Below are 72089 nucleotides of genomic sequence, written 5' to 3'. Positions count from 1 at the left end.
GCCATGATCATAATGAATGGCGGAGCAGGCTCGAAGGGCCAAATGGCTTACTCCTGCTCCTATTTTCTATGTTTCTATGAAATCCCAAAGTTTTCTATAGACTTATAAATAGCAAAAGGATGGTAAAAGGAGGAGTGGGGCCGATTCGGGACCAAAAAGGGGGTATTAAATGAATACTTTGCATCTGTCTTTACCAAGGAAGATGCAACCCCCAGGCAATGATGAAAGAGAAGGTAATTCAGACATGAGAGGGGTTAAAATTGATAAAGAGGATGCATTAGATAAGCTGTCTGTACTTAAAGTGGATAAAGCACCAGGACCGGATGAGATGCATCCAAGGATACTGAGGGAAGTGAGGATAGAAATTACAGAGGAACTGCCCAGAATTTTACAGTCTTCCTTAAACTTGGGGGGTGGTGCCAGAGAACTGGAGAATTGCAAACATTACACCCTTGTTCAAAAAAGGGTGTAAAGATAAGTCCAGCAACTACAGACCAGTCAGTTTAACTTCAGTGGTGGGAAAACTTAGAGAAAAAATAATTTGGGACAAAGTCAATAGTCACATGGACAAATGCAAGTTAATTAAGGAAAGCCAGCATGGATTTCTTAAGAAAAAATCATGTTTCACTTGGAGTTTTTTTTTTTTTTTTGAGGAGAGGGTTGATGAGGGCAATGCTGTTGATGTGGTGTACATGGACTTTCAAAAGGCGTTTGATACAGTGCCACACAAGAGACTTGTGAGCAAACTTGTAGCTCAAGGAATAAAAGGGACAGTAGCAACATGGATATGAAATTGTCCGAGTGGCAGGAAACAAAGAGTAGTGGTTAATGGATGTTTTTCGGGCTAGAGGAAGGTTTGTAGTGGAGTTCCCCATAGATCAGTGTTAGGACCCTTGCTTTTCCTGATATATTTTAACGACCTGGACCTTGGTGTACAGGGCACAATTTCAAAGTTTGCAGATGATACGAAACTTGGAAGCATTGTGAACTGTAAGGAGGATAGTGTAGGACTTCAAAAGGACATAGACAAGTTGGTGGAATGGGCAGACAGGTGGCAAATGCAAAGAAATGTGAAGTGATTCATTTTGGTAGGAAAAACATGGACAGACAATATAAAATAAAGGGTGCAATTCTCGAGGGGGTTCAGCAGCAGAGAGACCTGGTGCAGATGTGCATAAGTCATTGAAGGTGGCAGGACAGGTTTAGAGAGCGCTACAGAATCCTGGGCTTTATTAATAGGGGCATAGAGTACAAGAGCAAGGATGTTATGTTGAACTTGTATAAGACACTAGCTCGCCCTCAGCTGGAGTATACTGCATCCACTTCTGGGCGCCACACTTTAGAAAGACATGAGGACATTGGAGAGAGTACAGAAAATCATGAGGGGTCTGGGCAGAGTAGATCGAGAGAAACTGTTACAGGGAGAAGGCAGGGGAATGGAAATGAGTGAATTGCTGTTTCGGAGAGCCGGTGCAGACATGATGGGCCGAATGGCCTCCATCTATGCTGTAACAATTCTGTGATTAATTGAACAGTCACTGTAATTATATGATAAATCAAACTGGCTTCAGCTTTATGCTAATTAATTGATCTAGTCTTACTTTATAGTTGATTAAATGTAGTGACCAGAACTGTACACAGTTTTCTTGCTGCAGGGGTTTGACTGGTGTTTTATACAGTTCCAGCATTTAATAAAAAATTCATTCATTGGTTGTGGGCATCGCTGGCAAGGCCAACATTTATTGCCCATCCCTCATTGACCTTGAGAAGGTTGTGGTGAGCAGCAAGTAGTTTAGTTCAGTGCTGAGCCCTGTGAAAACCCAACTGGAAAAAGGTTTCCACTCAGGGTTCATTTCTGGATGTAATTAACAGCAGAATCCAACCCCTGCAGTCACTTGTGAATGCGCTGGTATCTCAGCAGATTGTTTGACTGAGCAAATCCTTTCCCACACTCAGAGCAGGTGAGCAGCCTCTCCCCAGTATGAGTGCATTGGTGTTTCAGCAGCTCCTTTTTGCTTTTAAATCTCTTCTCTCAGTCAGAACATTTAAATGGTCTCTGATCGGAGTGTACAAGTTGGTGTTGAGTGAGGGAGGATGCCTTTATGAATCCCTTCCCACACATGAAGCAAGCAAATAGCCTCTCCCCACTGTGAGTGTGTTGGTGCGTCAAGGCTCCTTTTTGCTTTTAAATCTCTTCTCAGTCAGAAGATTTCAATGGTCTCCTATCAGAGTGAACTCCTTGGTGTGTCTGGAAGTTTGAGAAAAGATTAAACACCTTCCCACATTCAAGGCAGGTGAATGGCCTCTCTCCAGTATGAACTCGCTGCAGTGTTTGGAAGCGGAAGTACTGAGTGAATCCCTTCCCACACACAGAGCAGGTGAACGGCCTCTCCCCGATGTTAATGCGCTGGTGTTTCAAAAGGTTGGCTGAATTAGTGAATCCCTTCCCACACAGAATGTGAACAGCCTCTCCCCAGTGTGACTGTGTCGATGAATTTTCAGCAGGGACAGGTAATTGAATCCCTTCCCACTGTCCCCACATTTTCTCCATGCTGACAGCATCCTTATGTCTCTCCAAATTGGACAATCAGTTGAAGCCTTGGCCACATACAGAACCCGTATACGGTTTCTCCCTACTATGAACGGTGCTGTGCTTTTTCAGGCTGTTAAAGTTCTTTCCCCAGTCAGTGCACTGGAACACTCTCACTTGAGAGTGTGTGTGTCTCAGTGCTTTTCCAGTCACACTGATGTCTGAAATCTTTTTCCACATTTCTCCGTCCACATTCAAAGGCTGACTATATTCAGGTCCTGATGAATCTAGTGACTGTGTCAGGTCTAGACAAGATGTTTGGTTTGAATTTCCTGTCTGCAAATCCTCTCCTTCTAATCCCCTGTAAAAGGGGATAAGGTAGATTACATAGGTGGCGGACCTGTGAGGAACCTACTACCAGGGAGCAGATAAAGTGAGACCCAGGCTTGGGGCCTTTACTTACCTGGAGGGAATCGGAGAAGTGGTGGACCTGCGAGGAACCTACTAGCTGGAGTTCGAAAAAAAAAAAATCAAACCGTGACATCACTGCAAAGCGGTGAGTTGATTGGCTGGTGAGTATTTGCTGCTTAGGGACTGAGTCTAAACAACTGGGAATTTAAAAATGTTAAAAATATTAAGTATTAATAACAAGTAACAAGTGGGTAGCTAGTGAGTCATCTTTTATTTTTAAATAAAGTTTATTATTCAGGTTATGACTGCTATTGGTAAAGTTTTAGTATTGGTAGGGTATATTAATAGCAGTAAGGCAGATTAGTGTTGGTAAAGTTTAATATTAGCAGTAGTAAGGTTTATTACTATTGGGAGCGTTATTAGTATTTGTAGTAGCAGGGTTTACTCGTACCAATGCTTATTTTTAGTACTAAGGTTTATTATCTAATAGATAGAGGATAGAATGACAGGGCTGCTCCAAGCTCCAGAGTGCAGACCCTGTGCTATGTGAGAACTCAAGGACACTTCTCAGGATCTGGATACCATATGTCCAGGAAATGTCGTCGGTTGCAGCAGCTCAAGCTCCGGGATTTGGAACTTGAGCAGCAGCTGGTGACACTGCGGTGCATCCATGAGGATAGCACGTTCAAAGATGTGATGAGGTATAGCTTAGGAATATGCAGGGAGACAGGGAATGGGTGGCTGCCACAGTCAAGGATAGGCAGGTAGAGCAGGAGATCCCTGAGTGCGTCTCACTCTCCAACAGGTATTCTGTTCTGAATATTGAGGAAAGTGATGGTTCATCTGGGGAGTGCAGCCAAAGGCCATGGCACAGCAGGGTAGAGACCTGCTTTAGGTCGGGAAAAAGAACCCAACTTGAACCCAACCGAGCCCGATCCAACCAGAGTCCCTCCAATTTTGCCCCAAGCCCGAATCGAAGCCGCCACTACTCGACCCGACCATCCCTTACCTTCCTGACACCAGACCTGCAAGAAGCTGCAGCGCATACGCGATGACGTCATAATGACGCTGCTCGCTCACTGCGCAGACTCAGTTTCGTCCCAGACTCCCAGCTCAGGTAAGTTTTTCATTTTTAATACTTACCAGCAGAGCATTTACCCTGTGTGTCCGGCCTGACCCGACCTGACTCGAGCCTGAAAGCCGGCCCTGGAAGATGGGCCCGACCCGACCCCGACATGTCGTCGGGTTTGGGTCGGGTAGCAGGCCTCTACAGCAGGGTACAAGGAAAACTGGAAGAGTGATAGCAATAGGAGATTCGTTAGTCAGGGAAACAGACAGGTGTTTCTGTGGCCGCAGACACGAATCCAGGATGGTGTGTTGCCTTGCTAGTGACAGGGTCAAGGATGGCACAGAATCACAGCACTAAAAGTTCTAAATTATAGATAAATGTTCAAAAATAGTCACTGCTGAAACTATTTCACTATTTGCAAATTTAAAACCTCCTGCTGGGGCTTGCAGCTGAAAAGATCTCAGAAACCCTGGAGTTACAGGTTTCAAAAATCCTTCCACTGAGGAAATACCCGGTGAGTGGGATGACATCACCAAGCAATTACCGCAGTGTGAAGATGTCACCACGCACACACAGACCATCTGCGCAAAACTGTCCTGGCAACAGCAAACCAGCTCTGGGAAAAATTGCGCACACGTAAGTGGTATCCTGTCAATCATTTTCTCTCCTGGTCATTGCGACCTTGAAGTCCTGCCCACTCTCAGTCATCACCAAGATGGTTGCGCATGCACTCTGCTCCCTGCTCTACCAAGATGGCGGTCATTTACCTGGCCCTGTTCCCAAGAAAAAGCCTTGGAGTTGCAAATGCAGGACCTGGAGGTTCTGATTCAGGATTTGCGGCCTACACCAGGTGTTCCTGAAGCCTCCCCGCCGGCTCCATTCCTCCCCGCTCCCCGCCGACTCTCACCCACTGCAAAAGTGTCTCCAGCGCTCGCACAGCTCTGATCAAAGTAACACTGAGCATGCTCCAGATACAGTCCAGCCCCGTGCCTGCGTCCACGGTACGTCTCAACCTTTAATCCCATTAGCTTTCCTAGTACTTTTTCTCTAGCGATAGTGATTGTTTTAAGTTCCTCCCTCACTTTTGCCTCTTGATTTCTATTCTTGGAATGCTTTTTGCGTCTTTTACTGTGAAGACAAAAATACTTGTTTAAAGTCTCTGCCATTTCCTTGTTTCGCATTAATTCCCCAGTCTCATCCTCTAAGGGATCAACACTTACATTAGCCACTCTTTTTTTTCTACACTTGTAAAAAGCTTTTACTGTCGGTTTATCTTTGTTGCTAGTTTACTCCCGTGCTCTAATTTCACCCTTTTTTTCGTAGTCATCCTGTGCTGGTTTCTAAAATTTTCCCAATCTTCCGGCCTACCACTAATCTTTGCAGTGTTGTATGTCTTTTCTTTCAATTTGAAACCATCCTTAACTTCCTTAGGTAGCACAGATGGTCCCTCCTTCTCATAGAGTCTTTCTTTCTCAATGGAATATATCTTGTTGAGAGCTATGAACTATCTCTTTAAATGTCTGCCACAGCTTCTCTACTCTCTAACCTTTGAACTTATTTTCCCAGTCTACTTTAGCCAAGTCTGTCTTCATTCCCTTGTTATTGCCTTTATTTAAGTTTACAACACTAGTTTCAGACCCAAACTTCTCACCCTCAAACTGAATGTGAAATTCTATCATGTTATGATCATTCTTGCCTAGAGGATCCTTTACTATGAGGTCATTTATTAATCCTGTCTCATTACACATTACCAGGTCTAAAACAGCCTGCTCCTGGGTTGGCTCCAGAACGAATTGTTCCAAGAAACTGTCCCAATATGGGCTGCACAGTGGCGCAGTGGTTAGCACCGCAGCCTCACAGCTCCAGTGACCTGGGTTCGATTCTGGGTACTGCCTATGTGGAGTTTGCAAGTTCTCCCTGTGTCTGCGTGAGTTTTCCCCGGGTGCTCCGGTTTCCTCCCACAGCCAAAAGACTTGCAGGTGATAGGTAAATTGGCCGCTGTAAATTGCCCCTAGTGTAGGTAGGTGATGAGGAATATGGGATTACTGTAGGGTTAGTATAAATGGGTGGTTGTTGGTCGCCACAGACTCGGAGGGCCGAAGGGCCTGTTTCAGTGCTGTATCTCTAAATAAATAAATAAACTCATCCTCCAGGCTACCTTTGCCAATTTGATTAGTCCAATCTATATGAAGATTAAAATCACACACAATTATTGTAGTACCATTCCTACAAGCCTCATTCTTTCTTGATTTATATACTGTCCTACAGAGTAGCAATTGTTAGAAGGCCTATAAACTACTCCCACCAGTAGTGGGAGTTTCCTTTGCTATTTCTTATCTCCACCCAAACTGATTCTACATCTTGATCTTCCGAGCCAAGATCATTTCTCACTACTGTACTGCTCTCATCCTTTATTAATACAGCTACCCCACCTCCTTTTCCTTTCTTCCTATCCTTTCGAAATGTCAAATACTCTTGAATATTTAGTTCCCAGCTCTGGTCACCTTGCAACCACGTCTCTGAAATGGCGATCATAGCACAAATAGAAATAAATGGGTATGATATCAATTCATTCATCTTGATATGAATGCTGCGTGCATTCAGAGAAAGTGCCTTTAATTTTGTTTTTTTTTACCATTTTTCCCTACTCTGACCTTATTTGCTGGTGCACTCTTACTCTTGTACGCTCTATCCCTTCGTGTCACACTCTGGTTCTCATTAACCATATTGCTATCCTGCAATACTGTCTTGTCCTTTTTCATTAACTTTCTAAATTTCCCTTCACCTGAACCCCCCCTCCCACTATTTAGTTTAAAGCCCTCTCTACAGCCCTAGTTATACAATTCGCCAGGACACTGGCCCCAGCGCAGTTCAGGTGAAGACCATCCCAATGGTACAGCTCCCTCTTTTCCCCAGTAGTGAGGCCAGTGACTCATGAATCAAAACCCATTTCTCCCACACCAATCATTGAGCCATGCATTCAAAACTGATCTTATTTGTCCTCAGCCAATTTGCTCACGGCTCAGGTAGTAATCCAGAGATTATCACCTTTGTAGTTCTGCTTTTTAATTTAGTCCCAAGCTGCTTATACTCCCTCAGCAGAACCTTTTCCTTAGTCCTACCTATGTCATTGGTACCCACGTGCACCACGACAACTGGATCCTTCTCCACCCACTACAAATTCTCTCCAGCCCCGCAAAGACGTCCTTAACCCCAGCACTGGACAGGCAACACAGTCTTTAGGACTTATGCTATCAGCTGCAAAGAATAGTACTATTCACCCTAACTATACTGTCCCCATCTACAATTACATTCATTTTTACTCCCCCGACCTGAATGGCCCCCTGCAACAGGGAGCTGTGGTCAGTTTGCTAATTCTCCCTGCAGTTCCTGCTCTCGTCCACACAAGCTGCAAGAACCTCAAACCTGTTGGACAAGTGCAAGGCCTGAGGCTCCTCCAGTGCTACCTTCTAGATCCCCATACCTGTCTCACTCGCAGTCACATCCTCCTGGACCACAGAACAAATCTGAAGTACCTAGCCTAAGGGGTATGACTGCCTCCTGGAACAAAATGTCCGGGTGACTTTTACCCTTCCTAATGCATCGCAGTGTCTGAATCTCAGACTCTAGCTCATCAACTCTCAGCTGAAGTCCCTTGAGCTGCAGACACTTACTGCAGATATGGTTGCAGTGGATCACACTGGTGTCCACCAGCTCCCATATGCTACAGCTGCAACACATCACTTGCCCTGCCATTCTTTATTGTATTTCATTTAACTAATTAGGTTTCCAGTTTAGAAATATCACTAATAATTTGTAGTTAACATTAAGTAGTTTAACTAGTTAACCTATAAATTTAATAAAATACTTATATCTCCCCAGTACCAGTTTAAACTACTGACCCAGTTTAGAAAGGGGAAAAAAATTAAAACTCACCAACCACCTACATGCTCCCTAATTAATGCCTCTGGACTTCAGCTCTCAGGACTCACTGTCTCCGGCTCCCTCTCTTGGATCACTGCTTGTTCTGTAAAAGACCAGAACAGCACCTCCTCCCTCACTGCACCAAATTCCCACACTTGGCAAATTCCCGAGTACAGCTCTCTGTGTCTCAGCACTGAGTCAAGCAGATCTTCGTACGTTAGCAAAACCTTTTGTATTTATACTAACTAGAATTTCAGAGACCTGAGTCGGGCCCTGCTGACCAGGGACCCAGTTCTAACTAGCTACCTAAGTAACTAAGTGTGCAGCTGACATGAGCAGGAAGCCTGTTTACCATTGACGAAGCCTGAAAGAAACTACAATTTAATGTTAAAGTTAAGTTAAACGCCAAATACAAACTTGACTAGATTTTTGAAAAAGATCAACCTTTGAAATTCCCACTTACCAAATTCCCCGAGTTAAACACTCGGCTGCACAGCACTGAGTGCTACTAGTGGTTCAGTTACATTAATCCAGAAGCCGAGAGTTCAAATCCCACCATGGCGGTTTGAGAATTGAAAGTCAAAATCTGGAAATAAAAAAGCTGGTTGTCAGTAGAAGTGACCATGAAGCTGCTGGATTGTCCAAGAACGTTCATTTATACAGCACCTTTCCCGACCTCAGGGTGTTCCAAAGCACTTTAAAGACATTTATGCATCTTTAAAATGTGTACTCACTCTTGCAATGAAAGACAATGTAGGCAGCCCGAGCTGTGTACAGCAAGATCCCACAAACAGCAAACGGATAAAGGACCAAACAGTCCACTTTTTCGCAACTGGCATTGGTTCATTAATGCCCCTCAAGAGATGAAAACCTGCTGTCCTTACCCAGTTTGGGCCTGTTTATGTGACTGAAGTCTTACACTAACATGGGTGACTATTAACAGCCCCTGAAGTGGCCGAACGAGCCACTCAGTCGCATGAAACCAGTTTAAGGAGGCGGCCGCCCACCACCAGCACCTTCTCAAGGGGAGACTAGGGACAGGGTAATAAATACCAGCTTTACCAGCGATGCCCACATCCCAAAAATGAATTAGTAAAAACTTGCAGCCAGTCCTTTCCTCAAAGGAACTGGTGGAAAATCTGAAGCCCACCCACTAGAGACACCAAAACCCATCCAAGCTCAGTAATTATCAACCAGGTTTTCTCGCACCCATTGCCTCCCCCTCAAAGGCTGTGACATTAAAATCCCCGTGTTTCAGTGTTTTGAGTGGCCCCAGTCAGAGTGGTGGCCTCCCCAGGAGAGGGGCCAGCCCCTGGACTGCCGGCTACCGCCTCCCACTTGAGCCTCAGGCTCTCTCCGCGGCCTTGCTCCTGCTCAGCTCGAGCTCGATGGCCCACCTGTGCCGGCGCGCGCCGTTACCAAGCTCCGCCCTCGCAGCCATGGCAATGCAGGCGACCGTTAACCGTTTCACGTTCAAACGTCTCGATGTGAAAAAAAATCCTCCACGCGCCTCCAATAATCGTCACACGCGCACCAGCTGCGGTTGGGGCAAGACGTCAGGCGTCCTCGGTGATTTGCAAACCCCGCCCCCATCGTCGCCATCTTTCTTCGGGGCAAACTGCTTGAACGTCATTAAACCAGGCGAAATGAAGCACCACTGACCCACAGAAAGATGGACACCACTCTGTGAGGACAACTCACAAAATTGCAGTTTTTGGAGAAAAAAATCTCTTTTGCAAGCTGTGATGAACCACATACGTTTCCAGTTCTTCTCTGGCAAAATATTACTTTAATCTTAATGTTAGTTTACTTGTACACTACACTGTTTGGGATCTTCTTCTCACTGCTGCTCTCACATGCGTTCAAGTCTTCAGAAGAAGGAATTTTCCTCCACACAAGATCAGGTGGCAGGTTGTTCAACCTTGCCCGTCTAAGAGCGAAGACCAAAGTATGGAAAGTCCTCATCAGCGGACTCCTCTTTGCTGACGATGCTGCTTTAACATCTCACACGGGTTTCCTCCGGGTGCTCCGGTTTCCTCCCACATGCCAAAAGACTTGCAGGTTGCTAGGTTAATTGGCCATTATAAATTGCCCCTAGTATAGGTAGGGAAATATAGGGACAGGTGGGGATGTGGTAGGAATATGGGATTAGTGTAGGATCAGTATAGATGGGTGGTTGATGGTCGGCACAGACTCGGTAGGCCGAAGGGCCTGTTTCAGTGCTGTATCTCTAAACTAAACTAAAAAAGAGTGTCTGCAGAGACTCATCGACAGGTTTGCGGCTGCCTGCAATGAATTTAGCCTAACCATCAGCCTCAAGAAAACAAACATCATGGGACAGGAAGTCACAAATGCCCCATCCATAAATATGGAAGTGGTTCAAGAGTTCACCTACCTAGGCTCAACTATCACCAGTAACCTGTCTCTCGATGCAGAAATCAACAAGCATGGGAAAGACTTCCATCGCTATGTCCAGACTGGCCAAGAGAGTGTGGGAAAATGGTGCACTGACACAGAACACAAAAGTCCAAGTGTATCAAGCCTGTGTCCTCAGTACCTTGCTCTATGGCAGCGAGGCCTGGACAACTTACGTCAGCCAAGAGCGACGTCTCAAATCATTCCATCTTCGCTGCCTCCGGAGAATACTTGGCATCAGGTGTCAGGACCGCATCTCCAACACAGAAGGCCTCTAAGTGGCCAACATCCCCAGCTTATACACACTACTGAGCCAGCGGTGCTTGAGATGGCTTGGCCATGTGAGCCGCATGGAAGATGGCAGGATCCCAAAGGACACATTGTACAGCGAACTCGTCACTGGTATCAGGCCCACCGGCCGTCCATGTATCCGCTTTAAAGACGTCTGCTAACGCGACATGAAGTCCTGTGACATTGATCACAAGTCGTGGGAGTCAGTTGCCAGCGATCGCCAGAGCTGGTGGGCAACCATAAAGGCGGGGCTAAAGCGTCACGAGTCGAAGAAACTTAGCAGTTGGCAGAAAAAAAGTCAGAAGCACAAGGAGAGCCAACTGCGTAACAGTCCTGTTAACCAATTTTATCTGCAGCACCTGGAAGAGTCTGCCACTGTAGAATTGGCCTTTCTAGCCACTCCAGGCGCTGCTTCACAAACCACTGACCACCTCCAGGTGCTTACCCATTGTCTCTCGAGACAAGGAGGCCAAAGATGAAGATGAGATGAGACGTACCGCTTTGACTCCCCTTACAAAGATGGCATTTATCTCTGAGCCTGCCCTTGGTGTTTCAATGGCGCAGCTTATTACTCAAAGTTGATCATGGAAGCAAATGGGTAGTTTTCACATTCAAAGTGACTCCTAACAACGCTGCGGTCCGCTGACGTTATCAGAGTGTGCCACACAGCGTACATGCGCAGCTACATCTTCTCAGGACAGGGCAGCAAGTCAGCAGGATGACATCATCACACAGCGTCAACGTCATCCCGTATCCGCACCTGGTCCATCTTCGCACATGTGCGCACAATAAAGCGTCATTTGGTATCCAGCACCGCCCCCCCCCACCTACCGCCCCCCTCAGCTGGAAGAAGCTCCATCCCCATGGGCAACTGGATGCCTCCTCCCCTCAGCCACTCGCTGCTCCTCTCCAACTCCCCTGGCCGATTGTTCCTCGTTTCGCACCAGCCCACTCTCCGGCTGCTCGCAACCTGCCCACCATCCCCCCTCCAGCCACTAGCTCGAGGCCGCGCCGTTCCCTCCTCTCAGCCACTCGCTCCTACATCGCCCCGTCACCCCTTGCGGCCCACCTTGCTTCTTCGGGCGGCGCATGGAGACTGATGAAACGCGGGAGCGAGTGGACAAGAGGAGGGAAGTGACACTGCCTATAACTTGTGGCTGGAGAGGGGGAAGTGGGGAGCGAGCGGCCCACCAGAAAGTAGGGTGACGCATGCTGATAACAATCGACAGGGAAGTAGGGGGGGGGAACAGCGAGGTCTGCAGTGCACAGCTGATGGGGGAGGAAGCTTCTGCTGGGGAGGAAGGGAAGAAAGCGGCCAGTGGGGCAGGAGCTAGAAGCTGCGTTCGGGTGAAGTCAGTCCTGATCATATAAAGAAATCACTAACGAACTGGCAGCATATTTTATACTCCGCCCGATTTTCTTTTTCAGGTCAAACATGGACAAGGAAACCTCCTGCTGATTACCACCTACCGCCCTCCCTCAGCTGATGAGTCAGTACTCCTCCATGTTGAACACCACTTGGATGAAGCACTGAGGGTGGCAAGGGCACAGAATGTACTCTGGGTGGGGGACTTCAATGTTTAGTTTAGTTTAGAGATACAGCACTGAAACAGGCCCTTCGGCCCACCGAGTCTGCCGAACATCAACCACCCATTTATACTAATCCTACACTAATCCCATATTCCTACCACATCCCCACCTGTCCCTATATTTCCCTACCACCTACCTATACTAGGGGCAATTTATAATGGCCAATTTACCTACCAACCTGCAAATCTTTTGGCTTGTGGGAGGAAACCGGAGCACCCGGAGGAAACCCACGCAGACACAGCCATCACCAAGAGCGGCTTGGGAACACCACTACTGACCAAGCCCTAAAGGACATCGCTGCTAAACTGGGTCTACGGCAGGTGGTGAGGGAACCAACAAGAGAGAAAAATATACTTGACCTTGTCCTCACCAATCTGCCTGTCGCAGTTGCATCTGTCCATGACAGTATTGGTAGCAGTGACCACCGCACAGTCCTTGTGGAGACGAAATCCCGCCTTCACATCGAGGATACCGTCCATCGTGTTGTGTGGACTACCACTGTGCTAAATAGGATAGATTTCGAACAGATCTAGCAATGCAAAACTGGGCATCCATGAGGCGCTGTGGGCCATCAGCAGCACAATTGTACTCAACTACAATGTGTAACCTCATTGCCCGGCATATCCCCCACTCTACCATTACCATCAAGCCAGGAGACCAACCCTGATTCAATGAAGAGTGCAGGAGAGCATGCCAGGAGCAGCGCCAGGCATACCTCAAAATGAGGCGTCAGGACTATCTGCGTGCCAAACTGCATAAGCAGCATGCGATAGACAGAGCTATGCAATCCCATAACCAACAGATCAGATCGAAGCTCTGCAGTCCTGCCACATCCAGCCATGAATAGTGGTGGACAATTAAACAACTAACAGGAAGAGGTGGCTCCACAAATATCCCCATCTTCAATGATGGGGGAGCCCAGCACATCAGTGCGAAAGATAAGGCTGAAGCATTTGCAACAATCTTCAGCCAGAAGTGCCAAGTTGCTGATCCGTCTCGGCCTCCTCCTGAAGTCCCCAGCATCACAGATGCCAGACTTCAGCCAATTCAATTCACTCCGCGTGATATCAAGGAACGAGTGAAGGCACTGGATACTGCAAAAGCTATGGGCCCTGACAATATTCCGACAATAGCACTGAAGACCTGTGCTCTAGAATTTGCCGTGCCCTTAGCCAAGCTGTTCCAGTACAGCTACAACACTGGCATCTACCCGCAATGTGGAAAATTGCCCAGGTATTTCCTGCACACAAAAAGCAGGCCAAGTGCAACCCAGCCCATTACAGCCCCATCAGCCTACTCTCAATCATCAGTAAAGTGATGGAAGGTGTCATCAACAGTGCCATCAAGTGGCACTTGCTTAGCAATAACCTGCGCACTGAGGCTCAGTTTGGGTTCCGCCAGGGCCACTCAGCTCCTGACCTCATTACAGCCTTGGTTCAAACATGGACAAAAGAGCTGAACTCCAGAGGTGAGGTGAGAGTGACTGCCCTTGACATCAAGGCAGAATTTGACCAAGTATGGCATCAAGGAGCCCTAGCAAAACGGGAGTCAATGGGAATCGGGGAAAGCTTTCCACTGGTTGGAGTTATACCTAGCGCAAAGGAAAATGGTTGTGGTTGTTGGAGATCAATCATCTGAGCTCCAGGACATCACTGCAGGAGTTCCTCAGGGTAGTGTCAAGGCCCAACCATCTTCAGCTGCTTCATCAATGACCTTCCTTCAATGAGAAGGTCAGAAGTGGGGATGTTCGCTGATGATTGCACAATGTTCAGCACCATTCGCGACTCCTCAGATACTGAAGCAGTCCGTGTAGAAATGCAGCAAGACCTGAACAATATCCTGGCTTGGGTGGATAAGTGGCAAGTAACATTCGTGCCACACAAGTGCCAGGCATTGACCATCTGTAACAAGAGAGAATCTAATCATCTCCGCTTGACATTCAATGGCATTATGATCACTGAATCTCCCATTATCAACATCCTAGGTGCTACCATCGACCAGAAACTGAACTGGAGTAGCCATATAAATACCGTGGCTACAAAAACAAGTCAGAGGCTAGGAATCCTGCGGCAAGTAACTCCCCTCCTGGCTACCCAAAACCTGTCCACCACCTGCAAGGCACAAGTCAGGAGTGTGATGGAATACTCTCCACTTGCCTGGACGGGTGCAGCTCCAACAACACTCAAGAGGCTCGACACCATCCAAGACAAAACAGCCCACTTGATTGGCACCCCATCCACCACCTTCAACGTTCACTCCCACCACCCATGCACAGTGGCAGCAGTGTGTACCATCTACAAGATGCACTGCAGCAACGCACCAGGCTCCTGAGACAGCACCTTCCAAACCCGCAACCTCTACCAACTTGAAGGACAAGGGCAGCAAATGCATGGGACCACCACCACCTGCAAGTTCCCCTCTAAGCTACACACCATCCTGACTTGGAACTATATCGCCGTTCCTTCACTGTCAAAATCATGGAACTCCCTTCCTAACAGCACTGTGGGTGTAGCTATCTCACATGGACTGTGGAGGTTCAAGGCGGAAGTTCAACACCATCTTCTCAAGGGCAATCGGGGATGGGTAATAAAGGCTGGTCTAGCCAGCGATGGCTACATCCCATGAATGAATTTTAAAAAAATTAGGTGAGTGCTGATATCTCAGAGAGGACCATCTGAAGTTTTCAGACAGTAGAATGTGGGAGACCAGCCAGGAGTGTGTTAGAATCGTCAAGCTGAAAGGTAACAAATGCACTGATGCAAGTTTCACGATCCCTTTCAGAATCTTGTATCCCTCTCATTCTTCCGAACTCCAGAGAATATAGGCCCAATTTACTCAGCCTCTCATCATAGGTCAGCCCCCTCATCCCAGGACAATTTAGTAAATTTTCACTGCACTGCCTCCAGTGCAAGTATATCCATTCTTATGTGGAGACCAAAAATGCACACAATATTCAAGGTGCAGTTGAGCTGAGGCAGCGGCAAAGTCAGACGATGAGGGGACTGTCTTATGAGGAAAGGGTGAGCAGGTTGGACCTATCCTCATTGAGTTGGTGAGTTGCTGCAGTGCTTTTGTAGATGGTACACACTGCTGCCAATGTGCATCGATGGAGGGAGGGAATGTTGTGGATGGGGTGCCAATCAAGCGGGCTGCTTTGTCCTGGATGGTGTCGAGTTTCTTGGGTGTTGTTGGAGCTTCACCCATCCAGGCAAGTGGAGAGTATTCCATCGCACTCCTGACTTGTGCCTTGTAGATATTGGACAGGCAGTGGAGATTCAGGAGGCGAGTTGCTCACTGCAGAATTTCCAGCCTCTGACTTGCTCTTGTAGCCAGTGTTTATGTAGTTGATCCAGTTCAGTTTCTGGTTGTTAGTACCCACATGGACCACAACAACTGGATCCTTCCCCTCCTACTCCAAGTTCTCTCCAGCCCTGAGGAGATGTCCTTAACCCTGGCACCGGACAGGCGACACAGCCTTCAGGGCTCACACTGTCAGCTGCAAAGAACAGTATCTATACCCCTAACTATATTGTCCCCTACCACTACATTCCTTTTTTACTCCCCCCGCCCCCCTAGTTGAATGGTCCCCTGCACCAGGGTGCTGTGGTCAGTTTGCTCATCCTCCCTACAGTCCCTGCTTTCATCCACACAAGCTGCAAGAACCTCAAACCTGTTGGACAAGTGCAAGGGCTGAGGCTCCTCCATTGCTACCTTCTGTATCCCCATACCTGCCTCACTCACAGTCACACCCTCCTGTCCCTGACCACGGACCAAACATGAAGTACCTAGCCTAAGGGGACGTGACTGTCTCTTGGAACAAAGTGTCCAGTTGACTTTCCCTCTCCCCGATGCATTGCAGTGTCTGAAGCTTGGACTCATATTCATCAACTCTGAACCGAGGTTTCTCGAGCTGCAGACAATTACTCCAGATGTGGTTGCAGTGGATCACACTGGTATTCACCAGCTCCCACAGGCTACAGCTGCAACACATCACTTGCCTTATTGTGTTTTATTTAACTAATCAGGTTTCAAGTTTAGAAATATCACTGATAATTTGTAGTTATATTGAGTAATTTAACAAGTTCACCTACATGTTTAATACAGTACTTACATCTCGCCAGTACCAGTTTAATCCACTTGACCCAGTTTAGAAAGGGAAAAAAATTAATACTCACCAATCACCTATCTGCTTCCTAATTAATGCCTCTGGGCTTCAACTCTCAAGTCTCACTGTTTCCAGCTCCCTCTCTTGGATCACTACTTATTCTGTAAAAGACCAGAACAGCACCTCCACCCTCAATGCACCAGATTCCCACACTGAGCAAATTCCCAAGTTCAGAACTCCATCTTGCAGTCGAGCAGATCTTCGTGCTGCTTACTTTGTGCATTAGCAAAACCTCCCACATTTATACTAGCTAGAATTCCACACACCTGAGTCAGGCCCTGCTGACTAGGGACAAAGTTCTAACTAGCTATCTAAGTAAATAACTGTCACTGACACCAGCAGGCTTGTTTACCACTGACTAAGACTGAAAGTCGAGTTAAATGCTAAATGGAAATTTGACTAGATCTTACAATGAGATCAACTCTTGAAACTACCACACTTACCAAATTCCTGAATTAAGCATTCTGTCACGCAGCACTCAGTCATGGTTCTGTTACATTAATTCAGAGGCTGAGAGTTCAAATCCTGCCTCGGCAGTTTAAGAATTGGAAGAAAATATCTGGAAATAAAAAAGCTGGTTTTCAGTAGCAGTGACCGTGAAGCTGCTGGATGACCGAAGATCCTGTATTTATACGTTGGTACACCCTGAGGTCGGGAAAGACAAAGTGCTTTTCAGCCAATTAAGCGCCTATAAAATGTGTACTCACTCTTGTAATGTATGATAAGGTGATCAGCCCAAGCTGTGCACAGCAGGATCCCACAAAGAGCAAAGGGATAATGGACCAGACAATCTGCTTTTTCGCAAATAGCATGGAATTGGTTCATTCATGCCATTTGAGGGCTGGAAACCTGCTGTCCTTCTGTGGCTGAGAGGAGGGAAGCAGCACGGCCCGGCCCGCGGCCTAGCGCTAGCATTTGGAGGGATGGGGCGGGGAGACGTGGGCAGTGAGCGGCCGGAAGGTGGTGGTGGGGGAAGCGAGGAGTGGGCAGCCTGGAGTGAGTGGCCGAGGGGCAAAAGTGTTTTCCTGCACATGTGCCTGTTAGTGTTTTCCGGCGCCAGGTAGTCCTGGCAAGGCAAGATGTAGGCTGCGCATGCACAGCATCTCAGAGCGCAGGAGACCGTTTGCGCATACGCGCAGCTTGGAGAGCTCCGACAACGTCAACGGGCCGCTGCATTGTCAGGAGCCACTTTGTTTTTGTCCTTTCATTAAATTTAATGGTTTTCCACTAAGATAATATGGCACCTCGTGATATGCAGTACGCATCATTACAAAACTACTTCATGCATAAAATCTACATGTAACCTATGTGAAACCAACATATAAGGACAGAGTGTAAAGATGAGGTAGCAAGATATACTTAACGAAATACAGCAGGATACACTCAATGAATACAGGTTCATAAGTAAAAAGAGCAAAAGGAAAAAGACTGCACAGCTACAAAACTAATTACAGAACTTAATTCTTAAGCTTACAGAACCAAAGTAATAAATACGCTATTCCATAAATCGAAAGAAAGTGATGGATTCTTTTTAAAGGTACTGCTGTGCAATTAACAAGTTAATGCCTTATTAACAGAAATAACTAATTTAAAACACAGAACTCAAGGCCAAAGGCTCGGACAGCTGTTTTATGTATCAGCTACAGCTGATAAGTTTTAATGGTGAGGGAGTTTGTGTCTGGACAGAGCTCCAGACACTGGACCATTCAACCTTGACTGTCTTCACAGCAATAACTCCATGATTAAACCAAAAACTGTAGTTTTAGACACAGACTTAGGCCATGTGGTATGCTTCATCTGTCAGATAAGAATGTAGCTACATCTTCACAGATAAAAGATGCAGTCACATGGGAACAGTGTATGTCATTGATCACATACACTGAGAATATATTAGGTTCATTGATTAATATAATTTGATTACTTGATTACAAATAACTGGACGACAAGATAATTAAACATTATTTTTACTACAAGCTGAGTGGAATTGACCTCACTTGGCTCCGCTCAGACCTATCCAATCAGAGCCAAAGAATCTCTAGCGATGGCTTCTCTTCCCACCCTGCTACCTTTGGAGTCTCCCAAAGATCTATCGATGGCCCCTTCTATCCCTCATCTATCTGCTACCCCATGGTGCCATCATCCGAAGACATGACATCATGTTCCACATATACACTGACGACAGCCATCTCTACCTCACCACCACCTCTCGACCTCTTCAGTGCTTCTGCGTTGTCAGCCTGCTTGTCTACTCTAATGCTCTTCTGTCTGACCTCCACCCTGCTTTAAGTTGAGCTCATCCAAACTCTGCTGCCTTTTACCCCAACCTTCACAAAGTCCCACTCATCCATCACTGCTGTGCTCACTGACCTACAACGGCTCCAGGTCCACCAATGCCTCCATTTTAAAATTCTCATCTCGGCCCCTTCCAGGCCTCAATCCTCCCTATTATCTGTAACCTCCTCCAGCTGTACAACCCTCAGACCAGGTAAGGCAAATTTCCTTCCCTATAGGACATTAGTGAAGTAGTCGGGTTTCTACAACATTCGACAGTGGTTTCATCATCACCATTCGACTAGCTTTTAATTCCAGATCATTAAGTTCAAATTTCACCAAATGGTGGGATTCAAACCCATGTCCCCAGAGCCTTAGCCTGGGCTCTGGATTACTAGTCGAGTGACATTACCACCACCTCTCCTGACACAATGGTATCCACCAGCTCCCACATGTTACAGCTGCAACACATCACCTGTCCTGCCTTCTTGTTGTGCTTTATTTAACTAATTAGGCTTAAAGTTTAGAAATAGCAGATAATTTGCAGTTACATTAAGTAGTTTAACTAGTTAACCAACAAATTTAATGCAATACTTATATCTTACCCAGTACCAGCTTAAACTACTGACCCAGTTTAGAAAGGAAAACAAACGGAAAACGCAAATTTGTGCGTGAGCAAAACCTCCACATTTATACTAACTAGAATTCCAGAGACCTGAGTCAGGCCCTGCTGACTAGGGAACCAATTCGAACTGTTACCTAAGTAACTAACTGTGCAGCTGACACTAGCAGGCATCTTATTTACCATTGACTAAGAATGAAAGAAACTACAATTTAAAGTTCAAGTTAAGTGAAATGCTAACTGGAAACTCGACTAGATTTTAGAAAGAGATCAACCCTTGAAATTCCCACACTTACCAAATTCCCGAATTAAACACTTGGTCACACAGCACTCAGTCGTGGTTCTGTTACATTAATTATAGGTCATGAGTTCAAATCCTGCCTCGGCAATTTGAGAATTGGAAGTCAAAACCTGGAAATAAAGAAGCTGGTTGTCAGTAGAAGTGACCATGAAGCTGCTGGATTGTCTAAGAACGTTCATTTATATAGCACCTTTCCTGACCTCAGGGCAATCCAAAGCACTTTACAGCCAATTAAGCATCTTTAAAATGCATACTCACTCTTGTAATGTGAGCAGCCCAAGCTGCACACAGCAAGATCCCACAAACAGCAATGAGATAAAGGACCAAATAGTCCACTTTTTCAGAATTGCTCTAAAATTGGTTCATTAATTCCTCTTAAGAGATGGAAACCTGCTGTCCTTACCCCATCTGGACCTGTATATGTGACTGAAGTCTTACACTAACATGGGTGACTATTAACTGCGCCTGAAGTGACCGAACGAGCCACTCAGTCGTATGAAACCGGTTCAAGGAGGCGACCGCCCACCACCAGCACCTTCTCAAGGGGAGACTAGGGACAGGGTAATAAATACCAGCTTTACCAGCGATGCCCACATCCCAAGAATGAATTAGTAAAAACTTGCAGCCAGTCCTTTCCTCAAAGGGACTGGTGGAAAATCTGAAGCCCACCCACTGGAGACACCAAAACCCATCCAAGCTCAGTCATTATCAACCAGGTTTTCTCGCACCCATTGCCTCCCCCTCAAAGGCTGGGACATTAAAATCCCCGTGTTTTGGGTGGCCCCAGTCAGAGTGGTGTCCTCCCCAGAAGAGAGGCCAACCCGGGACCTGCCGTCTCCCACTCGAGCCCCAGGCTCTCTCCGCGGCCTTGCTCCTGGCCGCTCACTTGCTGCTGCTCAGCTCGAGCTCAATGGCCCACCTGTGCCGGCGCGCGCCGTTACCAAGCCCCGCCCCGCAACCGTGGCAACGCCGGCGACCGTTAAACCGTCTCCCGTTCAAACTCCTCGATACATAAACAAACCTCCAACAATCGCCGCACACGCGCACCAGCTGCGTTCTACACAGGATGCTCTGACGTCATCGGCGCCATCTTTGTTAGGGGCAAAACACCTCCAACGCTATTAAGCCAGGCGAAATGAAGCGTCACTGCCCCATTGAAAAACGGACACCGGTCCCACATTTCATTTTCCAGTTCTGATGTAGGGTTACTGACCTGAAACAGTAACTCTGCTTCTCTCACCACAGTTGCTGCCAGACTGGCTGAGTATGTCCAGCATTTCTTGTTTTTATTCCACATTTCACTTGCTTGTTTTGTTAACAAAGTCTTTTGTGTGCTGGGATGGACCTTATTTACCGTTCCTCTCCGCCAAAATATTATGTAGGTATAGCTTAATTATAATGTTGGTTCACTTGTACCCATCTGTCTCCCATTACAAAAGATGACCGATATCTCTGAGCCTGCCATTCGGACTTATAATGGCGAGGCTATTACCCACCATTCCGCGCGGAGGTGAATCTTCCCTAATCTGTTCTGATGAAAGGTCACAGACCTGAAATGTGAACACCGCATCTCTCTCCACAGATGCTGCCCGACCTGCTGAGTATTTCCAACACTTTCTGTTTTTATTTCAGATTTCCAGCATCTGCAGTATTTTGCTTTTCACAATACAGGTGTGCCTGTACAATACGCAGGCGCAGTGCTGGACTGTATCTGGAGCATGCGCAATGGCGACGCTTTTTGCAGGGGGTGAGAGTCGGACTGAGGCGGAATCGGCGGCTCGGGAAGCGATTGTGGGCGCAGGGGAGGAATTAGAGCCGTGAGTGGGCTGGGAAGCTTCATAAACACCCGGGGCAGGCCAGGGGGAGCGGGGTCACTGGCCGCCATCCTGTACAAGTCTTGGTGAGGGACAGTGATGGATTCAGTAAACTGAGAGATTACAGCGATTGGGAAAGATTGAACAGGGTGGAGCTTTTTTATTCCCAAAACAGAAGACTTAGCGGTGACATGATAGAGCTCTTTAAAATTATCAATGGGTTGGACAGAGTAGATGTGGAGAGAATGTTTCCACTTGTGAGTGACTCCAAATCCAGTGGCCATGAATACAGTTACTGATAAATCCAATCGGGAAATAAGGAGAGATTGCTTTACTCAGAGAGAGTAGAATGTAGAAGTGGTTCAGGCAAATAAGTTGAGATGCTTTCAAAAGGAAACTGGATGAAAATGAAAGCAAAGGGAATAAAAAGCTCTGCTGAAATGTTGGAGATGGAATGGGAGCAGACACATGAAATGTATAAACACAGACTAGTTGCACTGAATGGCCTGTTTGTGTACTGTGTATTCTATGTCCTATATAATTTCCTTTCACAGGGGTTTAGAAGGGGATGATTTGCAGATGGGAAACTCAAACCGAACATCTACTCAAGATCTGACAGTCGCTTGAATCATCAGGACCTGAATATCATCGGACTTTGAATGTGGAAGGAGAAATGTTTGTTTTTCTTTCTGCAGTAAAAGATTGCAAACATCAGTTTGACTGGAAAAGCACTGAGACACACACACCCGAGTGAGAGTGTTCCAGTACACTGATAGTGGAAAGAGCTTTAACTAGTTACACAGCCTGAAGAAAGATCACACCATTCACATAACGGAGCAACTGTACATGTGTTCTGTGTGTGGATGAGGCTTCAACTGATTGTCCAACTTAGAGAGACACAAGGACACTCACACCATGGAGAAATGTGGAGACTGTGGGAAGGGATTCAATTACCCATCCCAGCTGGAAACTCATCGACACAGTCACACCGGGGAGAGGCCATTCACTTGCTTCATGTGTGGGAAGGGATTCATTCGGTCGTCCCACCTCCTGAGACACCAACTTGTACACACAGATAAGAAATCTTTTAAATGTTCTGACTGTGAGAAGAGATTTAAAAGTAAAAATGAGCTGCTGAAACACCAACGTACTCACACTGGGGAGAGGCCGTTCACCTGCTCCAGTTGTGCAAAGGGATTCATGAATCCATGCACCCTGCTGACACACCAGCGAGTTCACACTGGGGAGAGGCCATTCACCTGTTCTGTGTGTGGGAAGGGATTCACTCAGTCATCCAACCTCCTGGCGTACCAACTTGTTCACACAGATAAGAGACCTTTTAAAGGTTCTGACTGTGAGAAGAGATTTAAAAGTAAAAATGAGCTGCTGCAACACCAACGTACTCACACTGGGGAAAGGCCGTTCACCTGCTCTGAGTGTGGGAAACAATTCACTCGGTCGTCCCACCTTATGAGACACCAGCGAGTTCACACTGGGGAGAGGCCATTCACATGCTCTGAGTGTGGGAAGGAATATACTCAGTCATCCCATCTTCTGAGACACCAGAGATTTCACACTGGGGAGAGGCCGTTCCCCTGCACTGAGTGTGGACAGAAATACAGGGATTCATCCGAGCTTCTGAGACACCAGCAAGTTCACACTGAGGAGAGGCCGTTTATCTGCTCAGTGTGCAGGAAGGGCTTCACTCGGTCATCCCACCTTCTGAGACACCAGCGAGCTCACAAGTGACTGCAGGGTTTGGATTCTGCTGTTAAGCGCATCCAGGGCCAAATCCTGTCTGGAAGCCTGTTCCCAGTTGGGTTTCCACAGGGCACTGTAGTAGGCTGCTTGCTTTTCGTGGTATAGATCAATGATATAGACTTAAGTGTAGGGGTCATGATAAAGAAGTTTGCAAATGTTACAGAAATTTATTGTGTGGTGGATAGTAAGGAAGAAAGTTGTAGACTTTAGGAAGATATCAATAGATTGCTCAAGTGGGCAGAAAATTGAGAAATAGAATTCAACCTGGAGAAGAGTGAGGTAAGACGTTTGGTAGGGAATATAAAGCAAGGGAATGCACAGTGAATGGTAGGATCCTGCAAGGTGTGGAGGAACAGAAGGATCTTGGAGTGCACATCCACAGATACCTGAATGTAGCAGGGCAGGTAGATAAGATGGTCAAGAAGGCATATGGGATGCTTTCCTTTATTAGTATAAGAGCGGGAAGATTATGCTTGAAGTCTATAAACAGTTAGACATCCCACAGCTGGAGAAATGTGTACAGACCTGGTCTCTGTATTAATCAACGATAGAGTTAGACTAGATCAATTAACTAGCATTAAACTAAAGCCAAGTCAGTGTTCAATTAAACAGATCTAGGGATTAAAGCTAAATAATAAGTGATTAGTGACAATAACGGGTTCTGAGTTTTTCAGTAAATTAAAATCTGAGATATATAGATAATAAGATTTAAGTGAAACATTTAAGTTAACTCGTCACAAAGTGACATCAGCTCAAAGAACAGACTGTTGAGTAGCTGATGAGTCTTTATTTGTTTAAATTTTAAGTTTATTTTTGGTGAAGTTAATTAATACTCTAATAAATTAAGTCATGGCAGGGCATCTCAGTCCAGTGGAGGGAACATCCTGTTCCTATATGGGAACTCAAGGACACTTCTTGTGTCCTGGACAACCATATGTGCAGGAAGTATCAACAGCTGGAGCAGCAGGAAGCAAAGGGTAATGGTCAAGAGGTGTTTTTGTGACTGGAAGGCTGTGTCCAGTGGAGTCCCACATGGCTCGTACTATATCAATATTAATGTCGGTATATATTGTCATGGTCCTGTAGATTTTTTTTTTCAGGAATATGCGGTTCGCCTTTAAGGTTTCCAGAGGATCAGTATTGCTTTAAGAACTGGCAAGCTTCAGCAGTTATAGAAAGGTGCATTTTTGGTTGCCATTAGAAACAGCCATTTGGAGACTGCGATTCAAAGGGTGCATTCTCGTTACCACAGATGCAGCCACTGGGAGTGAGTAGCAAGTGATACATTTGTTGCAATTCAATTTTAAACTGGCTTTTAGTTGAAGACAGTTTGTTCTAACAGAACACACAGACAGAGGACACAGACAGCTGTGATGACAGCACCTAGAAAAAGAGCTCTCACCCATTTAAACTGAAGGAATAGGGTTTTAGTCTGTTTAATTATTATCTCAAAATTCTAAAAAAAAAATGTCAAGCCAAAACCGAGGTCTCTGGTAATTTAGATTGAAGAAAGGGAAGTTAGTCTGTGACAATCTTTTATCTCTAAAGTCAGATTGATTCTGTTGAAAGTGTTTGCAGGTTATTAATTGTTGAAATTCGCTGGAGAAGGAAAGCAACATTCTGTGAGGACTTCAAGCAACATTGGACTGTAAATTTGCAAGGGCTCTAAATCTTTCTATTTTATATGTTGTTTATATCTTCATAGTGTTTAAGAATTTAGTTCTTCTAATTAAAGTGTTAATTTGTTGATTTAAAGACACCTGGTTTGGTTAGCCTCATTCGGGGGGTTAATAGATGGTACAATTTGGCTGGGTCTTTCTTTAATTTGGAAAGTTTTAAATGATATGTTAGCTGATCTGTGGAGCGATGGGATTGAATTAACAGTGCGTTGGTCCCACCACAATCAGAATCGTATATTTTGATTGGGGGCTTTGACTGGAGCGGTTGGTCATAACAATATTGATGATTTAGACTTTAATATAGGGGTTATGATTAAGACGTTTGCTTGTGGTTGATATTGAGGAAGAAAGCTGTAGACTGCAGGAAGATATCAATGGACTGGTCAAGTGAGCAGAAAAGCGGCAAATAGAGTTGAATCTGGAGAAGTGTGAGGTAATGCATTTGGGGAAGGCTATCAAGGCAAGGGAATACAATATTAGACAGGATTTATAATCATCTTGAAAAGAATAAGTTCATTAGCGATAGTCAGCACGGTTTTGTGAAGGGTAGGTCGTGCCTCACAAACCTTATTGAGTTTTTCGAGAAGGTGACCAAACAGGTGGATGAGGGTAAAGCAGTGGATGTGGTGTATATGGATTTCAGTAAGGCGTTTGATAAGGTTCCCCACGGTAGGCTATTGCAGAAAATACGGAAGTATGGGGTTGAAGGTGATTTAGAGCTTTGGATCAGAAATTGGCTAGCTGAAGGAAGACAGAGGGTGGTGGTTGATGGCAAATGTTCATCCTGGAGTTTAGTTTCTAGTGGTGTACCGCAAGGATCTGTTTTGGGGCCACTGCTGTTTGTCATTTTTATAAATGACCTGGAAGAGGGTGTAGAAGGGTGGGTTAGTAAATTTGTGGATGACACTAAGGTCGGTGGAGTTGTGGATAGTGCCGAAGGATGTTGTAGGGTACAGAGAGACATAGACAGGCTGCAGAGCTGGGCTGAGAGATGGCAAATGGAGTTTAATGCGGAAAAGTGTGAGGTGATTCACTTTGGAAGGAGTAACAGGAATGCAGAGTACTGGGCTAATGGGAAGATTCTTGGTAGTGTAGATGAACAGAGAGATCTTGGTGTCCAGGTACATAAATCCCTGAAAGTTGCCACCCAGGTTAATAGGGCTGTTAAGAAGGCATATGGTGTGTTAGCTTTTATTAGTAGGGGGATCGAGTTTCGGAGCCACGAGGTCATGCTGCAGCTGTACAAAACTCTGGTGAGACTGCACCTGGAGTATTGCGTGCAGTTCTGGTCACCGCATTATAGGAAGGATGTGGAAGCTTTGGAAAGGGTGCAGAGGAGATTTACTAGGATGTTGCCTGGTATGGAGTGAAGGTCTTACGAGGAAAGGCTGAGGGACTTGAGGTTGTTTTCGTTGGAGAGAAGGAGGAGGAGAGGTGACTTAATAGAGACATATAAGATAATCAGTGGGTTAGATAGGGTGGATAGTGAGAGTCTTTTTCCTCGGATGGTGATGGCAAACACGAGGGGACATAGCTTTAAGTTGAGGGGTGATAGATATAGGACAGATGTTAGAGGTAGTTTCTTTACTCAGAGAGTAGTAGGGGCGTGGAACACCCTGCCTGCAACAGTAGTAGACTCGCCAACTTTAAGGGCATTTAAGTGGTCATTGGATAGACATATGGATGAAAATGGAATAGTGTAGGTCAGATGGTTTCACAGGTCGGCGCAACATCGAGGGCCGAAGGGCCTGTACTGCGCTGTAATGTTCTAGTTCTAGTTCTAATTACTGGCTGAATACTGAGAAGTGTAAATGAACAGAGAGACCTTGGAGTGCATGTCCACAGATCCCTGAAGCAGGACAGGTAGATAAGGTGGTTAAGAATGCATACGGGATACTTTCCATCATTGCCGAGGTATAGAATATAAGAACAGCGAGTATTTCAGTATTTTCTGTTGATGAAACATCACAGACCTGAAATGTTAACTCTGTTTCTCTCTCCACAGATGCTGCCAGACCTGCTGAGTATTTACAGCATTTTCTGTTTTTATTACAGGAGCAGGGAGATTATGTTAGACCTGAATAAAACACTAGTTAGATCACAGCTAGAGTACTATGTACAGTTGTAGTCACCGCATTACAGGAAAGATGTGATTGCACTAGAGAGGATGCAGAAGAGATTTACAGATGATGAGTCAGGAATGGAGAATTTTAACTATGGGGAAAGATTGGAAAGGCTGTGGCTGTTGATTCTTTGGAACAGAGGATGCTGAGGGGAGTTTAATTGAGGGTATAAAATTATGAAGGGCCTGGACAGATTGGATAGGCAGGATTTGTTTCCCTTCACAGAGAGGCTAATAGGAAGGGGACATAGATTTAATTTAATTAGCAGAAGCATTGGAGGGAACCGGGGAAATCATTTCACCCAGAGGGTGGCGGGGGTCTGGAACTCACTGCCTGAAAGGGTGGTAGAGGTAGAAAACCTTATCATGTTTCAAAAAAGCACTTGGATATGCACTTCAAGTGCTATAACCTGCAGGGTTACGGACCAAGAGCTGGAAAGTGGGATTAGGCTGGATAGCTCTTTTTCGACCGGCACAAATAAAATGGGCTGAATGGTGTCCTGTGCTATAAATTTACTGTTTCTATTCTGATATTTGGGGTTTGTTTCTGCTGATATTAGTAACAGCTCTAACTGGGCTGAAGTTTAACCTTCTGGGGAGATTTGAAATAAATCAACTTTGTTTTAAACACGTTGTAGATTTTTGTCTTTTCTACTTGAGTGTCCCAGTCGTGCTCTTCCATATTAACCAAGGCATAGAATATAAGAGCAGGGAGGTTATGATGGAGCTGTATAAAATGATAGTGAGGCCACAGCTGGAGTACTGTGTACAGTTCTGTTCGCCACACTATAGGAAGGATGTGATTGCCCTGGAGAGGGTGCAGAGGAGATTCACCAGGATGTTGCCTGGGCTGGAGCATTTCAGCTATGAAGAGAGACTGAAAAGGCTAGGGTTGTTTGCCTTCGAGCAGAGAAGGCTGAGGGGGGACATGATTGAGGTATACAAAATTATGAGCAGCATTGATAGGGTAGATAGGAAGAAACTTATTCCCTTAGTGGAGGTGTCAATAACCAGGGGGCATAGATTTAAGGTAAGGGGCAGGAGATTCAGAGGGGATTTGAGGAAAAATGTTTTCACCCAGAGGGTGGTTGGAATCTGGAACGCACTGCCTGAAGAGGTGGTAGAGGCAGGAACCTTCACAACATTTAAGAAGTATTTAGATGAGCACTTGAAACGCCATAGCATACAAGGCTATGGGTCAAGTGCTGGAAAGTGGGATTAGAATAGATTAGATTAGATTAGAGATACAGCACTGAAACAGGCCCTTCGGCCCACCGTGTCTGTGCCGACCATCAACCACCCATTTATACTAATCCTACACTAATCCCATATTCCTACTAAACATCCCCACCTGTCCCTATATTTCCCTACCACCTACCTATACTAGTGACAATTTATAATGGCCAATTTACCTACCAACCTGCAAGTCTTTTGGCTTGTGGGAGGAAACCGGAGCACCCGGAGAAAACCCACGCAGACACAGGGAGAACTTGCAAACTCCACACAGGCAGCACCCAGAATCGAACCCGGGTCCCTGGAGCTGTGAGGCTGCAGTGCTAACCACTGCGCCGCCCTGCGCCACAGTGCTTGATAAGTGCTTGATGGCCGGCACGGATGCAATGGGCCAAAGAGGCTGTGTTTGTGCTGTCGAGCTCTGTGATTCTATGGTTCAGAGCTCCGAGGCACGGAACAGAAGGCTGCTTTTACAACTGTGTTTAGAGTCAGGAAGAACAACAGTGAATGCTGGAAACGTGCTGTCAAATCAGAGATTGGTGTAAAACTGTGATCTATTGCTGACTGAAAGTGAAACGGCAGGTTTAAATTTCCAGTCTGAAAATGACTGTGGCAATTATTCTACAAAGACTCAATGTGTTTGTGTGACAGTACTGAGTCTACCATTTTAACACAAGTGTTTAAGTCATTTAAAATGAACCTGTTTAAAATAAGCTGGTTTAAGTCTGCATTAAAATCGCAGATGGAGGAGTTCACAGGAGCCTGTTAACTGATGGTACAATTATACAACAGACATTTGATCTTCAGATAAAGAAGGACCTGCAGTGTGTTTCCAAGAATTCCCTTTTTTGATGTGAGTGTTAGATACCAGAATAACTGAAAATACAGAGCCTGGACCACTAACAGGGATGCATTGCTGACAGTTACTCTCGAATCACTCCCACTGTGGAACTCCACCACTGAAGGTTGTAGGCTCAAGGAGTGGGGCCTCCAGAAATGGACTGTAAGAAAACTGGGTTTCAGTATCTTGACATCTTGACAAATATATGGTGAGGAACCAGAGGAATCCTTACTAAGGATTGGGGTTTTGCCTGTCAGCGTAGGTCTAGGAGTAAATGATGCCTGACTCCCCAAGCTGTCTTACATTGAACCCAGTTTGGATCAAGATGGACTCAGTTTCCAGGAGAATAGGGACAAATATCACCCATAATTGAGGGAGACATTAGAGAAGCTAAGATATCTTTGGAAAAGAAGATGGTGCACAATTATAGATAGAGTCATAGATAGATACAGCACTGAAACAGGCCCTTCGGCCCACCAAAGTCTGTGCCTACCAACAACCACCCATTTATACTAATCCTACATTAATCCCATATTACCTACCACATCCCCCACCATTCTCCTACCACCTACCTACACTAGGGGAAATTTTCAATGGCCAATTTACCTATCAACCTGCAAGTCTTTGCTGTGGGAGGAAACCGGAGCACCCGGCGGAAACCCACGCGGTCACAGTAAGAACTTGCAAACTCCACACAGGCAGTACCCAGAACCGAACACGGGTTGCTGGAGCTGTGAGGTTGCGGTGCTCACCACTGTGCTGCCCATTATGGGATTATGGGAATAGGAAATTCTTTTCCAGCTATGTCAGGAGTGAGAAGATGGTTAAAGATGGTTTCGAGCCATTGAGACACAGTTCAGGACAGATTGAAACAGATTGCCAGGCTATGACAGAGCAGTTAAATGACTATTTCACATCAGTCTGCACTCCTGTGGATGATACTCAGATTCCAGCTGTGGATGTGCTGTCGACAATAACATAAATATTAAAATGGAAAGGGATTGTCATCCTGGATAAAATAGGAAATCTCAAACTAGATGGTGCTCCAGGTCCAGATGATATCCAACCAAGGGTGTTTAAAGAGATGGGACGGGTGTTTAAAGAGATGGGACGGGTGCTCTCTGAGCCCCTTGCCCGTAGATTCAACAGCTCAATCGAGTCAGGGATTATTCCCTGAGATTGGAAGGAAGCTCACTTAGTTCCCATTTTCCAAATCAGGGACAAATCAGAGCCAGGGAACTACAGACCCATCAGTGTGAGCTCGATCACAGAGAAGATGCTTGAAGGGATCCGAAGAGATGCTGTTTCTGATCACTGGGGAAGAGAAGGAGCCATTATAGATACTAAACATGGCTTCCAGAAAAGAAGGTCACATCTTACAAACTTGTTTGTGTTTTGTGAAGAAGTTGCTGTGTTGGTGGATGAGGGGAATCCGGTTGACATTGTCCACCTCGGGGTGTAATCCAACAACAACAACTTGTATTTACATAGAGGGTTGTGGAGCTGGAGGAGGTTACAGAGATACTGAGGATCTGGTTGACATTGTCAATCGTGTCAAACTCATTTTCCATGGTGGGTCTGATCTGATATACTGGCACTGGGTGAGGGCCACATTCAGCAGAAGTTATTAAAATAGAACTAGAAGCAGATAAACTATATCGGTATTTACTGACAGATTTTACTCACTGCTCCTGCTGCTCCCGATACCTGGCACCTCTTAGCTTGAACCATCACATCAACACTTGGAGCAAATGACTGGGCTGAGGCCTGTCTTGGATAAAACACAAGGACCACTTGTCATCACAGAATCATAGAAATTTACAGCACAGAAGGAGGCCTTTCAGCCCATCGTATCTGTGCTGACTGAAAAAGTTATTCAGTCTAATCCCATGTGTCAGTTTTTAGTTCGTAATTCTGTAGGTTACAGCACCTCAAGTAAATATCCAAATGCACTGAGAGTTTCAGGCAGTGAGCTTCAGATTCCCACCATCCTCTGGGTGAAAAATTCCTCAACTCCCCTTTAATCCTTCCACCAATTATTTGACATCTGTTCCTCCTGGTTATTTCAGCATAACCACTCCGATTTTCCATTGACTTCAATGTAATGGAAACTGACAGTTGGAACCCGTCAGCATTTGAAAGATATTTACAAATGATTTGAGGGTTTCTTACAATTGGGATCATTCTCTATTCGGTCCACTCGTGGTGTGGAACAATAGACATTCCCCTGTAAATATCGAGCTGTGTACTGGGCTGTGATGTGTTTTTTTGTTCATCTTGTTGACTCTAAATATTGAATCATGTGGTTTCAGACACCAGATAATCAATCTCACAACAATAGATTGTCTTTTACTGACTTTATTAACAGCACTGCAATAATACAAAGTTACAGTTACCCGATCTAGAGAACAGAGATAATACAGTGGATTCAGAGATCTCTTCTCCCCAGATCTGATCGAACAAGCTGCAGCTGCACTGGTAATATTTATATTTAACTTGTTCACTACATTCATGATCAAACCATAACCACAAGGATATCTGTGCATTGCTCTGACTGTGAGCACAAGACTGTGTCACGATCACACACAATCCAATTACATAACATCCACTGCATTTCCTTTCTCACTACATCGTATTATTCCCTCAAGTTTTTAGCTTTTTTTTGTAATAGGTGATGAACAGACACAGTGCAGTTACTGCTGCCCAGTACGCAGGCGCAGTGTATCTGGAGCATGCGCAGTGTATCTGGAGCATGCGCAGTGTCACTTTGATTTGAGCTGTTCGAGTGCTGGAGATGCTTTTGCAGCGGGTGAGAGTCGGCGGTTGGGCAGAAAGGCTTCAGAAATACCTGGTGTAGGCCGCAAGCCCCGAATAATAACCTCCAGGTCCCGAGTTTGCAGCTCCGGGGCTTTTTCCCGAACAGACCCAGGTCAATGGTCGGCATCTTTGTTGAGCGGGAAGCAGAGCGCATCCGCGGCCATCTTGGTGACGACACAGAGAGTAGGCGTGGCTTCAGGGTCCCAGTGATTAGGAGAGAAAATCATTGATTTGATTCTCACTCTGCAACACAGGGGCTGGAGAACTGAACCCAGTCAGAGTAGAGGGAGGGAGAAAACTGGCAGTGGAGGAAAGAAATGATGCGATGGGTTTGGATTTCAGCACAGGGAGGAGGGAGAGTGTGTGGGGCGGGGATTTACAGCTTTGGGGTTACAAGAGAGGAAAAAATGTTCCGTAGAAACTAGAATTGTCTGTTCTGAATTTCTATCCTGGACTGACAGTGATGACTTTCGTAAACTCTTTTTACAGGAACCTCAAACCAAACATCACATGAAGATACAGTCACTCAATTCATCAGGACCTGAATATTCAGGTCCTTGAATGTGGAAGGAGAAATGTTTGTCTGTTCCGTCTATGGGAAAAGATTGAAAACATCAGTGTGACTGGAAAAGCACCGAGACACACACACGAGTGAGAGTGTTCCAGCTCGCTGATTGTGGAAAGAACTTTAAACAGTTACACAGCCTGAAAAAACTTTACATCATTCAAAGTGGGAAGAAACCTTATACGTGTGGACAGGCTTCAACCTGGAGCAACACCAGGACACCCACACCACGGGGAAACCGTGGAAATGTGGTGATTGTGGGAAGGGATTCAGTTCCCCGTCCTATCTGGAAACTCATCGACGTATTCACACTGGGGAGAGGCCGTTCACCTGCTCCATGTGTGGGAAAGGATTCACTCGGTCATCCTGCCTTCTGACACACCAACTAGTTCACTCTGATTTGAAACCTTTTAAATGTCCTGACTGTGAGACAAGCTTTAAAAGAAAACACGAGCTGCTGAAACACCAAAGACTTCACACTGGGGAAAGGCCATTCACCTGCTCCTTGTGTGGGAAGGGATTCACTCAGTCATCCAACCTTCTGACACACCAGCAAGTTCACAGCAGGGAGAGGCCGTTCACCTGCTCCATATGTGGGAAAGGATTCACTCACTCATCGACCCTGCGGAAACACAAACGACTCCACAGTGGGGAGAGGCCATTCATCTGCTCCGTGTGCGGGAAGGGATTCGCTCAGTCGTTCCTCCTACTGAGACATCAGAGAGTTCACACTGGAGAGAGGCCATTCACCTGCTCTGTGTGTGGGAAGGGATTCACACAGTCATCTGATCTGTTGATGCACCAACTTGTTCACTCCGATCAGAGACCTTTTAAATGTTCTGACTGTGAGAAGAGATTTAAAAGAAACAAGGATTTACTGACACATCAACGCACTCACACTGGGGAGAGGCCGTTCACCTGCTCCGTGTGTGGGAAGGGATTCAATCAGTTATCCCACCTGCTGTCACACCAGCAAGTTCAGTCTAATAATAGACCTTTTAAATGTTCCAATTGTGAGAAGAGCTTTAAAAGCAGAAACTACCTAATGCAACACCAGCGCGTTCACACAGGGGAGAGGCCTTTAACCTGCTCTGTCTGTGGAAAGGGATTCAATAATTCATCAAACCTGCTGAGACATCAGCGAGTTCACAAATGACTACAGGGATTGGATTCTGCTGTTATTGTTGCTGTTAATCACATCCAGGACGGAACCATGTTCATTCTGAAAGATGAAGTTTGTTGCTGCTGATGTTAAATACCGCCATAACTGGGCTGGAGTTTAATATTCTGGATAAATGTCAAATAAATCAGCTTTGTTTGAAAAACACAGTGTGTTGAGTCCTTGACATCTCAGTTAAGGGGAAACTGACTGAAACCATTTTTGGACCTTTTCTCCTCTGTTGAAGAAAAACTTGCATTTTTGTAGCGCCTTTCATGACATCAGGACGTCTCAAAACACTTTACAGCCAATGAGGTTCTACTGAAGTGCAGCCAATGTTGTAAAGTAGGAAATGCTGCAGTTAATTTGCACACAGCAAGCTCCCACAGACAGCAACGTGATAATGCCCAGATAATCTGTTTTAGTGATGTTGATTGAGTGATAACTATTTCCGAGAGTCTGGGGAGAATTCCCCTGCTCTTCAAAATAGCTTCATAGATCTTTATACTCATCGGTTACAGGTCTCATCTGCAAGATGGGACCTCTGACAGTGCAGTGCTCCCTCAATACTGCATTGGAATATCAGACTAGATTTCATACAGCCGTCTCTGGATGTGGATTTGCGCCCACAACTTACTGACTCAGCGATGAGAATGTTACTACTGCACCACAACTAACACCTCATCACCACTAGGGATTATTTCAATTCTCAAACCTTCCATTATTCTCATGTACAAGTCTCAGCTCCCCATACATACATTCCAGTGCATCTCCTAGCCTTGATATTCATGGGATCTGGGTGCCAGCATTTATTGCTCTTTCCCAATTGCCTTCTTGAACCTCTGCAGTCCATGTGGGGTAGGTACACCCACAGTGCTGTTAGGAAGGGAGTTCTAGGATTTTGACCCAGCAACAGTGAAGGAACAGGGATATAGTTGCAAGTCAGGATGGTGTGTGACTTCGAGGGGAACTTGCAGGTGGTGGTGTTCCCATGCAATTGCTGCCCTTGCCCTTCTAGGTGGTACAGGTTGCAGGTTTGGAAGGTGCTGCAGTGCATCTTGTAGATGGTACACACTGCTGCCACTGTGCATTGATGTTGGAGGGTGTGAATGTTTGTGGATGGGGTGCCAATCAAACGGGTTGCTTTGTCCTGGATGGTGTCGAGCTTCTTCAGTGTCATTGGAGCTACACCTATCCAGGTAAGTGAGAGTATTCCATCACATGCCTGACTTGTGTCTTGTAGATGGTGGACAGGCTTTGGGGAGTCAGGAGGTGAATTACTCTCTACAGAATTCCCAGCCTCTGACCTGCTCTTGTAGCCACTGTACTTATATGGCTACTCCAGTTCAGTTTCTGGTCAATGGTGACCCCAGGATGTTGACATTGGGGGATTCAGCATTGGTAAGGCCATTGAATGTCAAGCAGAGATGGTTAGATTCTCTCTTGTTGGAGATGGTCATTGCCTGGCACTTGTGTGGCATGAATGTTACTTGCCACTTATTAGCCCAAGCCTGGATATTATCCAGGACTTGCTGCATATGGACATGGACTGCTTCAGTATCTGAGGAGTCGTGAATGGTGCTGATCATTGTGCAATCATCAGTGAACATCCCCACTTCTGACCTTATGGATTGAAGGAAGATCATTGATGAAGCAGTTGAAGATGGTTGGGCCGAGGACACTAACTTGAGGAACTCCTGCAGTGATGTCCTGGGACTGAGATGACTGACCTCCAACAAACACAACCATCTTCCTTTGTACTGGGTATGATTCCAACCAGCGGATAGTTTTCCCACTGATTCCCATTGACTCCAGTTTTGCTCTGGCTCCTTGATGCCATACTCGGTCAAATGCTGCCTTGGTGACAAGAGCAATCACTCTCACCTCCCCTCTTGAGTTTAGCTCTTCTGTCCATGTTTGAACCAAGGCTGTAATGAGGTCAGGAGCTGAGTGTCCCTGGTGGAACTCAAACTGAGCATCACTGAGCAGGTTATTGCTGAGTAAGTGCCGCTTGATAGCACTGTCAATGACACCTTCCATCGTTGATGATTGAGAGAAGACTGATGAGACAGTAATTGGCCAGATTGGATTTGTCCTGCCTTTTATGTACAGGACATACTGGACAATTTTCCACATTGCCGGGTAGATGCCTGTGTTGTAGCTGTACTGGAACAGCTTGGCTCGGGGTGTGGCTAGTTCTGGAGCACAAGTCTTCAGTACTGTACTGGAATGTTGTCAAGGCCCATGGTCTTTGCTGTATCCAGTGCCTTCAGCCGTTTCTTGATATCAGATGGAGTGAATCGGATTGGCTGAAAACTGGCAGAAGGAAGAGGAATGTGAGTGGTGAGGGATACAAGGAAGTGAACAGTGAAGGCCTTGTCTGTGGTTAGAAGAATGACAAGGTCGAGGTGATACTTGGGGTTTTCTGATTATCACCAATTTCATGTGCTTTTTTAAAGAAAAAAAAACTGATGTATCTGAATAAACCTCAAAATGCCCAAAATAAACACTGAAAATAATCAAAATTTAATACTGAAAATTTTACTGATATTCAACTCAGCTGGCAGTCATTTTATCTTTGTGTTTTTTTCTTATTATTATTTTCAGCATTCTGGATATCATTGGTTGTATAACAGTGTGACCTTCCATGAGGACTGGAGGGTAGTAACTGGAACCGATATTCAGTTCTGAATACTGATGAGGGTGATGGTTGATCTGGGGAGTGCAGCTAGATCCAAGTCCATGGCACCACAGGTGGCTCAGCTGCACAGGTTGGTACAGGGAAGACTGGAAGAGCCATAGTGATAGGTAATTCAATAATCGGGGGAACAGACAGGCATTTCTGTGGCTGCAGACATGAATACAGGATGGTGTGTTGCCTCCCTGGTGCCAGGGTCCAAGGATGTCATTGAGCAGCTGCAGAGCATCCTGAAGGGGGAGGGTGAACAGCCAGCAGTCGTTGTCCACATCGGAACCAACAACATAGGTAGACAGAGGGATGTGGTCCTGCAGTCAGAATTTAGGGAGCTAAGTAAGAAATTAGCAAGCAGGACGTCAAAAGTAGTAATCTCCGGATTACTGCCAGTACCATGCGCAAGTGATCACAGGAATAGAAGGATAAGACTGCGTGGCTGGAAAGACGGTGCAGGAGGAAGGGCTTCAGATTCTTGGGCCATTGGGACCAGCTCTGGGGGAGATAGGACCTGTACAGGCCGGACGGGTTACACCTGAACAGAGCCGGGACTGAGTTCCTTGCGGGACGTTTTGCTAGTGCTGTTGGGGAGGATTTAAACTAGTCTGGCAGGGGGATGGGAATCTGAAGGTAGACTCAGCTGGGACAAAATCAGAAGTGAAAATGGAAGGCAGAAAATTAATGGATGAGTCCGGATGACAGAGGAAACAAAGGTTCGAAAATAAAACAAAAAAGTTTGGCAGTGCTCAAGGTTATCTATTTCAATGCAAGGAGTATAGCAAATAAAACAGATGAGCTGAGGGCAAAGATAGACACGTGGCAGTATGATATCATAGCTATTACAGAAACATGGCTTAAGAAGGGACAGGAATGACAGCTCAATGTTCCTGGTTACAGGGTTTTCAGATGCGATAGGGAGGGAGATAATAAAGGAGGGGGAGTGACAATTTTGGTCAAAGAAACTATTACAGCTGTGAGGAGGGATGATATGTTGGAAGGTTCATGAGATGAGGCCATATGGATTGAGCGAAGGAACAAAAAAGGGGCAATCACACTGCTGGGAGTGTAATATAGACCCCCTAACAGTCAGAGGGAGATAGAAGAGTAGATATGTAGGCAAATCTCTGAGAAGTGAAAAAACAATAGGGCAGTAATAGTGGGGGATTTTAATTACCCCAATATTAACTGAGATAGTTCATGTGTGAAAGGAATTGAGGGAGCAGAAGTTTGGAGGTGCATTCAGGAGAAATGTTCTGGCCAGTATGTAGCAAGTCCAACAAGAGAGGATGCAGTTTCAGACTTGGTTTTAGAAAATGAAGATGGGCAGGTGAAAGGAGTAGCAGTGGGAGAGCATTTTGGTGGTAGTGATCATAATTAAGTCAGTTTTAACATAGTTATGGAAAAGGACAAGGTTGAACAGGAGTGGGCAAGGCCAATTTTACTAAGCTGAGGAGTGATTTAGCGAAAGTGGACTGGAGTCAGGTATTTGAAGGCAAGTCAGTGTCAGAGCAGTGGGAGGCATTCAAAGGGGAGGTTCACAGGGTTCACAGTAAACATGTTCCCACAAAGAAAAAGGGTGGGACGGCCAAATCTAGAGCCCCGTGGATGTCAAGGAGCTTACAGGGTTAGATAAGGCAGAAAAGGAAAGCTCATGTCCAATGAGAACTCAATACTACAGAAAACCAAGAGGAGTATAGGAAGTGGAGGGGTGAAATCAAAAAGGAAATTAGGAAAGCAAAGAGAGGGCATGAAAGAATAATGGTAAGCAAAAGATGTTCTATCAATACATTAAGAGTAAGAGGATAACTAAGGAGAGAGTAGGGCCCATAAGACCAAAAATGTAACCTATGTGTAGGAGCGGAAGATGGTTCTTAATGAATATTTTGAGTCTGTCTTCACAAAAGAGGGGGACGATGCAGATATTGTAGTTAAGGAAAAGGGGTGTGAAGTATTGGATGTGATCAACATAGGGAGAGAGGCAGTATTAATGGAATTAGCATCCTTGAAAGTTGATAAATCATCAGGTTCAGATGAAATGTACCCCAGGTTGTTAAAAGAAGCCAGGGAGGAAGTAGCGGAGGATCTGTCCATCATTTTTCAGACCTCACCAGATACAGCGCTGAAGGATTAGAGGACTGCTAATGTTGTACCTTTGATTAAAAAGGGAGCGAGGGATAGACTGAATAATTACACACCAATCAGTCTAACCTCAGCAGTGGGCAAATTACATACATACATTCATATGTATATACATCCATATGAATTAGGAGCAGGAGTAGGCCACTCGGCCCCTTGAGCGTGCTCCGCCATTCAACAAGATCATGGCTGATCTAATTATAACCTCAACTCTACATTCCCACCTACCCCCAATAACCTTTCACCCCTTTGCTTATCAAGAATCTATCTATCTATGCCTTAAAAATATTTAAAGACTCTGATTCCATTGCCTTTTGAGGAAGAGAGTTCCAAAGACTCACCACCCTATGAGAGAAAAAATTCTCCTCATCTCTGCCTTAAATGGGTGACCCCTTATTTTTAAATAGTGACCCCTAGTTCTAGGTTCTCCCACAAGAGAAAACATCCTTTCCACATCCACCCTGTCAAGACCCCTCAGGATCTCATATGTTTCCATCAAGCTGCCTCTTACTCATCGAAACTCCAGCGGATACAAGCCTAGCCTGTCCAACCTTTCCTCATAAGACAACCCGCCCATTCCAGGTATTCGTCTAGGAAACCTTCTTTGAACTGCTTCCAATGCATTTACATCCTTCTTTAAGTGAGGACACCAATACTGTACACAGTACTCCAGATGTGGTCTCACCAATGCCCTGCTTTATTGGAATCATTTCTGAGAGACAGGATAAACTCACTTAGAATGGCACGGATTAATGAAGGATAGTCAGCATGGATTTGTTAAGGGAAGATTGTGTCTAACTAACTTAATTGAATTCTTTGAAGAAGTAACAAGGAGGACTGATGAAGGTACTGCAGTTGATGTGGTCTACAGAGATTTTAGCAAGGCTTTCGACAAGGTCCCACATGGCAGACTGGTAAAAAAAATAAAAGCGCATGGGATCCAGGGGAATGTAGCAAAGTGGATACAAAATTGGCTGAGTGGCAGGAAACAAAGGTTAATGTTGACGGGTGTTTGTGCACCTGGAAGGCTGTTTCCAGTGGTATTCCACGGGGTTCAGTACAAGGATCACTGCTTTTTGTGGTATAGATAAACAATTTGGGCATAAATGTAGGGGGCATAATCAAGAAGTTTGCAGATGACATGAAAATTGGCTGTGTGGTTGATAGCAAGAAGGATAGCTGTAGGCTGCAGGAAGAGATCAATGGACTGGTCAAGTGGTTAGCAAAGTGGCAAATGGAATTCAGCTCGGAGAAGTGTAAGCTGGAGGAGGTCAAACAAGGCAAAGGAATACAGAAGTAATAGGAGAATACTGAGAGGTGTAGAGGAAATGAGGGGCCTTGGAGTAAAAATCCACAGATCCCTGAAGGTAACAGCTCAGGTCAATAAGGTGATTAAGAAGACAAATGGAATCCTTTCCTTTATTAGCCAAGGTATAGAATATAAGAGCAGGGAGGTTATGTTGGAACTGTATAAATTATTAGTTAGGCCACAACTTGAGCACTGTCCGCAATTCTGGCCGCCTCATTACAGAAAGGATGTAATTGCACTAGCGAGGATACAGAGGAGATTTACAGGATGTTGCCAGGACTGGAAAATGCAGCAATGAGGAAAGATTGGATAGGCCGGGTTTGTTCTCCTTGGAACAGAGAAGGCTGAGGGGCGATCTGATTGAAATGTACAAAATTCTGAGGGGCCTGGATAGAGTGGGGTTGAAGGGTCTATTCACCATAGCAGAGGGGTCAGTGATGAGGTGGCATAGATTTGAAATGATTGGTCGAAAATTTAAGAGGGGAGATGAGGAAAAGTTTTTCACCCAGAGAGTGTTGGGCGTCTGGAACTCACTGCCTGAAAGGGTAGTTGAGGCTGGAACCCTCAACTCATTTAAAAGGTGTCGGGATAGGTCCCTCAAGTGCCGTAACCTGTAGGGTTACGGACCAAATGCTGGAAGGTGGGATTAGGCTGAGCGGCTTGTTTTACGGCCGGCACAGACACGATGGGCCAAGTGGTCTCTTTCTGAGCTGTAAAATGTCTATGATTTCATTCTATGATATTTAATGAAGACTTTATCCAATTTATTTCAAATGGGGTTACTTTAAGTAAGTTAACACTTATCTCAGGACAGTCTTTGTGGAATATCCATCGCAGTCACTTTCTGCGCTGTAACCATTCCGTAAAAGTCACACCAGAGGAACCCAGTGCGCAGGCGCGATGCTGGACGGCATCTGGAGCATGCGCAGTGCCATTTTGATCAGAGTTGTGCGACTTTTGGGAGATGCTTTTGCATAGGGTGAGGGTTGGTGGGACGCAGGGGAGGAATGGAGTCGGCGGGTGGCTTCAGAAACACCTGGTGTAGGCCGCAAGCCCCGAATATGAACTTCCAGGTCCCGTGTTTGCAGCTCCGAGGCTTTTTCCCGGGAACAGGTCGCCACTTGATTCATCAGGATCTGAATATCATCAGTCTTTGAATGTTGAAGGAGAAATGTTTGTCTGTTCTGTCTGTGGGAAAAGATTACACACATCAGTGTAACTGAAAAAGCACCGAGACACACACACCTGTGTGAGAGTGTTCCAGTGCACTGACTGAAAAGAGCTTCAACCAGTTACATAGCCTAAAAAGAAAATTGCACCATTCACAGCGGGGAGAAACCGTACACGTGTTGTGTGTGTGAATGAGACTTCAACTGATCGTCCAACCTGGAGAGACACAAGGACACCCGCACCACAGAGAAACCATGGAAATGTGGGGACTGTGGGAAGGGATTCAATTACCCGTCCCTGCTGGAAAGCCATCGGCGCAGTCACACTGGGGAGAGACCGTTCACCTGCTCTTTGTGTGGGAAGGGATTCACTCAGTCATCCCACCTGGTGACACACCAGCGAGTTCACATTGATGAGACTGACTGTGAGAACAGCTTTAAAAGCTCTGAGGTCAAGCACCAGTTCGTTCACACTAAGAGAGAGTTCAGTTGCTCTCACTGCAGGAAGGTGTTTAAACGATCACAGAACCTCATTGAACACGAACGCACTCACACTGGGGAGAGACCTTTCATCTGCTCCGTGTGTGGGAAGGGATTCACACGATCATTCCACCTCACTACACACCAACTTGTTCACACTGATAAAAGACCTTTCAAATGTTCTGAATGTGCTATAAAGCCACAAGTGAACTGCTGATACACCAGCGAGTTCACAATGGGGAGAGGCCATTCAGATGCTCCATTTGTGGGAAGGGATTCACTCTGTCATCCAGTCTGCAGACACACCAACGTACTCACAGAGGCCATTCATCTGCTCAGAGTGTGGGAAGAGATTCACTCAATCATCTCACCTGCTGACACACCAACGTACTCACACTGGGGAGAGGCCATTCATCTGCTCAGAGTGTGGGAAGAGATTCACTCAATCATCTCACCTGCTGACACACCAACGTACTCACACTGGGGAAAGACCATTCACCTGCTCTGCTTGTGGGAAGGGATTCACTTGTTCATCCCATCTGCTGAGACACCAGCAAGTTCACAAGTGACTGCAGGGGTTGGATTCTGCTGTTAATCACATCCCGGACTGAACCATATTTATTCTGATAGTTGGGATTTGTATCTGCTGGAGTTAAGTTTTTTTGAAATCTGTCACATGAATTACTGTTGTTTCAAACACATACAGTGTCAGGTCCTTAATTTCTCCAAGATAAGGGGAGACTAACTGATGTCCTGTAACTGACTGTTCACATCCCATGAAAGAATAAAAAAATTGTGAGCATTGCTGGCAAATCCAGCATTCGTTTCCCATCACTAACTGCCCTTGAGAAGTTGTTGGTGAGCCGCCATCTTGACCTGCTGCAGGGCATGTGGTGCGGGTCCACTCACAGTGCTGTTAGGAGGGGAGTTCCAGGATTTTGCTGCCCTTGTTCTGCTAGGTGGTCGAGGTCACGGGTGGATTAGTGAAGATGAGGTGAAGCAAGCTTTTCCCTCTTATGGTTCTGTCAGCACCTGCTGAGCACCCAGTCTGGCAGATATGTCCTTCAGGACTTGGCCAGCTGTCAGTAGTGGTGCTACTGAGCCACTCTTGGTGATAAGCATTGAAGTCCCCCACCCAGAGTACATTCTGTGCCCTTGCCACCCTCAGTGCTTCTTCCAAGTGGTGTTCAACATGGAGGAGTACTGATTCATCAGCCAACGCGGGGCGGTAGGTGGTAATCAGCAGAGGGTTTCCTTGCCCATGTTTGACCCAATGCCTTTTGAGTTCATAGGGTCTGCAGTCAATGTTGAGGACTCCCAATGCAGTTCCCTCCCGACTGTATATCACTGTGCTGCCACCTCCAGCAGGACAGACCCAGCAATGCTGATCAAGGAGTCTGGGACATTGGCTGTAAGGTGTAATTCTGACTATGGCAGGCGCTTGCTTGACCTGTCTGTGGGACAGCTCTTCCCAATTCAGGCACAAGTCCCCGGGTGTTAGTGAGCGGGGCCAACTGGACAGGATGTGCTGCGATTGTTTCCAGGGTCTAGGTCGATGACGAGTGGTCCGTCTGGTTTTACTCTTATTTGACTTTTCTGTAGCAGTTTCATACAACTGAGTGGCTTGTGTCAATCACATTTCTGTGGGTCTGGAGTCACATGTAGGCCAGACTGGGTAAGGATTTCCTTCCCTAAAGGGCATTAGAGAAACAGATGGGTTTTTATGACAATCCGGTAGTTTCATGATCAATGTGATGAGCTTTTTAATTCCAGATTAATTAATTAATTGAATGTAAATTCCCCCAGCTGCCCTGTTGGGATTTGAACTCACGTCTCTGGAGCATTAGTCTGGGCTTCTGAATTACGAGTCCAATAACATTACCACTAAGTTACCTTTCCCTTATGTATATATTGAACAGAAGCCTGCAGGCTGATGAGACTCTGTTAAGCTGCCAGTGTGCTGCTGTACTGCTCTGTATTTTACCTGTAATTGTCCCAGTGTAACCTTTGCTGTTCTGAAATGTGGGTATAGATTAATGAGCCTCACATCCTTGCTCATGTCTGCTGCAGTTGTGTAGAAAGGAGATGTGTAAAGACATGGTCTTTGTATGGAGATGTGAAACAAGGAAACAGTGCCTCTGTGTGATAGTGACACAGACTTGTGCTCACAGACAGAACAATACACAGATATTCTTGTGGTTATGGTTTGAGCAGGACCAGATCATGAATGTAGTGAACAAGTTAAATATAAATATTACCAGTGCAGCTGCAGCTTGTTCGATCAAACTTGGGGAGAAGAGATCTCTGAATCCACTGTATTATCTCTATTCTCCAGATTGCATAACTATACTCTGTCTGTACATTTGCAGTGCCGTTAATAAAGTCAGTAAAAGACTATCTGTTGTGAGCTTGATTATCTGGTGTCTGAAACCACAAGACTCAATATTTATAGTCATCAAGATGAACACGGAAACACATTACAGCCCAATACTCCAGCTCGATATTCACAGGGGAAAGTCTGTTACCTAACACCTCGAGTGGACAGAATAGAGAAAGATCCCAATTGTAAGAAATCGAGCTTCTTGAGTGTTGTTGAAGCTGCACCCATCCAGGCAAGTGGAGAATATTCCATCAAACTCGTGACGTGTGCTTTGTTGATGGTGGACAGGCTTTGGGGAGTCAGGAGGTGAGTTACTCGCCGCAGGATTCCTAGTCTCTGACCTGCTCTTGTAGCCATGGTATTTATATGGCTACTCCAGTTCAGTTTCTGGTCAATGGTAGCTGCTAGGATGTTGATAGTGGGGGATTCAGCCATGGTAATGCCATTGAATGTCATGGGGAGATGGTTTGATTCTCTCTTGTTGGAGATGGTCATTACCTGGCACTTGTGTGGTGCGAATGTTACTTGCCACTTATCAGCCCAAGCCTGGATATTGTCCAGGAATTGCTGCATTTCTACACGGACTGCTTCAGTATCTGAGGAGTCGTGAATGGTGCTGAACATTGTGCAATCATCAGCGAACATCCCCACTTCTGACCTTATGATTGAAGGAAGGTCATTGATGAAGCAATTGAAGATGGTTGGGCCTAGGACAGCCATCCTTCCTGTAATGCAGGGACCAGAACTGTACACAGATCGACACCATCCAGGACAAAGCAGCCCGCTTGATTGGCACCCCATCCACAAACATTCAATCCCTTCACCACCGACATACAGTGGCAGCAGTGTGTACCATCTACAAGAAGCACTGCAGCAATGCACCAAGGCTCCTTAGACAGCACCTTCCAACCAGTGACCTCTACCAACTAGAAGGACAAGGGCAGCAAATGCATGGGAACATCACCTGCAAGTTCCCCTCGAAGTCACACACCATCTGGACTTAGAACTATATCGCCGTTCCTTTACTGTCGTTGGGTCACAATCTGGAACTCCCTTCCTAACAGCACTGTGGGTGTACCTACCCCACATGGACTGCAGCAGTTCAAGAAGGCAGCTCAGCACCACCTTCTCAAGGGTAATTAGGGATGGGCAATAAATGCTGGCCTGGCCAGCGATGCCCACATCCCATGAATGAATAAAAAAAATGGATGTGATCACAAGAGAGGGTACAAAAGATATTTATTAAGATGTTGCCAGGACTGGAGAATTATAGTTATGAGGAAAGATTAGATTGGCTGGGGTTGTTTTCTTTGGAACTGAGGAGGCTAATACCACAATTGTGCACCATCTTCTTTTCGAAAGATCTCTTAGCTTCTCTAATGGCTGCTTTTGTCTCCATCAATTGTGGGTTATATTTGTCCCTAATCTCCTGGAAAGTGAATTCATCTTGTTCCAAACTGGGACTGAGTTCAGTGTAAGACAGTTTTGGAGTCAGGCATCATTCACCCCTAGACCTACACTGGCAGGTAAAGCCCCAGATGGTTCCTTATTAATGATTCCTCACCATGTATTTGTCAGGATACCGAAACCTAGCTTTCTTACACTCCACTCCCGGATGCCCCACAACTGGAGTGACTCCAGAATAATTGTGGGGATCACACCCCCATGGGTGTTCTGGGTCATGTATTTTTAGTTATCCTGGTGTCTAACACATACACATCAATAAAAGAGGGAATTCCTGGCAACACGCTGCAGGTCCTTCTTTATCTGGAGATCACATGACTGTTGCATAATTGTACCAGCAGTTAACAGGCTCCTGTGAACTCCTCTGTCTGCTATTTTAATGCAGAATTTTATCTATTTATTTTAAATAGGTTTATTTAAAATAAGTTAACGACCACTTTGAAATAGCAGATTCAGGACTGTCACACAACCACGTTAAATCTTCATTGAATAATTACCAGTCATTTGCAGACCGGAAACTTAAACCTGACAGTTCAGTTTCAGTCAGGAACAGATCACAGATTTACACCAATCTCTGATTTGACATCACGTTTCCAGCATTCATCATTGTTCTTCCTGACTCCGAACACAGTTGTAAAGGAGCCTTCTGTTCCATGCCGAGGAGTTCTGAACCATGGAAGAGAGCGGCTGGAACACATTTCTTACAGGCCTCAGGATTAACCCACACCTGGGCTTTGCTGTCAGTGGAGAGACGAGAAAGACCCAAGTGTCGTTTGTCCCTCTCAGTGTGCCCCTGACGGACTGTGTCTAGGCTGAAGTTCTGTTCCTGCCGTATGATCCTCCCCCAGATTGTCCTTTCTGAGCTCCAGCCGGGTGATGTTAAACACTCAGGTGGGAAAGACAAAAATCTGCAACGTGTTTGAAACAAAACTGATTTAGTTCAAATTGATCCAGAATATTAAACTCCAGCCCAGTCAGAGGAGTCATTAACATCAACAGAAAAAAACTCCAACTATCAGAATAGAAACATGGATGCATCACAGTGTCCGAAAATTGGACTCTAGCTCATCAACTCTGAGCCGAAGTTCCTCAAGCTGCAGACACGGCTGCAGTGGATCACACTGGTATTCACCAGCTCCCACATAATACAGCTGCAAAACATCACCTGCCCAGCCATCTTTAAGTGTGTTTTACTTAACTAATTATATTTAAAGTTTAGAAATATCACTGATAATTGGCAGTTATATTAAATAGCTCAATTAGTTAAGCCACAAATTTAATAAAATACTGACATCTCACCAATTCAAATCACTGACCCAGTTTAGAAACGGAATAAAAACCTCACCAACCAATCACCTACCTGCTCCCTAATTAATGCCTCTGGACTTCAGCTCTCACTGTCTCCGGCTCCCTCTCTTTGATCACTGCTTGTTCTGTAAAAGACCAAAACAGCACCTCCTCCCTCACTGCACCAAATTCCCACACTTGGCAAATTCCTGAGTTCAGCTCTCTGTCGTGCAGCACTCAGTCGAGCAGATTTATGCATTAGCAAAACCTCCGGTATTTATACTAACTAGAATTCCACAGAGTTGAGTCAGGCCCTGCTGACTAGGGAACCAATTCTAACTAGCTACCGAAGTAACTAACTGTGCAGCTGACACAGCAGGTAGCTTGTTTACCATTGACTCAGATTGAAATTTAACGTTCAAGTTAAATTAAATGCTAAATGGAAACTTGACTCAATTTTAGAAAGAGATCAACCCTTGAAATTCCCACACTTACCAAATTAAACACTCTGTCACACGGCACAAAGTCGTGGTTCTGTTACATTAATCCAGAGGCCGTGAGTTCAAATCCTGCCTCGGCAGTTTGAGAATTGAAAGTCAAAATCTGGAAATAAAAAAGCTGGTTGTCAGTAGAAGTGACCATGAAGCTGCTGGATTGCCGAAGAACTTTCATTTATATTGCACCTTTCCCAACCTCAAGCTGTTCCAAAGCACTTTTCAGCCAATTAAGCATATTTAAAATGTGTACTCACTCTTGTAATGTGGCATAATGTGAGCAAACCAAACTACACACAGCAAGATCCCACAAACAGCAAAAAGGATAAATAGACAGAGATACAGCACTGAAACAGGCCCTTCAGCCCACTGAATCTGTGCTGACCATCAACCAAAAGGACCAGATAGTCCACTTGTTCACAACAGGCATAAAATTGGTTCATTAATGCCCCTCGAAGGATAGAAACCTCCTTACCCAGTCTGGGCCTGTATATGTGACTGAAATCTTATACTAACATGGATGACTATTAACTGTCCCTGAAGTGGCCGAATGAGCCACTCAGTCGTATGAAACCGGTTCAAGGAGGCGACCGCCCACCACCAGCACCTTCTCAAGGGGTGACTAGGGACAGGGTAATAAATACCAGCTTTACCAGCGATGCCCACATCCCAAGAATGAATTAGTAAAAACTTGCAGCCAGTCCTTTCCTCAAAGGGACTGGTGGAAAATCTGAAGCCCACCCACTGGAGACACCAAAACCCATCCAAGCTCAGGAATTATCAACCAGGTTTTCTCGCACCCATTGCCTCCCCCTCAAAGGCTGTGACATTAAAATCCCCGTGTTTCAGTGTTTTGGGTGGCCCCAGTCAGAGTGGTGTCCTCCCCAGGAGAGAGGCCAGCTCTGGACCTGCCGCCTCCCACTCGAGCCCCAGGCTGTCTCCGCGGCCTTGCTCCTGGCCGCTCACCTGCTGCTGCTCAGCTCGAGCTCGAGGGCCCACCTGTGCCGGCGCGCGCCGTTACCAAGCCCCGCCCCCGCAGCCATGGCAACGCCGGCGACCGTTAAACCGTTTCCCGTTCAAACTTCTCGAAGCGGAAAAAATTCTCCGCGCGCCTCCAATAATCGTCACTCACGCAGCTTCTGCGCTCGGGAAGAAATGACAACCCCGCCCCCATCGTCGCCATCTTTGTTCGGGGCAAATCTGCACGAACGCCATTAAAAGAGGCCGAATGAAGCCCCGCAGCCCCGTAGAAAGATGGACGCCTCTCCCTTCAAGGACATTTCACAATGTTGCTTGTTTTGCAAAAAGAAAATTATTTTTACTCAGCTAGGCTGGACCTTATTTCATAAAAATCATAGAAAGTTAAGGCACAGAAAGAGGCCACTTGGCCCATCGTCTCTGTGCCGGCCGAAAAACGATCCACCTATTCTAATACAAATAAAAACAAGAAATACTGGAAATACTCAGCAGGTCTGGCAGCATCAGTGGAGAAAGAAGCAGAGTTAATGTTTCAGCTGTGTGACCCTTCATCACCTATTCTAATCCCACCTTCCAGCATTTGGTCCGTAGCCCTGAAACTTTTGGCACTTCAAGTGCCTATCCGGACTCCTTTTGAATGAGTTGAGGGTTTCTGCCTCAACTACCCTTTCAGGCAGTGAGTTCCAGACCATCACCGCCCTCTGGGTGATAAACTTTATCCTCATCTCCCCTCTAAATTTTCTACCAATCACTTTAAATCTATGCCCCCTCGTCACAGACCTCTCTGCGAAGGTGAATAGACCCTTCACCTCCACTCTATCCAGGCCCCTCAGAATTTTGTACATTTCAATCAGGTCTCCCCTCAGTCTTCTCTGTTCCAAGGAGAACAACCCCAGCCTATCCAATCTTTCCTCATTGATGCATTTTCCAGTCCTGGCAACATCCTCGTAAATCTCCTCTGTACCTTCTCAAGTGCAATTACATCCTTTCTGTATGAGGTGACCAGAACTGCACACAGTACTCAAGTGGTGGCCTAACCAATGAGTTATACAGTTCCAGCATAACCTCCCTGCTCTTGTATTCTATACCACAGCTAATAAAGGAAAGGATTCCATATGCCTTCTTAACCACCTTCTCAACCTGTCCTGCAACCTTCAATGAGATATTATTTATTTAAGTGAAGGTTGTATCAAGACCATTGAGAGCTGGGCAGCTCCTTCCGGGTTTCACACAGACAGACAGAGCCTGGGCTCCAATCCACTGAACTGACTGGCAGAGATCCAGCCCCTCTCCACTGCCATTGGATAGATCACCACCACAAGGAGCCATTCACAGCCCAGATCCACACTCCTTATCGTTGAAAACCGCTATCAATCGTCTTATCGCAATCGGCTCACGGGAAATCAATATCCTGTACTTAAAGTAACAACTTTTGTTAAAATAAATCGACCGAGTGGATTATAAGAGCAGGATTTGTAGACAGGAAACCCAAAGCAACTATCGCTACAAGATGAGTCACAGAGAAATGTGGATTAATGAAGGAAAGCCAGCAGGGATTTGTTCAGGGAATATCATGTTTAACTAATTTGCTGCAGTTTTTTGATGAGTTTACAGAGAGGGTTGATGAGGGTAATGCAGTTGATGTGCTGTACATGGACTTCCAAAAGGCATTTGATTCCACATAACAGGCTTGTCAGCAAAGTTACAGTTCATGGAATAAATAGGACAATAGCAGCAAGGATATGAAGTTGGCTGAGTGACAGGAAACAGAGAGCAGTGGTGAACGGTTGTTTTTCGGACTGGAAGAGAGTATATAGTGGTGTTCCCCGGTGGTCAGTAAAGAGACCTGGGGGTATATGTGCACAGATCATTGAAGATGGCAAGGCAGGTTGAGAAAGTGGTTATTAAGGCACAGGGGATCCTGGGCTTTATAAATAGAAGCATAAACCACAAAAGCAAGGAAGTTATGATGAAACTTTATAAATCACTGGTTCAGCCCCAACTAGGAGCATTGTGTCCAATGTGGGGACCACACTTCAGGAATGATGCAAAGACATTGGACAGGATGCAGGAAAGATTTACAAGAATGCTTCCAGGGATGAGAGACTTCAGTCATGAGGATAGGTTGGCGAAGCTGGGGCTGTTCACCTTAGAGAAGAGAACGTTGAAAGGAGACTTGATGGAGGTGTTCAAAATCATTTAGAGTCTGGACACAGGTGATAGCGAAAAACTGATACCATTGGCAGAAGAGATAACAACCAGAGGACACCTGATTGGAAAAAGAAGCAATGGTGACTGAAGAATATTTTTTACACGAAGTGAGTGGTTCAGATCTGGAATGCACTGTCTGAGAGTGTGTTGGAGACTGGGTGAATGGTTCAGATCTGGAATGTACTGTCTGAGAGTGTGTTGGAGACTGGGTGAATGGTTCAGATCTGGAATGTACTGTCTGAGAGTGTGTTGGAGACTGGGTGAGTGGTTCAGATCTGGAATGTACTGTCTGAGAGTGTGTTGGAGACTGGGTGAATGGTTCAGATCTGGAATGTACTGTCTGAGAGTGTGTTGGAGACTGGGTGAATGGTTCAGATCTGGAATGTACTGTCTGAGAGTGTGTTGGAGACTGGGTGAGTGGTTCAGATCTGGAATGTACTGTCTGAGAGTGTGTTGGAGACTGGGTGAGTGGTTCAGATCTGGAATGTACTGTCTGAGAGTGTGTTGGAGACTGGGTGAGTGGTTCAGATCTGGAATGCACTGCCTGAGAGTGTGTTGGAGACTGGGTGAGTGGTTCAGATCTGGAATGTACTGTCTGAGAGTGTGTTGGAGACTGGGTGAATGGTTCAGATCTGGAATGTACTGTCTGAGAGTGTGTTGGAGACTGGGTGAATGGTTCAGATCTGGAATGTACTGTCTGAGAGTGTGTTGGAGACTGGGTGAGTGGTTCAGATCTGGAATGCACTGTCTGAGAGTGTGTTGGAGACTGGGTGAGTGGTTCAGATCTGGAATGCACTGTCTGAGAGTATGTTGGAGACTGGGTGAGTGGTTCAGATCTGGAATGTACTGTCTGAGAGTGTGTTGGAGACTGGGTGAATGGTTCAGATCTGGAATGTACTGTCTGAGAGTGTGTTGGAGACTGGGTGAATGGTTCAGATCTGGAATGTACTGTCTGAGAGTGTGTTGGAGACTGGGTGAATGGTTCAGATCTGGAATGTACTGTCTTAGAGTGTGTTGGAGACTGGGTGAGTGGTTCAGATCTGGAATGTACTGTCTGAGAGTGTGTTGGAGACTGGGTGAGTGGTTCAGATCTGGAATGTACTGTCTGAGAGTGTGTTGGAGACTGGGTGAGTGGTTCAGATCTGGAATGCACTGTCTGAGAGTGTGTTGGAGACTGGGTGAGTGGTTCAGATCTGGAATGTACTGTCTGAGAGTGTGTTGGAGACTGGGTGAATGGTTCAGATCTGGAATGTACTGTCTGAGAGTGTGTTGGAGACTGGGTGAATGGTTCAGATCTGGAATGTACTGTCTGAGAGTGTGTTGGAGACTGGGTGAGTGGTTCAGATCTGGAATGCACTATCCGAGAGTATGTTGGAGACTGGGTGAGTGGTTCAGATCTGGAATGTACTGTCTGAGAGTGTGTTGGAGACTGGGTGAGTGGTTCAGATCTGGAATGTACTGCCTGAGAGTGTGTTGGAGACTGGGTGAGTGGTTCAGATCTGGAATGCACTGTCTGAGAGTGTGTTGGAGACTGGGTGAGTGGTTCAGATCTGGAATGTACTGCCTGAGAGTGTGTTGGAGACTGGGTGAGTGGTTCAGATCTGGAATGTACTGCCTGAGAGTGTGTTGGAGACTGGGTGAGTGGTTCAGATCTGGAATGTACTGTCTGAGAGTGTGTTGGAGACTGGGTGAGTGGTTCAGATCTGGAATGTACTGTCTGAGTGTGTGTTGAAGACTGGGTGAGTGGTTCAGATCTGGAATGTACTGTCTGAGAGTGTGATGGAGACTGGGTGAATGGTTCAGATCTGGAATGTACTGTCTGAGAGTGTGTTGGAGACTGGGTGAGTGGTTCAGATCTGGAATGTACTGTCTGAGAGTGTGATGGAGACTGGGTGAATGGTTCAGATCTGGAATGTACTGTCTGAGAGTGTGATGGAGACTGGGTGAATGGTTCAGATCTGGAATGTACTGTCTGAGAGTGTGTTGGAGACTGGGTGAGTGGTTCAGATCTGGAATGTACTGTCTGAGAGTGTGATGGAGACTGGGTGAATGGTTCAGATCTGGAATGTACTGTCTGAGAGTGTGTTGGAGACTGGGTGAGTGGTTCAGATCTGGAATGTACTGTCTGAGAGTGTATGGGAGACTGGGTGAGTGGTTCAGATCTGGAATGTGCTGTCTGAGAGTGTATGGGAGACTGGGTGAGTGGTTCAGATCTGGAATGTACTGTCTGAGAGTGTGTTGGAGACTGGGTGAATGGTTCAGATCTGGAATGTACTGTCTGAGAGTGTGTTGGAGACTGGGTGAGTGGTTCAGATCTGGAATGTACTGCCTGAGATTGTATTGGAGACTGGGTGAGTGGTTCAGATCTGGAATGTACTGTCTGAGAGTGTATGGGAGACTGGGTGAGTGGTTCAGATCTGGAATGTACTGTCTGAGAGTGTGTTGGAGACTGGGTGAATGGTTCAGATCTGGAATCTACTGTCTGAGAGTGTATGGGAGACTGGGTGAGTGGTTCAGATCTGGAATGTACTGTCTGAGAGTATGTTGGAGACTGGGTGAATGGTTCAGATCTGGAATGCACTGTCTGAGAGTATGTTGGAGACTGGGTGAGTGGTTCAGATCTGGAATGTACTGTCTGAGAGTGTGTGGGAGACTGGGTGAGTGGTTCAGATCTGGAATGCACTGTCTGAGAGTGTGTTGGAGACTGGGTGAGTGGTTCAGATCTGGAATGTACTGTCTGAGAGTGTGATGGAGACTGGGTGAATGGTTCAGATCTGGAATGCACTGTCTGAGAGTATGTTGGAGACTGGGTGAGTGGTTCAGATCTGGAATGTACTGTCTGAGAGTGTGTTGGAGACTGGGTGAGTGGTTCAGATCTGGAATGCACTGTCTGAGAGTATGTTGGAGACTGGGTGAGTGGTTCAGATCTGGAATGTACTGTCTGAGAGTGTGTTGGAGACTGGGTGAGTGGTTCAGATCTGGAATGTACTGTCTGAGAGTGTGATGGAGACTGGGTGAGTGGTTCAGATCTGGAATGTACTGTCTGAGAGTGTGTTGGAGACTGGGTGAGTGGTTCAGATCTGGAATGTACTGTCTGAGAGTGTGTTGGAGACTGGGTGAATGGTTCAGATCTGGAATGTACTGTCTGAGAGTGTGTTGGAGACTGGGTGAATGGTTCAGATCTGGAATGTACTGTCTGAGAGTGTGTTGGAGACTGGGTGAGTGGTTCAGATCTGGAATGCACTGCCTGAGAGTGTGTTGGAGACTGGGTGAGTGGTTCAGATCTGGAATGTACTGTCTGAGAGTGTGATGGAGACTGGGTGAATGGTTCAGATCTGGAATGTACTGTCTGAGAGTGTGTTGGAGACTGGGTGAATGGTTCAGATCTGGAATGTACTGTCTGAGAGTGTGTTGGAGACTGGGTGAGTGGTTCAGATCTGGAATGCACTGCCTGAGAGTGTGTTGGAGACTGGGTGAGTGGTTCAGATCTGGAATGTACTGTCTGAGAGTGTGATGGAGACTGGGTGAATGGTTCAGATCTGGAATGTACTGCCTGAGAGTGTGTTGGAGACTGGGTGAGTGGTTCAGATCTGGAATGTACTGTCTGAGAGTGTGTTGGAGACTGGGTGAGTGGTTCAGATCTGGAATGCACTGCCTGAGATTGTATTGGAGACTGGGTGAGTGGTTCAGATCTGGAATGTACTGTCTGAGAGTGTATGGGAGACTGGGTGAGTGGTTCAGATCTGGAATGTACTGTCTGAGAGTGTGTTGGAGACTGGGTGAATGGTTCAGATCTGGAATGTACTGTCTGAGAGTGTGTTGGAGACTGGGTGAGTGGTTCAGATCTGGAATGTACTGTCTGAGAGTGTGATGGAGACTGGGTGAATGGTTCAGATCTGGAATGCACTGTCTGAGAGTATGTTGGAGACTGGGTGAGTGGTTCAGATCTGGAATGTACTGTCTGAGAGTGTGTTGGAGACTGGGTGAGTGGTTCAGATCTGGAATGCACTGTCTGAGAGTATGTTGGAGACTGGGTGAGTGGTTCAGATCTGGAATGTACTGTCTGAGAGTGTGTTGGAGACTGGGTGAGTGGTTCAGATCTGGAATGTACTGTCTGAGAGTGTGATGGAGACTGGGTGAGTGGTTCAGATCTGGAATGTACTGTCTGAGAGTGTGTTGGAGACTGGGTGAGTGGTTCAGATCTGGAATGTACTCTCTGAGAGTGTGTTGGAGACTGGGTGAGTGGTTCAGATCTGGAATGTACTGTCTGAGAGTGTGATGGAGACTGGGTGAGTGGTTCAGATCTGGAATGTACTGTCTGAGAGTGTGTTGGAGACTGGGTGAGTGGTTCAGATCTGGAATGTACTGTCTGAGAGTGTGTTGGAGACTGGGTGAATGGTTCAGATCTGGAATGTACTGTCTGAGAGTGTGTTGGAGACTGGGTGAATGGTTCAGATCTGGAATGTACTGTCTGAGAGTGTGTTGGAGACTGGGTGAGTGGTTCAGATCTGGAATGCACTGCCTGAGAGTGTGTTGGAGACTGGGTGAGTGGTTCAGATCTGGAATGTACTGTCTGAGAGTGTGATGGAGACTGGGTGAATGGTTCAGATCTGGAATGTACTGTCTGAGAGTGTGTTGGAGACTGGGTGAATGGTTCAGATCTGGAATGTACTGTCTGAGAGTGTGTTGGAGACTGGGTGAGTGGTTCAGATCTGGAATGCACTGCCTGAGAGTGTGTTGGAGACTGGGTGAGTGGTTCAGATCTGGAATGTACTGTCTGAGAGTGTGATGGAGACTGGGTGAATGGTTCAGATCTGGAATGTACTGCCTGAGAGTGTGTTGGAGTCTGGGTGAGTGGTTCAGATCTGGAATGTACTGTCTGAGAGTGTGTTGGAGACTGGGTGAGTGGTTCAGATCTGGAATGCACTGCCTGAGATTGTATTGGAGACTGGGTGAGTGGTTCAGATCTGGAATGTACTGTCTGAGAGTGTATGGGAGACTGGGTGAGTGGTTCAGATCTGGAATGTACTGTCTGAGAGTGTGTTGGAGACTGGGTGAATGGTTCAGATCTGGAATGTACTGTCTGAGAGTGTGTTGGAGACTGGGTGAGTGGTTCAGATCTGGAATGTACTGTCTGAGAGTGTATGGGAGACTGGGTGAGTGGTTCAGATCTGGAATGCACTGCCTGAGATTGTATTGGAGACTGGGTGAGTGGTTCAGATCTGGAATGTACTGTCTGAGAGTGTATGGGAGACTGGGTGAGTGGTTCAGATCTGGAATGCACTGCCTGAGATTGTATTGGAGACTGGGTGAGTGGTTCAGATCTGGAATGCACTGCCTGAGATTGTATTGGAGACTGGGTGAGTGGTTCAGATCTGGAATGTACTGTCTGAGATTGTATTGGAGACTGGGTGAGTGGTTCAGATCTGGAATGTACTGTCTGAGAGTGTATGGGAGACTGGGTGAGTGGTTCAGATCTGGAATGTACTGTCTGAGAGTGTGTTGGAGACTGGGTGAGTGGTTCAGATCTGGAATGTACTGTCTGAGAGTGTGTTGGAGACTGGGTGAGTGGTTCAGATCTGGAATGCACTGCCTGAGATTGTATTGGAGACTGGGTGAGTAGTTCAGATCTGGAATGTACTGCCTGAGATTGTATTGGAGACTGGGTGAGTGGTTCAGATCTGGAATGTACTGTCTGAGAGTGTATGGGAGACTGGGTGAGTGGTTCAGATCTGGAATGTACTGTCTGAGAGTGTGTTGGAGACTGGGTGAGTGGTTCAGATCTGGAATGTACTGTCTGAGAGTGTATGGGAGACTGGGTGAGTGGTTCAGATCTGGAATGCACTGTCTGAGAGTATGTTGGAGACTGGGTGAGTGGTTCAGATCTGGAATGTACTGTCTGAGAGTGTATGGGAGACTGGGTGAGTGGTTCAGATCTGGAATGCACTGTCTGAGAGTATGTTGGAGACTGGGTGAGTGGTTCAGATCTGGAATGTACTGTCTGAGAGTGTAATGGAGACTGGGTGAGTGGTTCAGATCTGGAATGTACTGTCTGAGAGTGTGTTGGAGACTGGGTGAGTGGTTCAGATCTGGAATGTACTGTCTGAGAGTGTATGGGAGACTGGGTGAGTGGTTCAGATCTGGAATGTACTGTCTGAGAGTGTGTTGGAGACTGGGTGAGTGGTTCAGATCTGGAATGTACTGTCTGAGAGTGTATGGGAGACTGGGTGAGTGGTTCAGATCTGGAATGTACTGCCTGAGATTGTATTGGAGACTGGGTGAGTGGTTCAGATCTGGAATGTACTGTCTGAGAGTGTATGGGAGACTGGGTGAGTGGTTCAGATCTGGAATGTACTGTCTGAGAGTGTGTTGGAGACTGGGTGAATGGTTCAGATCTGGAATGTACTGTCTGAGAGTGTGTTGGAGACTGGGTGAGTGGTTCAGATCTGGAATGTACTGTCTGAGAGTGTATGGGAGACTGGGTGAGTGGTTCAGATCTGGAATGCACTGCCTGAGATTGTATTGGAGACTGGGTGAGTGGTTCAGATCTGGAATGTACTGTCTGAGAGTGTATGGGAGACTGGGTGAGTGGTTCAGATCTGGAATGCACTGCCTGAGATTGTATTGGAGACTGGGTGAGTGGTTCAGATCTGGAATGCACTGCCTGAGATTGTATTGGAGACTGGGTGAGTGGTTCAGATCTGGAATGTACTGTCTGAGATTGTATTGGAGACTGGGTGAGTGGTTCAGATCTGGAATGTACTGTCTGAGAGTGTATGGGAGACTGGGTGAGTGGTTCAGATCTGGAATGTACTGTCTGAGAGTGTGTTGGAGACTGGGTGAGTGGTTCAGATCTGGAATGTACTGTCTGAGAGTGTGTTGGAGACTGGGTGAGTGGTTCAGATCTGGAATGCACTGCCTGAGATTGTATTGGAGACTGGGTGAGTGGTTCAGATCTGGAATGTACTGCCTGAGATTGTATTGGAGACTGGGTGAGTGGTTCAGATCTGGAATGTACTGTCTGAGAGTGTATGGGAGACTGGGTGAGTGGTTCAGATCTGGAATGTACTGTCTGAGAGTGTGATGGAGACTGGGTGAATGGTTCAGATCTGGAATGTACTGTCTGAGAGTGTGTTGGAGACTGGGTGAATGGTTCAGATCTGGAATGTACTGTCTGAGAGTGTGTTGGAGACTGGGTGAGTGGTTCAGATCTGGAATGCACTGCCTGAGAGTGTGTTGGAGACTGGGTGAGTGGTTCAGATCTGGAATGTACTGTCTGAGAGTGTGATGGAGACTGGGTGAATGGTTCAGATCTGGAATGTACTGCCTGAGAGTGTGTTGGAGACTGGGTGAGTGGTTCAGATCTGGAATGTACTGTCTGAGAGTGTGTTGGAGACTGGGTGAGTGGTTCAGATCTGGAATGCACTGCCTGAGATTGTATTGGAGACTGGGTGAGTGGTTCAGATCTGGAATGTACTGTCTGAGAGTGTATGGGAGACTGGGTGAGTGGTTCAGATCTGGAATGTACTGTCTGAGAGTGTGTTGGAGACTGGGTGAATGGTTCAGATCTGGAATGTACTGTCTGAGAGTGTGTTGGAGACTGGGTGAGTGGTTCAGATCTGGAATGTACTGTCTGAGAGTGTATGGGAGACTGGGTGAGTGGTTCAGATCTGGAATGCACTGCCTGAGATTGTATTGGAGACTGGGTGAGTGGTTCAGATCTGGAATGTACTGTCTGAGAGTGTATGGGAGACTGGGTGAGTGGTTCAGATCTGGAATGCACTGCCTGAAATTGTATTGGAGACTGGGTGAGTGGTTCAGATCTGGAATGCACTGCCTGAGATTGTATTGGAGACTGGGTGAGTGGTTCAGATCTGGAATGTACTGTCTGAGATTGTATTGGAGACTGGGTGAGTGGTTCAGATCTGGAATGTACTGTCTGAGAGTGTATGGGAGACTGGGTGAGTGGTTCAGATCTGGAATGTACTGTCTGAGAGTGTGTTGGAGACTGGGTGAGTGGTTCAGATCTGGAATGTACTGTCTGAGAGTGTGTTGGAGACTGGGTGAATGGTTCAGATCTGGAATGTACTGTCTGAGAGTGTGTTGGAGACTGGGTGAGTGGTTCAGATCTGGAATGTACTGTCTGAGAGTGTGATGGAGACTGGGTGAATGGTTCAGATCTGGAATGTACTGTCTGAGAGTGTGTTGGAGACTGGGTGAGTGGTTCAGATCTGGAATGTACTGTCTGAGAGTGTATGGGAGACTGGGTGAGTGGTTCAGATCTGGAATGTACTGTCTGAGAGTGTATGGGAGACTGGGTGAGTGGTTCAGATCTGGAATGTACTGTCTGAGAGTGTGTTGGAGACTGGGTGAATGGTTCAGATCTGGAATGTACTGTCTGAGAGTGTGTTGGAGACTGGGTGAGTGGTTCAGATCTGGAATGTACTGCCTGAGATTGTATTGGAGACTGGGTGAGTGGTTCAGATCTGGAATGTACTGTCTGAGAGTGTATGGGAGACTGGGTGAGTGGTTCAGATCTGGAATGTACTGTCTGAGAGTGTGTTGGAGACTGGGTGAATGGTTCAGATCTGGAATCTACTGTCTGAGAGTGTATGGGAGACTGGGTGAGTGGTTCAGATCTGGAATGTACTGTCTGAGAGTATGTTGGAGACTGGGTGAATGGTTCAGATCTGGAATGCACTGTCTGAGAGTATGTTGGAGACTGGGTGAGTGGTTCAGATCTGGAATGTACTGTCTGAGAGTGTATGGGAGACTGGGTGAGTGGTTCAGATCTGGAATGCACTGTCTGAGAGTGTGTTGGAGACTGGGTGAGTGGTTCAGATCTGGAATGTACTGTCTGAGAGTGTGATGGAGACTGGGTGAATGGTTCAGATCTGGAATGCACTGTCTGAGAGTATGTTGGAGACTGGGTGAGTGGTTCAGATCTGGAATGTACTGTCTGAGAGTGTGTTGGAGACTGGGTGAGTGGTTCAGATCTGGAATGCACTGTCTGAGAGTATGTTGGAGACTGGGTGAGTGGTTCAGATCTGGAATGTACTGTCTGAGAGTGTGTTGGAGACTGGGTGAGTGGTTCAGATCTGGAATGTACTGTCTGAGAGTGTGATGGAGACTGGGTGAGTGGTTCAGATCTGGAATGTACTGTCTGAGAGTGTGTTGGAGACTGGGTGAGTGGTTCAGATCTGGAATGTACTCTCTGAGAGTGTGTTGGAGACTGGGTGAGTGGTTCAGATCTGGAATGTACTGTCTGAGAGTGTGATGGAGACTGGGTGAGTGGTTCAGATCTGGAATGTACTGTCTGAGAGTGTGTTGGAGACTGGGTGAGTGGTTCAGATCTGGAATGTACTGTCTGAGAGTGTGTTGGAGACTGGGTGAATGGTTCAGATCTGGAATGTACTGTCTGAGAGTGTGTTGGAGACTGGGTGAATGGTTCAGATCTGGAATGTACTGTCTGAGAGTGTGTTGGAGACTGGGTGAGTGGTTCAGATCTGGAATGCACTGCCTGAGAGTGTGTTGGAGACTGGGTGAGTGGTTCAGATCTGGAATGTACTGTCTGAGAGTGTGATGGAGACTGGGTGAATGGTTCAGATCTGGAATGTACTGTCTGAGAGTGTGTTGGAGACTGGGTGAATGGTTCAGATCTGGAATGTACTGTCTGAGAGTGTGTTGGAGACTGGGTGAGTGGTTCAGATCTGGAATGCACTGCCTGAGAGTGTGTTGGAGACTGGGTGAGTGGTTCAGATCTGGAATGTACTGTCTGAGAGTGTGATGGAGACTGGGTGAATGGTTCAGATCTGGAATGTACTGCCTGAGAGTGTGTTGGAGTCTGGGTGAGTGGTTCAGATCTGGAATGTACTGTCTGAGAGTGTGTTGGAGACTGGGTGAGTGGTTCAGATCTGGAATGCACTGCCTGAGATTGTATTGGAGACTGGGTGAGTGGTTCAGATCTGGAATGTACTGTCTGAGAGTGTATGGGAGACTGGGTGAGTGGTTCAGATCTGGAATGTACTGTCTGAGAGTGTGTTGGAGACTGGGTGAATGGTTCAGATCTGGAATGTACTGTCTGAGAGTGTGTTGGAGACTGGGTGAGTGGTTCAGATCTGGAATGTACTGTCTGAGAGTGTATGGGAGACTGGGTGAGTGGTTCAGATCTGGAATGCACTGCCTGAGATTGTATTGGAGACTGGGTGAGTGGTTCAGATCTGGAATGTACTGTCTGAGAGTGTATGGGAGACTGGGTGAGTGGTTCAGATCTGGAATGCACTGCCTGAGATTGTATTGGAGACTGGGTGAGTGGTTCAGATCTGGAATGCACTGCCTGAGATTGTATTGGAGACTGGGTGAGTGGTTCAGATCTGGAATGTACTGTCTGAGATTGTATTGGAGACTGGGTGAGTGGTTCAGATCTGGAATGTACTGTCTGAGAGTGTATGGGAGACTGGGTGAGTGGTTCAGATCTGGAATGTACTGTCTGAGAGTGTGTTGGAGACTGGGTGAGTGGTTCAGATCTGGAATGTACTGTCTGAGAGTGTGTTGGAGACTGGGTGAGTGGTTCAGATCTGGAATGCACTGCCTGAGATTGTATTGGAGACTGGGTGAGTAGTTCAGATCTGGAATGTACTGCCTGAGATTGTATTGGAGACTGGGTGAGTGGTTCAGATCTGGAATGTACTGTCTGAGAGTGTATGGGAGACTGGGTGAGTGGTTCAGATCTGGAATGTACTGTCTGAGAGTGTGTTGGAGACTGGGTGAGTGGTTCAGATCTGGAATGTACTGTCTGAGAGTGTATGGGAGACTGGGTGAGTGGTTCAGATCTGGAATGCACTGTCTGAGAGTATGTTGGAGACTGGGTGAGTGGTTCAGATCTGGAATGTACTGTCTGAGAGTGTATGGGAGACTGGGTGAGTGGTTCAGATCTGGAATGCACTGTCTGAGAGTATGTTGGAGACTGGGTGAGTGGTTCAGATCTGGAATGTACTGTCTGAGGGTGTAATGGAGACTGGGTGAGTGGTTCAGATCTGGAATGTACTGTCTGAGAGTGTGTTGGAGACTGGGTGAGTGGTTCAGATCTGGAATGTACTGTCTGAGAGTGTATGGGAGACTGGGTGAGTGGTTCAGATCTGGAATGTACTGTCTGAGAGTGTGTTGGAGACTGGGTGAGTGGTTCAGATCTGGAATGTACTGTCTGAGAGTGTATGGGAGACTGGGTGAGTGGTTCAGATCTGGAATGTACTGCCTGAGATTGTATTGGAGACTGGGTGAGTGGTTCAGATCTGGAATGTACTGTCTGAGAGTGTATGGGAGACTGGGTGAGTGGTTCAGATCTGGAATGTACTGTCTGAGAGTGTGTTGGAGACTGGGTGAATGGTTCAGATCTGGAATGTACTGTCTGAGAGTGTGTTGGAGACTGGGTGAGTGGTTCAGATCTGGAATGTACTGTCTGAGAGTGTATGGGAGACTGGGTGAGTGGTTCAGATCTGGAATGCACTGCCTGAGATTGTATTGGAGACTGGGTGAGTGGTTCAGATCTGGAATGTACTGTCTGAGAGTGTATGGGAGACTGGGTGAGTGGTTCAGATCTGGAATGCACTGCCTGAGATTGTATTGGAGACTGGGTGAGTGGTTCAGATCTGGAATGCACTGCCTGAGATTGTATTGGAGACTGGGTGAGTGGTTCAGATCTGGAATGTACTGTCTGAGATTGTATTGGAGACTGGGTGAGTGGTTCAGATCTGGAATGTACTGTCTGAGAGTGTATGGGAGACTGGGTGAGTGGTTCAGATCTGGAATGTACTGTCTGAGAGTGTGTTGGAGACTGGGTGAGTGGTTCAGATCTGGAATGTACTGTCTGAGAGTGTGTTGGAGACTGGGTGAGTGGTTCAGATCTGGAATGCACTGCCTGAGATTGTATTGGAGACTGGGTGAGTGGTTCAGATCTGGAATGTACTGCCTGAGATTGTATTGGAGACTGGGTGAGTGGTTCAGATCTGGAATGTACTGTCTGAGAGTGTATGGGAGACTGGGTGAGTGGTTCAGATCTGGAATGTACTGTCTGAGAGTGTGTTGGAGACTGGGTGAGTGGTTCAGATCTGGAATGTACTGTCTGAGAGTGTATGGGAGACTGGGTGAGTGGTTCAGATCTGGAATGCACTGTCTGAGAGTATGTTGGAGACTGGGTGAGTGGTTCAGATCTGGAATGTACTGTCTGAGAGTGTATGGGAGACTGGGTGAGTGGTTCAGATCTGGAATGCACTGTCTGAGAGTATGTTGGAGACTGGGTGAGTGGTTCAGATCTGGAATGTACTGTCTGAGAGTGTATGGGAGACTGGGTGAGTGGTTCAGATCTGGAATGTACTGTCTGAGAGTGTGTTGGAGACTGGGTGAGTGGTTCAGATCTGGAATGTACTGTCTGAGAGTGTATGGGAGACTGGGTGAGTGGTTCAGATCTGGAATGTACTGTCTGAGAGTGTGTTGGAGACTGGGTGAGTGGTTCAGATCTGGAATGTACTGTCTGAGAGTGTATGGGAGACTGGGTGAGTGGTTCAGATCTGGAATGTACTGTCTGAGAGTGTGTTGGAGACTGGGTGAGTGGTTCAGATCTGGAATGTACTGTCTGAGAGTGTGTTGGAGACTGGGTGAGTGGTTCAGATCTGGAATGTACTGTCTGAGAGTGTGTTGGAGACTGGGTGAGTGGTTCAGATCTGGAATGCACTGTCTGATAGTATGTTGGAGACTGGGTGAGTGGTTCAGATCTGGAATGTACTGTCTGAGAGTGTATGGGAGACTGGGTGAGTGGTTCAGATCTGGAATGTACTGTCTGAGAGTGTATGGGAGACTGGGTGAGTGGTTCAGATCTGGAATGTACTGTCTGAGAGTGTGTTGGAGACTGGGTGAGTGGTTCAGATCTGGAATGTACTGTCTGAGAGTATGTTGGAGACTGGGTGAGTGGTTCAGATCTGGAATGTACTGTCTGAGAGTGTGTTGGAGACTGGGTGAGTGGTTCAGATCTGGAATGTACTGTCTGAGAGTATGTTGGAGACTGGGTGAGTGGTTCAGATCTGGAATGTACTGTCTGAGAGTGTGTTGGAGACTGGGTGAGTGGTTCAGATCTGGAATGTACTGTCTGAGAGTGTGTTGGAGACTGGGTGAGTGGTTCAGATCTGGAATGCACTGTCTGAGAGTATGTTGGAGACTGGGTGAGTGGTTCAGATCTGGAATGTACTGTCTGAGAGTGTATGGGAGACTGGGTGAGTGGTTCAGATCTGGAATGTACTGTCTGAGAGTGTGTTGGAGACTGGGTGAATGGTTCAGATCTGGAATGTACTGTCTGAGAGTATGTTGGAGACTGGGTGAGTGGTTCAGATCTGGAATGTACTGTCTGAGAGTGTGTTGGAGACTGGGTGAGTGGTTCAGATCTGGAATGTACTGTCTGAGAGTGTGTTGGAGACTGGGTGAGTGGTTCAGATCTGGAATGTACTGTCTGAGAGTATGTTGGAGACTGGGTGAGTGGTTCAGATCTGGAATGTACTCTCTGAGAGTGTGTTGGAGACTGGGTGAGTGGTTCAGATCTGGAATGTACTGTCTGAGAGTGTGTTGGAGACTGGGTGAGTGGTTCAGATCTGGAATGCACTGTCTGAGAGTATGTTGGAGACTGGGTGAGTGGTTCAGATCTGGAATGTACTGTCTGAGAGTGTATGGGAGACTGGGTGAGTGGTTCAGATCTGGAATGTACTGTCTGAGAGTGTGTTGGAGACTGGGTGAATGGTTCAGATCTGGAATGTACTGTCTGAGAGTGTATGGGTGACTGGGTGAGTGGTTCAGATCTGGAATGTACTGTCTGAGAGTGTATGGGAGACTGGGTGAGTGGTTCAGATCTGGAATGTACTCTCTGAGAGTGTCTGGGAGACTGGGTGAGTGGTTCAGATCTGGAATGTACTGTCTGAGAGTGTGTTGGAGAGTGGGTGAGTGGTTCAGATCTGGAATGTACTGCCTGAGAGTGTGTTGGAGACTGGGTGAGTGGTTCAGATCTGGAATGTACTGTCTGAGAGTGTGTTGGAGACTGGGTGAGTGGTTCAGATCTGGAATGTACTGTCTGAGAGTGTGTTGAAGACTGGGTGAGTGGTTCAGATCTGGAATGTACTGTCTGAGAGTGTGATGGAGACTGGGTGAATGGTTCAGATCTGGAATGTACTGTCTGAGAGTGTGTTGGAGACTGGGTGAGTGGTTCAGATCTGGAATGTACTGTCTGAGAGTGTGATGGAGACTGGGTGAATGGTTCAGATCTGGAATGTACTGTCTGAGAGTGTGATGGAGACTGGGTGAATGGTTCAGATCTGGAATGTACTGTCTGAGAGTGTGTTGGAGACTGGGTGAGTGGTTCAGATCTGGAATGTACTGTCTGAGAGTGTGATGGAGACTGGGTGAATGGTTCAGATCTGGAATGTACTGTCTGAGAGTGTGTTGGAGACTGGGTGAGTGGTTCAGATCTGGAATGTACTGTCTGAGAGTGTATGGGAGACTGGGTGAGTGGTTCAGATCTGGAATGTACTGTCTGAGAGTGTATGGGAGACTGGGTGAGTGGTTCAGATCTGGAATGTACTGTCTGAGAGTGTGTTGGAGACTGGGTGAATGGTTCAGATCTGGAATGTACTGTCTGAGAGTGTGTTGGAGACTGGGTGAGTGGTTCAGATCTGGAATGTACTGCCTGAGATTGTATTGGAGACTGGGTGAGTGGTTCAGATCTGGAATGTACTGTCTGAGAGTGTATGGGAGACTGGGTGAGTGGTTCAGATCTGGAATGTACTGTCTGAGAGTGTGTTGGAGACTGGGTGAATGGTTCAGATCTGGAATCTACTGTCTGAGAGTGTATGGGAGACTGGGTGAGTGGTTCAGATCTGGAATGTACTGTCTGAGAGTATGTTGGAGACTGGGTGAATGGTTCAGATCTGGAATGCACTGTCTGAGAGTATGTTGGAGACTGGGTGAGTGGTTCAGATCTGGAATGTACTGTCTGAGAGTGTATGGGAGACTGGGTGAGTGGTTCAGATCTGGAATGCACTGTCTGAGAGTGTGTTGGAGACTGGGTGAGTGGTTCAGATCTGGAATGTACTGTCTGAGAGTGTGATGGAGACTGGGTGAATGGTTCAGATCTGGAATGCACTGTCTGAGAGTATGTTGGAGACTGGGTGAGTGGTTCAGATCTGGAATGTACTGTCTGAGAGTGTGTTGGAGACTGGGTGAGTGGTTCAGATCTGGAATGCACTGTCTGAGATTATGTTGGAGACTGGGTGAGTGGTTCAGATCTGGAATGTACTGTCTGAGAGTGTGTTGGAGACTGGGTGAGTGGTTCAGATCTGGAATGTACTGTCTGAGAGTGTGATGGAGACTGGGTGAGTGGTTCAGATCTGGAATGTACTGTCTGAGAGTGTGTTGGAGACTGGGTGAGTGGTTCAGATCTGGAATGTACTGTCTGAGAGTGTGTTGGAGACTGGGTGAGTGGTTCAGATCTGGAATGTACTGTCTGAGAGTGTGATGGAGACTGGGTGAGTGGTTCAGATCTGGAATGTACTGTCTGAGAGTGTGCTGGAGACTGGGTGAGTGGTTCAGATCTGGAATGTACTGTCTGAGAGTGTGTTGGAGACTGGGTGAATGGTTCAGATCTGGAATGTACTGTCTGAGAGTGTGTTGGAGACTGGGTGAATGGTTCAGATCTGGAATGTACTGTCTGAGAGTGTGTTGGAGACTGGGTGAGTGGTTCAGATCTGGAATGCACTGCCTGAGAGTGTGTTGGAGACTGGGTGAGTGGTTCAGATCTGGAATGTACTGTCTGAGAGTGTGATGGAGACTGGGTGAATGGTTCAGATCTGGAATGTACTGTCTGAGAGTGTGTTGGAGACTGGGTGAATGGTTCAGATCTGGAATGTACTGTCTGAGAGTGTGTTGGAGACTGGGTGAGTGTTCAGATCTGGAATGCACTGCCTGAGAGTGTGTTGGAGACTGGGTGAGTGGTTCAGATCTGGAATGTACTGTCTGAGAGTGTGATGGAGACTGGGTGAATGGTTCAGATCTGGAATGTACTGCCTGAGAGTGTGTTGGAGACTGGGTGAGTGGTTCAGATCTGGAATGTACTGTCTGAGAGTGTGTTGGAGACTGGGTGAGTGGTTCAGATCTGGAATGCACTGCCTGAGATTGTATTGGAGACTGGGTGAGTGGTTCAGATCTGGAATGTACTGTCTGAGAGTGTATGGGAGACTGGGTGAGTGGTTCAGATCTGGAATGTACTGTCTGAGAGTGTGTTGGAGACTGGGTGAATGGTTCAGATCTGGAATGTACTGTCTGAGAGTGTGTTGGAGACTGGGTGAGTGGTTCAGATCTGGAATGTACTGTCTGAGAGTGTATGGGAGACTGGGTGAGTGGTTCAGATCTGGAATGCACTGCCTGAGATTGTATTGGAGACTGGGTGAGTGGTTCAGATCTGGAATGTACTGTCTGAGAGTGTATGGGAGACTGGGTGAGTGGTTCAGATCTGGAATGCACTGCCTGAGATTGTATTGGAGACTGGGTGAGTGGTTCAGATCTGGAATGCACTGCCTGAGATTGTATTGGAGACTGGGTGAGTGGTTCAGATCTGGAATGTACTGTCTGAGATTGTATTGGAGACTGGGTGAGTGGTTCAGATCTGGAATGTACTGTCTGAGAGTGTATGGGAGACTGGGTGAGTGGTTCAGATCTGGAATGTACTGTCTGAGAGTGTGTTGGAGACTGGGTGAGTGGTTCAGATCTGGAATGTACTGTCTGAGAGTGTGTTGGAGACTGGGTGAGTGGTTCAGATCTGGAATGCACTTCCTGAGATTGTATTGGAGACTGGGTGAGTGGTTCAGATCTGGAATGTACTGCCTGAGATTGTATTGGAGACTGGGTGAGTGGTTCAGATCTGGAATGTACTGTCTGAGAGTGTATGGGAGACTGGGTGAGTGGTTCAGATCTGGAATGTACTGTCTGAGAGTGTGTTGGAGACTGGGTGAATGGTTCAGATCTGGAATGTACTGTCTGAGAGTGTGTTGGAGACTGGGTGAGTGGTTCAGATCTGGAATGTACTGTCTGAGAGTGTATGGGAGACTGGGTGAGTGGTTCAGATCTGGAATGCACTGCCTGAGATTGTATTGGAGACTGGGTGAGTGGTTCAGATCTGGAATGTACTGTCTGAGAGTGTATGGGAGACTGGGTGAGTGGTTCAGATCTGGAATGCACTGCCTGAGATTGTATTGGAGACTGGGTGAGTGGTTCAGATCTGGAATGCACTGCCTGAGATTGTATTGGAGACTGGGTGAGTGGTTCAGATCTGGAATGTACTGTCTGAGATTGTATTGGAGACTGGGTGAGTGGTTCAGATCTGGAATGTACTGTCTGAGAGTGTATGGGAGACTGGGTGAGTGGTTCAGATCTGGAATGTACTGTCTGAGAGTGTGTTGGAGACTGGGTGAGTGGTTCAGATCTGGAATGTACTGTCTGAGAGTGTGTTGGAGACTGGGTGAGTGGTTCAGATCTGGAATGCACTGCCTGAGATTGTATTGGAGACTGGGTGAGTGGTTCAGATCTGGAATGTACTGCCTGAGATTGTATTGGAGACTGGGTGAGTGGTTCAGATCTGGAATGTACTGTCTGAGAGTGTATGGGAGACTGGGTGAGTGGTTCAGATCTGGAATGTACTGTCTGAGAGTGTGTTGGAGACTGGGTGAGTGGTTCAGATCTGGAATGTACTGTCTGAGAGTGTATGGGAGACTGGGTGAGTGGTTCAGATCTGGAATGCACTGTCTGAGAGTATGTTGGAGACTGGGTGAGTGGTTCAGATCTGGAATGTACTGTCTGAGAGTGTATGGGAGACTGGGTGAGTGGTTCAGATCTGGAATGCACTGTCTGAGAGTATGTTGGAGACTGGGTGAGTGGTTCAGATCTGGAATGTACTGTCTGAGAGTGTATGGGAGACTGGGTGAGTGGTTCAGATCTGGAATGTACTGTCTGAGAGTGTGTTGGAGACTGGGTGAGTGGTTCAGATCTGGAATGTACTGTCTGAGAGTGTATGGGAGACTGGGTGAGTGGTTCAGATCTGGAATGTACTGTCTGAGAGTGTGTTGGAGACTGGGTGAGTGGTTCAGATCTGGAATGTACTGTCTGAGAGTGTATGGGAGACTGGGTGAGTGGTTCAGATCTGGAATGTACTGTCTGAGAGTGTGTTGGAGACTGGGTGAGTGGTTCAGATCTGGAATGTACTGTCTGAGAGTGTGTTGGAGACTGGGTGAGTGGTTCAGATCTGGAATGTACTGTCTGAGAGTGTGTTGGAGACTGGGTGAGTGGTTCAGATCTGGAATGCACTGTCTGAGAGTATGTTGGAGACTGGGTGAGTGGTTCAGATCTGGAATGTACTGTCTGAGAGTGTATGGGAGACCGGGTGAGTGGTTCAGATCTGGAATGTACTGTCTGAGAGTGTATGGGAGACTGGGTGAGTGGTTCAGATCTGGAATGTACTGTCTGAGAGTGTGTTGGAGACTGGGTGAGTGGTTCAGATCTGGAATGTACTGTCTGAGAGTATGTTGGAGACTGGGTGAGTGGTTCAGATCTGGAATGTACTGTCTGAGAGTGTGTTGGAGACTGGGTGAGTGGTTCAGATCTGGAATGTACTGTCTGAGAGTATGTTGGAGACTGGGTGAGTGGTTCAGATCTGGAATGTACTGTCTGAGAGTGTGTTGGAGACTGGGTGAGTGGTTCAGATCTGGAATGTACTGTCTGAGAGTGTGTTGGAGACTGGGTGAGTGGTTCAGATCTGGAATGCACTGTCTGAGAGTATGTTGGAGACTGGGTGAGTGGTTCAGATCTGGAATGTACTGTCTGAGAGTGTATGGGAGACTGGGTGAGTGGTTCAGATCTGGAATGTACTGTCTGAGAGTGTGTTGGAGACTGGGTGAATGGTTCAGATCTGGAATGTACTGTCTGAGAGTATGTTGGAGACTGGGTGAGTGGTTCAGATCTGGAATGTACTGTCTGAGAGTGTGTTGGAGACTGGGTGAGTGGTTCAGATCTGGAATGTACTGTCTGAGAGTGTGTTGGAGACTGGGTGAGTGGTTCAGATCTGGAATGTACTGTCTGAGAGTATGTTGGAGACTGGGTGAGTGGTTCAGATCTGGAATGTACTCTCTGAGAGTGTGTTGGAGACTGGGTGAGTGGTTCAGATCTGGAATGTACTGTCTGAGAGTGTGTTGGAGACTGGGTGAGTGGTTCAGATCTGGAATGCACTGTCTGAGAGTATGTTGGAGACTGGGTGAGTGGTTCAGATCTGGAATGTACTGTCTGAGATTGTATGGGAGACTGGGTGAGTGGTTCAGATCTGGAATGTACTGTCTGAGAGTGTGTTGGAGACTGGGTGAATGGTTCAGATCTGGAATGTACTGTCTGAGAGTGTATGGGAGACTGGGTGAGTGGTTCAGATCTGGAATGTACTGTCTGAGAGTGTATGGGAGACTGGGTGAGTGGTTCAGATCTGGAATGTACTGTCTGAGAGTGTATGGGAGACTGGGTGAGTGGTTCAGATCTGGAATGTACTGTCTGAGAGTGTGTTGGAGACTGGGTGAATGGTTCAGATCTGGAATGCACTGTCTGAGAGTGTGTTGGAGACTGGGTGAATGGTTCAGATCTGGAATGTACTGTCTGAGAGTGTGTTGGAGACTGGGTGAGTGGTTCAGATCTGGAATGTACTGTCTGAGAGTGTGTTGGAGACTGGGTGAATGGTTCAGATCTGGAATGCACTGTCTGAGAGTGTGTTGGAGACTGGGTGAATGGTTCAGATCTGGAATGTACTGTCTGAGAGTGTGTTGGAGACTGGGTGAGTGGTTCAGATCTGGAATGTACTGTCTGAGAGTGTGTTGGAGACTGGGTGAATGGTTCAGATCTGGAATGTACTGTCTGAGAGTGTGTTGGAGACTGGGTGAATGGTTCAGATCTGGAATGCACTGTCTGAGAGTGTGTTGGAGACTGGGTGAATGGTTCAGATCTGGAATGCACTGTCTGAGAGTGTGTTGGAGACTGGGTGAATGGTTCAGATCTGGAATGTACTGTCTGAGAGTGTGTTGGAGACTGGGTGAGTGGTTCAGATCTGGAATGCACTGCCTGAGATTGTATTGGAGACTGGGTGAGTGGTTCAGATCTGGAATGTACTGTCTGAGAGTGTGTTGGAGACTGGGTGAATGGTTCAGTTCTGGAATGTACTGTCTGAAAGTGTGTTGGAGACTGGGTGAATGGTTCAGATCTGGAATGTACTGTCTGAGAGTGTATTGGAGACTGGGTGAGTGGTTCAGATCTGGAATGCACTGTCTGAGAGTATGTTGGAGACTGGGTGAGTGGTTCAGATCTGGAATGTACTGTCTGAGAGTGTGTTGGAGACTGGGTGAATGGTTCAGATCTGGAATGCACTGTCTGAGAGTATGTTGGAGACTGGGTGAGTGGTTCAGATCTGGAATGTACTGTCTGAGAGTGTGTTGGAGACTGGGTGAATGGTTCAGATCTGGAATGTACTGTCTGAGAGTGTGTTGGAGACTGGGTGAATGGTTCAGATCTGGAATGTACTGTCTGAGAGTGTGTTGGAGACTGGGTGAGTGGTTCAGATCTGGAATGCACTGCCTGAGATTGTATTGGAGACTGGGTGAGTGGTTCAGATCTGGAATGTACTGTCTGAGAGTGTGTTGGAGACTGGGTGAGTGGTTCAGATCTGGAATGCACTGCCTGAGAGTGTGTTGGAGACTGGGTGAGTGGTTCAGATCTGGAATGTACTGTCTGAGAGTGTGTTGGAGACTGGGTGAGTGGTTCAGATCTGGAATGCACTGCCTGAGAGTGTGTTGGAGACTGGGTGAATGGTTCAGATCTGGAATGTACTGTCTGAGAGTGTGTTGGAGACTGGGTGAATGGTTCAGATCTGGAATGTACTGCCTGAGAGTGTGTTGGAGACTGGGTGAATGGTTCAGATCTGGAATGCACTGTCTGAGAGTGTGTTGGAGACTGGGTGAATGGTTCAGATCTGGAATGTACTGTCTGAGAGTGTGTTGGAGACTGGGTGAGTGGTTCAGATCTGGAATGCACTGTCTGAGAGTGTATTGGAGACTGGGTGAGTGGTTCAGATCTGGAATGCACTGTCTGAGAGTGTGTTGGAGACTGGGTGAATGGTTCAGATCTGGAATGTACTGTCTGAGAGTGTGTTGGAGACTGGGTGAGTGGTTCAGATCTGGAATGTACTGTCTGAGAGTGTGTTGGAGACTGGGTGAGTGGTTCAGATCTGGAATGCACTGCCTGAGAGTGTGTTGGAGACTGGGTGAATGGTTCAGATCTGGAATGTACTGTCTGAGAGTGTGTTGGAGACTGGGTGAATGGTTCAGATCTGGAATGTACTGCCTGAGAGTGTGTTGGAGACTGGGTGAATGGTTCAGATCTGGAATGCACTGTCTGAGAGTATGTTGGAGACTAGGTGAATGGTTCAGATCTGGAATGTACTGTCTGAGAGTGTGTTGGAGACTGGGTGAGTGGTTCAGATCTGGAATGCACTGTCTGAGAGTGTGTTGGAGACTGGGTGAGTAGTTCAGATCTGGAATATACTGTCTGAGAGTGTGTTGGAGACTAGGTGAATGGTTCAGATCTGGAATGTACTGTCTGAGAGTATGTTGGAGACTGGTCGAGTGGTTCAGATCTGGAATGTACTGTCTGAGAGTGTATTGGAGACTGGGCGAGTGGTTCAGATCTGGAATGTACTGTCTGAGAGTGTATTGGAGACTGGGTGAGTGGTTCAGATCTGGAATGTACTGTCTGAGAGTGTGTTGGAGACTGGGTGAATGGTTCAGATCTTGAATGCAC

General features: G+C 46.6%; 1 protein-coding gene and 1 long non-coding RNA gene across 3 annotated transcripts; one reads left to right on the top strand and one right to left on the bottom strand.

Moving 5' to 3' along the window:
• Window positions 1–22318: 22318 nt before the first annotated feature.
• LOC137348544 (zinc finger protein 84-like) lies at window positions 22319–41851 on the top strand (the record flags this gene model as incomplete). The annotated part of the gene is made up of 6 exons (XM_068013846.1): window positions 22319–22673; window positions 22731–23141; window positions 32727–32809; window positions 32876–33369; window positions 33454–33498; window positions 41689–41851. Coding segments are annotated over exons 1-6 (1551 nt in total), but the record flags the coding sequence as incomplete, so codon positions are not given.
• Window positions 41852–44952: 3101 nt separating this feature from the next.
• LOC137348960 (uncharacterized) lies at window positions 44953–48196 on the bottom strand. Of its 2 annotated transcripts, none has more exons than XR_010969172.1 (3): window positions 48124–48196; window positions 46993–47100; window positions 44953–46118 (listed from the first exon to the last, which is right to left on the bottom strand). It is a non-coding gene; the product is annotated as an uncharacterized lncRNA (long non-coding RNA). The 2 variants fall into 2 exon arrangements; XR_010969171.1 differs by lacking the exon at window positions 48124–48196 and adding an exon at window positions 47958–48116.
• Between the last annotated feature and the right edge of the window lie 23893 nt (window positions 48197–72089).

This window comes from Heterodontus francisci, chromosome 34 (genome assembly GCF_036365525.1).
Source record: "Heterodontus francisci isolate sHetFra1 chromosome 34, sHetFra1.hap1, whole genome shotgun sequence".
In the NCBI taxonomy this organism is placed as follows: Eukaryota; Metazoa; Chordata; class Chondrichthyes; order Heterodontiformes; family Heterodontidae; genus Heterodontus; species Heterodontus francisci.
Note: the sequence above shows the minus strand (reverse complement) of the source record. Positions and strands in the feature narration are given on the sequence as shown.